Source organism: Salvelinus namaycush, unplaced genomic scaffold (assembly GCF_016432855.1).
Source record: "Salvelinus namaycush isolate Seneca unplaced genomic scaffold, SaNama_1.0 Scaffold409, whole genome shotgun sequence".
In the NCBI taxonomy this organism is placed as follows: Eukaryota; Metazoa; Chordata; class Actinopteri; order Salmoniformes; family Salmonidae; genus Salvelinus; species Salvelinus namaycush.
In genome coordinates this window covers 59,903-129,471 of record NW_024061097.1, presented here as the reverse complement: position 1 = coordinate 129,471, position 69,569 = coordinate 59,903, and the positions used below count along the sequence as shown (strand labels likewise).

At 46.1% G+C, this 69,569-nt stretch overlaps 2 protein-coding genes across 2 annotated transcripts; both read right to left on the bottom strand.

The window, feature by feature from the left end:
• Positions 1 to 23,789: 23,789 nt before the first annotated feature.
• LOC120041134 (caveolin-1) lies at positions 23,790 to 34,114 on the bottom strand. The gene is made up of 3 exons (XM_038986081.1): positions 34,079 to 34,114; positions 33,121 to 33,291; positions 23,790 to 26,026 (listed from the first exon to the last, which is right to left on the bottom strand). The coding sequence occupies exons 1-3, from the start codon at positions 34,112 to 34,114 to the stop codon at positions 25,685 to 25,687; spliced, it is 549 nt and encodes a 182-aa protein (XP_038842009.1). The 3' UTR covers positions 23,790 to 25,684.
• A 1,966-nt stretch (positions 34,115 to 36,080) lies between these two features.
• On the bottom strand, positions 36,081 to 40,815 carry LOC120041136 (caveolin-2-like). The gene is made up of 3 exons (XM_038986084.1): positions 40,214 to 40,815; positions 39,111 to 39,298; positions 36,081 to 37,542 (listed from the first exon to the last, which is right to left on the bottom strand). The coding sequence occupies exons 1-3, from the start codon at positions 40,535 to 40,537 to the stop codon at positions 37,392 to 37,394; spliced, it is 663 nt and encodes a 220-aa protein (XP_038842012.1). The 5' UTR covers positions 40,538 to 40,815; the 3' UTR covers positions 36,081 to 37,391.
• Between the last annotated feature and the right edge of the window lie 28,754 nt (positions 40,816 to 69,569).

Sequence of the window (69,569 nt, the reverse complement as noted above, 5' to 3'; positions counted from 1 at the left end):
TGCATAACACTGTTAGCTCAGCAAACAACAGACAAACTTAAAATACTGTATCCAGTACAGGTTACAATTACAGTAAATAACAACAACAACAAACATAAAAAATAATCAGAAAAAAACTGACAATATTGTACAGAAAATACTACAGTAAACATACTATACATTATCTCTTCGCCTAGCTGGATCTGGCCAGAGAATTTCATCAACATCACAAGCAATATCGTCATTAGCAAGACAACGCGGGAAGAACCGTCTTGAATGTCGAATCCATCCTTGCACAGCTGCGCCGTCGACTTGGTCACAGGCGTCCTCCATGGCCTGAATGAGGGGTACCTGAGCCTGGGGCTGGAGATCGTAAACCTTCCACCGCCATGCAGAGAAAAACTCTTCGATAGGGTTTAGAAACGGAGAGTATGGTGGAAGGTATAGTACTGTCAACTGTGGATGGTGTTGAAACCAGTTCTGGACCAAAGCAGAGCGGTGGAATGACACATTGTCCCAGAAGACCGTGTATTGCATCTGGTGCATTTCATTACCTACTGTGACGATGTGGTGCAATCGGTCCAAAAATGCGAGAATGTGAGGTGTGTTGTAAGGGCCCATTTTGGCATGATGGAGGACAACCCCATGCTGTGAAATGGCAGCGCAAAGGGTGATGTTATCCCCACGTTGCCCTGGGACATTGATTATAGCCCTGTGGCCAATGATATTTCTGCCTCGCCTTCTTGCTTTTGTGAGGTTGAACCCTACCTCATCAGTATACAGTATATGAATTCATGCAGGATTTCCTCAGCATCCATCTGCAAAACTCCCTGAAATACAGTGAAAGACAAGATTGTGTAGTTCAGGATAGGTCTAGTATACAGTCAATGTAAAGAAGTCCTGTGTGCAGTATGCAACATCACAGTGCTAAAGTGAACAATACAAACCTCCACATACTCATGTCGCAGCCGTTTGACCCTCTCTGAATTCCGCTCAAAAGGCACTCGATAAAGTTGTTTCATTTGAACCTGATGTCTTTTCAGGATGCGTGCCAGTGTTGACTGAGAGACCTGATGGACATTATTGAAAATGGCATGGTCACTGATAATGTTGGCTTGTAGTTCTCTGAGCCTGATAGCATTATTGGCCAAAACCTTGTCTATTATCTCTCTCTCTTGTTCTTGCGTGAATATGGGCCCCCTTCCTCGTCGTTCCCGACCCTCAATCCTATGTAGAGAATAATACATGTAACTTACTGTACAATGTCACAGGAAGGGGTATCACAAGTGCGGATATGGTGCATACAATAAGCGGCTGATTACTGTAACTGTAGACAGATCTTCTTTTACCTGTTTTCCTGTCGAAAAGTGACATTATGACAGATGCCACTGTATATCTGCTAAGATTTGGCTGAACTCTCAGTCCAGCCTCCCTCAGCGTCAATCCGTGGTTCACAACATGGTCCACTAGTGTTGCACGAATGTCATTTGATAAGTTTGGTCCTCTTCTTCTTTGTGCACATTCTCCTCCTGCTTCAGGTCTTCCTCGACCTCTGACTCTGACTCGGCCTCTGCCTCGGCCTCTGCCTCTTCCTCTACCTCCTTCTCTGTGTACTCCTCCTCTCACCCTCACTCTTCTTCTGACTCCTTCCATTTTGGTTGAAGGCAGGTGAACCTACCTCCTGCATTTTTATAGTGCTTAAACCTGATTGGTGTGTCTACAATTTAGCAATCATGTGTTTGTGCACCTGATGGTTGTGTTTAACAGATTGGCTCATAGGTGTGGTAATTTGACAGTCAGTGCTTTTGAATTGCAAGGAAGTGACATTATGATATACTTCTGTGTCTGATGTATACAAGTGTGTTTAGTGTTTTGCAAATCACTGTGTGTAATGTTTTGCAAATAGTGTGAAGCTGACAATGTGCTTACAGTTGTGCAAATCTAGCCTTGTGTTTTGCTCCTTGAGTGTAAGGTTTTGCTAATTGTGGGAAAAGTTAAATTGTAGTGTGTCAGCAATCGTAAAAAACTGTATTTTAGAGTGTTCTGTACCTACATCATCATGCTGATGTCTCTGGGAATCAAAGCTCTACTCTTCTTCCTTCAACAACAGTTACGTAGTGTATCCTACTACTCCTCCTCTGTTTGCTTTATAGTGCATGTCTCATGTCTGTTTGCTGTGTTTTATAGTACCACAAGGTATGTCTGATGCAGTAACCAAGGGGTGTGTCTGCTCTGACAGAAGTGTGTGTGCGTGTGTGTGTGTGTGTGTGTGTGTGTGTGTGTGTGTGTGTGTGTGTGTGTGTGTGTGTGTGTGTGTGTGTGTGTGTGTGTGTGTGCGTGTGTGTGTGTGTGTGTGTGTGTGTGTGTGTGTGTGTGTGTGTGTGTGTGTGTCTGAAGGGTGGAGGTGGAGGCCCGTGGCTCCATTCAAACTGGAGCACTTCCCCTGAACAGCAGCTGAGGAGGAAAAGGTCAGCTAGGTGGTGGTCGGGGTGGTCAACCTCACATCTTCACACTGCAATTACTGTGTGGTTGGTATGTGGAACCTGTCAACCCCACCGTATGACACACGGTACAAGAATGACACACACTACCACTACTACACCGTAAAAAAAGATGTTGATTCAAAACACATTTGTAAGGCAACCAGCTGCAATGGGATTGTGAGTTTTCTCAACAACATTTTCACACACATTTTTTGTTTTGTGTCTCCTCATTGAAATTTTAGTTGAGAAAATCAATCCTATTGCAGCAAGTTACCTAACAATTGTGCTTTGAATCAACATCTTAAAAAAAAAAAAAATACGGTGTATACCACAGGTCCGATTAACAAAGATATTTGTGACAACATGTTGTTTCTGTGTACAAGAACTCATAGTCCAGTACGTATCGCCAGGAGCACATTTCCACAGATTTTATGGGTAGCCTATGGCATGAACATTCTATGGTCAATTAATATAATCTCTTCCTAATGTAGCCCGGACTAATGTAGCAATGGCTATTCCATTAAGCAATAAGGCACAAGGGGCGTGGTATATGGCCAATATACCACGGCTAAGGGCTGTTCCATAGATGTTATATAACTGTTGTCGCCATCTACTGGTAGAGAGTATGAACTACGAGGTACTGTCCCCTCCTGTATAATGACCCTGAGCTCTAGGGCAGGGGTACTCACTCAACTCTTACCCTACGAGGTCTGGAGCCTGATGGTCTTCTGTTCTACCTGATAGTTAATTGCAGACACCTGGTGTCCCAGGTCTAAATCACTCCCTGATTAGAGGGGAACAATTACAATTGCATGGGAAGAATAAGGAGAGAGAGAGAGAGACACTTAATTGACTTAACTTAATCCTCTTGGTCCCCTTGGGTGCACAGGGTGTCCTCCATGGCTCTCCACCTCACTGTTTCCTTTTGCAAGAGGTTTAGCCTGCTGCTAAGAGATCCCCACTGTCAAGATGGAGAGAGTGGAACAGAGCAGTAATAATCTTAATATCCTCAATCTTCATTTAGCGGTCACAACATCATCCATCAGCAGTAACTAAATCCAGTCAGGATATTTATCACCTGGTGGGTCACTAGAAACCTGGGTTAACTGCTGACCAGGGAGATCCGTGATCCATCCTTCTACTGTAAACCCTGATTGATGCTTGAGCCATTAATGGCCCAGCCGCGGCCTGGCTGGTTCATTCAGCAGATGGGGTGTGTGTGTGTTTGTGTGTGTGTATATGTGTGTGTGTGTTTGTGTTTGGGTGTGTGTGTGTGTGTGTGTGTGTGTGTGTGTGTGTGTGTGTGTGTGTGTGTGTGTGTGTGTGTGTGTGTGTGTGTGTGTGTGTGTGTGTGTGTGTGTGTGTGTGTGTGTGTGTGAGAGAGAGAGTGTGTGCATGTGCACGTGGAGTGTGTGTGTGAGTCTAAGATAATCCCTTGAGTTGCTCACTAAAACAGACAAACAGTAATTTAGTGGTCCCCTCTCAGTCAATAACTCAATCACATATCCTCAATTACTTGGATGAAGATGGAGGGCAGGAGTGATCTAGAGTCATGTCCAATAGCAAATCATAAGTCATAAAACCACAATGTTTGTCTGTTTAAAAACAAGAGAGACCTTAGCCTATCACAAAATGGAGGTCAGAGGAAGAGTACATTGTTTCAAGATGAGTGAAGGTCAGGTGAATGTACTCGTCTCCGAGACAGTCTGTTTGTAGCGTCACAAGCGTGGTCAGAGTAAAAGAGGAAATCAAAAGATCCCAATCTGGGAGTTGTTAGGAGAGATAACTGCAGCTGTGAAAAAAAATTAAATAACTGTCACTCAATACACAATATTTGTATAAAACATTCTCCTGATGTTGCAAGAACGTTCCCAGAACACATTTTGTCTGTTCTTTAAAGGGTCCCAGAATGAAGGTTCCCTATGAGGGGTGCGTCACTTGAGTGGGTTGAGTCACTGACGTGATCTTCCTGTCCGGGTTGGCGCCCCCCCTTGGGTTGTGCCGTGGCGGAGATCTTTGTGGGATACACTCGGCCTTGTCTCAGGATGGTAAGTTGGTGGTTGAAGTTATCCCTCTAGTGGTGTGGGGGCTGTGGTTTGACAAAGTGGGTGGGGTTATATCCTGCCTGTTTGGCCCTGTCCGGGGGTATCATCGGATGGGGCCACAGTGTCTCTCGACCCCTCCTGTCTCAGCCTCCAGTATTTATGCTGCGGTAGTTTATGTGTCGGGGGGCTAGGGTCTGTCTGTTATATCTGGAGTATTTCTCCTGTCTTATCCAGTGTCCTGTGTGAATTTAAGTATGCTCTCTCTAATTCGCTCTCTCTTTCTCTCTTTCTCTCTCTTTCTCTCTCTCTCTCTCTCTCTCTTTCTTTCTTTCTTTCTTTCTTTCTTTCTCTCTTTATTTCTCTCTTTCTTTCTCTCCCTTGGAGGACCTGAGCCCTAGGACCATGCCTCAGGACTACCTGGCCTGATGACTCCTTGCTGTCCCCAGTTCACCCGGCCGTGCTGCTGCTCCAGTTTCAACTGTTCTGCCTGCGGCTATGGAACCCTGACCTGTTCACCGGACGTGCTACCTGTCCCAGACCTGCTGTTTTCAACTCTCTAGAGACAGCAGGAGCGGTAGAGATACTCTGAATGATCGGCTATGAAAAGCCAACTGACATTTACTCCTGAGGTGCTGACTTGCTGCACCCTCGACAACTATTGTGATTATTATTATTTGACCATGCTGGTCATTTATGAACATTTGAACATCTTGGCCATGTTCTGTTATAATCTACACCCGGCACAGCCAGAAGAGGACTTGCCACCCCTCATAGCCTGGTTCCTCTCTAGGTTTCTTCCTAGGTTCTGGCCTTTCTAGGGAGTTGTTCCTAGCCATGGTGCTTCTACACCTGCATTGCTGGATGTTTGGGGTTTTAAGCTGGGTTTCTGTACAGCACTTTGTGACATCAGCTGATGTAAGAAGGGCTTTATAAATACATTTGATTGATTGATTGATTAAGTTGTGGGAACAGTCTGGTGAGAACATTGCGGGGACATCACAAAAGACATGTTCCCAAAACACAAAAACTGTCCAGTTCTGCGGATTATTCTACAATGTTTATTTTAGGGTGCAAAAAACATTCACACATTTTGTCTGTTCTTTAAAGGTTCGCATAATGTTTCTTTAGGTTGTGGGAACATTGTGGTAATGGGACAAGAGATACATTTCCAAAACAATACAACTGTCCAGTTGTGCTGACATTCAGAGAATGTTTCTGTCAGGGTGAAAAAACCATTGACGTTGCAACATTTTTGGCAGAACAGCCTTTCTAAGTTCTTTAAAGTTTCCAGAATAGGGCTGTTACGGTAACCATATTACCGCCACACCAGCGGTCATGAGTCATGAATGCAGTCAAACTCCACATGACCGTTTTATCACGGTATTTCGATTTCTCCAAATTCTGATGCTGCTGATGGTCATTAGTAGCCTACCAAACTTGCTAACTGCCTGGTACTCAGCACTCTATTCTCCCTCTAATCACTCTGACGTCAATGCAAATGTAATCGAAAATCTATTCAAACACTCCATGAGAGCCTATGAGCTCATGTTGCGCAATATTTCTATAGGCTATGCAAATGCATGAGAAAACAGAGTGATGGCCTCTATTAAAAAGAGGATGATCGCATCAGGCTAGGCTATAGGCTAGGCTTACTATATTTATTTCTCAACTTTCCTAATATTAATTACATTGCTTCTCTTTACAACAGGAGTATTGCCTACCTGGCTGGCATGAAAACCACGGGAAAAGCGTCCTCCATTCGCTATTTAAGTGCATAGATTGTTATGTATTTTTCCCCCTGCCCCTGTTGCTTCGAGACAGGTGCATGATAATGGTCCATTCTAAATCAAAACAAATTTCGCACAGATATTTAGTGCATTTGGAAAGTATTCAGACCCATTGACTTTTTCCACATTTTGTTACATTACAGGCTTATTCTAAAATTGATGAAATTGTTTTTTTTCTCTCATCAATCTACACACAATGTATTGCAAATAATTTACATAAGTATTCAAACCCTTTACTCAGCACTTTGTTGAAGCACCTTCGCCAGTGATTACAGCCTCTAGTCTTCTTGGGTATGACGCTACAAGCTTAGCGTAGTTTCTCCCATTCTTCTCTGCAGATCCTCTCAAGCTCTGTCAGGTTGGATGGGAAGCGTCACTGCACAGCTATTTTCAGGTCTCTCCAGAGATGTTCGATCGAGTTCAAGTCCAGGCTCTGGCTGGGCCACTCAAGGACTTTCAGATACTTGTCCCGAAGCCACTCCTGTGTTGTCTTGGCTGTGTACTTAGGGTCATTGTCCTGTTGGAAGGTGAACATTCGCCCCAGTCTGAGGTCCCGAGCGCTCTGGAGCAGGTTTTCATCAACGATCTCTCTGTACTTTACTCCATTCATCTTTCCCTCTATCCTGACTAGTCTCCCAGTCCCTTCCACTGAAAAACATCCCCCCAGAATGATGCTGTCACCAGCATGCTTCATCGTAGGGGTGGTGCCAGGTTTCCTCCAGACGTGACACTTGGCATTCAGGCTTCAATCTTGGTTTCATCAGACCAGAGAATCTTGTTTCTCATGGTCTGAGAGTCTTTAGGTGCCTTTTGGCAAACTCCAAGAATACTTCCCGAATGCACTGTATAAAGAGGATGGGTGAAGTGATGGTGAATAACCCAGCTACCAGTATTTCCCTGGATTAGTTATGTCTAAGAAGGCGAAAAAGGAAGCATGTAATTACTGATTGGCCATACTGGCATGGCTATATACTGAAAAAAAGAAGATGTACGAGATCTTCCCCGGTGGCGCAGAGGATAAAAGACCAGTAGGTCACAATAACTATGGCTGTGTTTGGATGATGAAATCCTGTTCAAGTGTCCTATGAATGATTTTTAAATGCTATGTGAATTGCCATTTAATATGGAAAGCAACATGATGGGGTTGTATTCCAATCTGGTTTCTTATGCTTTAAAGAACTACAAATTTGCAGGCTGAGAATGTTGTGGTAATATTAGGTAAAACTTAAATGTAACATTTTTTAAATGTTCTTGAAAGGACCTCCAAGACAACATAATATATATATTGTGTGAACATCAATGGAATATTATGTTGAACCTAAAACAAATACGGTATGAACGTCATAAAAACTGACTTATTTGGAAATTGTGTTACATTGTGCAACATTGTGGGAATGTTCTTTGCAACCTATGTGTATATCACAATAATATTCTTGCAAAATACCAGACTCCCATAACCATAACTTAATTCAATCTTCTGGGAACCTTTAAAGAACTTAGACCAAGTGTTCTGTCAACATTCTTACAACATTATAGGAATGTCCTGTGCAACCTAACTTCAACATTGTATGAATGTCATCACAACTGAGCACATTTTGTGTTTTGGGATCTTATCTCTGGTAATGTACCCACACTGTTCCCACAAACAAATGAAATGTTACTGGAACCTTTAAAGAACTCAGAAAACTCTGTAAACATTCTAGCAACATGAAAGGAATGTTTTGTGCACCCTGATACTAACATTATCTGAATGTCGGCACAACTAGAAAGTTTCAGTGATTGGGAGCCTATCTCTTGTCATTTCCCCACAGTGTTCCCACAACCTAAATAAATATTCTGGGAACCTTTAAAGAACAGACTACATGTGTTCTGGGAACGTTCTTGTAACATCAGGTGTATGTATTTTTTGCACCCTAAAATAAACATTGCAGAATCACCCGAACAACTGGACAGTGGTTTTGTTATGTGGCATACAATATATTTAGTCATGTCCCCACAATGTCCCCAATGTCTCCACCTGACGGTTTCCACAGCCTAATAAAACATTCTGGGAACCTTTAAAGAACAGACCAAATGTGTTCTAGGAATGTTCTTGTAACATCAAGTAAATATTTTTTGCACCCTAAAAGAAACATTGTAGAATCATCCGAACAACAGGGCCCGGTTTCCCAAAAGCATCTTATGGCTATGATCCTATGATTCTAAGATGAACCTAACCTTAAGATGTTCTTGGGAAACCAGGCCGTGAACAGTTTTTGTGTTTTGGGAACATATCTTTTGTGATGTCCCCACAATGTTCCCACCAGACTTTTCCCACAACCTAATGAAACATTCTGGGAACAGATTAAATGTGTTCTAGGAATGTTCTTGCAGTATCAGGCGATTGCTTTATACAAGCATTCTATAATCATCAGCACGACTGGACATTTTTGTTGTGTTATGAGAACATTTGTCGCGACTTAACGAATGTCCTGGGACCTTTCAAAGAACCAATGTTGGTTTGCTGGGTTGGCATCCTTTATCTTGCTTTGTCTTGCCGTCATCTGATGAAATCACATTGTCATTGTTCATATCAGCCACTACCATGGCACAGAATCATCTGTAATAAAAGTAATGATTAGTGGAGTATTGCAAAGATGAACTGAATCCAAATTTCGTGAGACCTTAGACCATTTCGTTGTAGTAAGATAGGCCTAAACTCGCTGATAGTTCAATGGGTCCAAGTAATCAAAGCTAATTCAATTAAATCACCTTCTCTACAACTAGTTTCAGGCATGGGAGAAATGGAGCCAAATGTCCATTGTCAAAACAACCCAAAATAAAACATTGTCCATTGTCAAAACAACCCAAAATAAAACATTTACTACAATATGTTGAATTGTACGAATCACATTCTTTACCATTACACTCCAAATCTTTCTCCTCTCCAGGGGAATGATCTCAGGTCTAGTTAAAATGTTTATGGGATGTCTTCAAGAGCTGTTAAAACCCCCAGCCGGCTTGTTTACCAGAGGAAACGATCACAAAACAAACCACGCTCAAGTGGAGCCAAGCACGACTGAGTACCTCAGAGAGAGCATCTCTAAAACTATTCCACAAACTTGCTCACGCATCTGGGAGAAGCCAGGTCATGGTTCAGATTACAGGGAGGCTAGAGGGGGCTGGGCACCACCGTAACAATTCAGGTCCCGCCATGAGAATTTAAATGTAAATGTAGATCACCAGCCATTTGGTAAGAAAGTGACAAAGGTATGGAACGTCTTTCTCCTTCCTGTCTGGCTTCTCGCCTTTCTGTCCACAGTAGGAGGAGGACTATTCTGTTTAATGGACGACAAATCGAGGCACAGCATGTACAATTAAACAGGTGGACATCAGCACAAGTTCTCTGAATTTTTGTCTTTCCTGACTCATTTTCCATCAGGCAGTACAATTGTGTTTTCAAAAAGAAACAAAACAGTCAGAACTGGAATGCTTACAGACAGACAGCCAGGTGAAGGGATGACTGGTGGTGCAGAGAGGAGAAACCAGGTGTGCTACAGGGTAAAGGAACATCTGTCAGGGGTGTAGTTAGTAAACACTGGGGCTGGAGGGGTTGGCCCACTGCCAGTCTTCCTGTGGTGTGATGTCACTGTCATCACCATCATCACTATTCACTACCGCAACAGCTGACGGTGGATCAAGTCAAGATACTGTATCTAGACTTTGCATGGGTCCACGACCTGTTCGCCCTGACCCATTTTAGAGGAAGAGAAGAGAGAGAGAGACAGAGACAGAGACAGAGACAGAGACAGAGAGAGAGAGAGAGAGAGAGAGAGAGAGAGAGAGAGAGAGAGAGAGAAAGGGAGAGAGAGAGAGAGAGAGAGAGAGAGAGAGAGAGAGAGAGAGAGAGAGAGAGAGAGAGAGAGAGATCGTAAGAGATCAAATAAACGGAAACAGGTGGCTTAACAACAGGCACAAGGACATTGTCTCTGTCATTAGAGTGAACGGTCCAATAGAGAGAAAGAGGAGACGGCCACTGCCACTTACAGTATTGTAAAAAGGGTCTGTCTTCAACTGAAGACGTGGATTGTGGAGGAGGAAGAGTGATTTCCTCTTTGTGATGTGTTTCCACACCTATTTCTCTTACAGTATGATGCTATGGATCATCATCATCATCATGTATGTTACACTCCTCCTGATGGAAAACAGCTGTTGTGTAGTAATCCCTCAAGGCAGAAAGGTGAGACAGTGTCTATATCACCTTACCTCTGCTTTCCATTGTGTATGATGACTAATTCATAATTGGATAAATCATCCCTGGGAGAAGAAAGGACACCTCCAAGGCACCAACTTCTTGCCTTGTTCAGTGAAATGAGAATGTAAGAAGTTATTTTTTCTGAAATGGAATGTGTCATTGGTTTGAACAGACGTACTCTTTGTAACCGAGATGCGTGTACTCTATGCATTGCTAATATATCATCTCTAGATGGCGCCATTGTACTGCTACATTAGCAGGCTACATGGGCAAAGACCTGACCAGTCACTCCAACAGAGCTGACAACTAAAGCAGCAAACAGACAATGAATAAAGAAAATGAAAGAAGTAAATAATTACTTTAACGTAACAAATGTTTCTAAACTTCATCCTAACTCTAGTAGATACCATTTTGATTCTCTATGTATACCAGTTGGTTATGGAGTGAGGCTTGAAGTTGATCATTGTTCAACAGTGGCCTGATACTGTAAGTAACACTGATATCTTGGTGTTCTGTCATCTTCCTGTTATGTCTGCTTTGGGCTTGCTATGTGAAGTTGTGTGAAGCTCTGGAAGGTCAATTTGCTCCTGCTGAGTTCTGCAAGGTTTCCTCTCTCACTACTGTAACCTACCTGTGGCTGGGACTGAGGGAAGCTTTCTCCACCCCTCCACCGCTCTTAGCAGTAGTTTTCTGGGTCATGTATTCATTAGGTCACCAGTAATAAATGTAATAAAACATGTTGCATAAAAAGTGTGTTTCTTATTGGACAGTTTCAGTTATTCCCTCTCTGTTTCAGGCTGTTTTCTTCCATTTGGTACCTATTTGTGACTAGGGTGGGTTATCTAGGTTGTTTTATGTCTATGTTGGCCTGGTATGGTTCCCAATCAGAGGCAGCTGTTTATCGTTGTCTCTGATTGGGGATCATATATAGGCAGCCATTTCCCCACTGTTTTTTTGTGGGATCTTGTTTTGAGTTAGTGCATGTGCACCTCTTATGTTACGGTTTGTTGCTTGTTTCCTTTTTGTTTTGTAAGTTTCACAAGAAAATAAAGATGTGGAACTCAGAGCACGCTGCGCCTTGGTCCGTCTCACACACAGCCGTGACACTATTGTTATAGTTAATGGACCATAGTCCAGTCAGCTCTGGCCTGCTGTGTGCGCTGCAATGGTTCCACACCCCCCCTGGAAGGTCCAGGGAGGTCCCAATCATAGAGTTAGTCACTAGAACGGACAGAACATGGCATCCCGGAATGTTGACTTGAATGGGTATGTCTGTTTGTTCTAGTCTTTCTAATTCTATGACCCTGAGTAGCAGCTGTACTGTGTATATGGCTGCTGTCTATACATTGCCATTAAAGTCATGCTCAGCGGCTCAGGCCACTGACTATGTTAATCATGATGGACAGACAATGTGAAAGGGGAAGATAGCATCAGAGGATTGTGCAACTTGAAATACTTTCCCCAGGTCATTATGCTACTGATACTGTGGCAGTCTGGTAGTGAATAAAGATACTTTTTAAATGGAACTATATGGAGTTGTATAGGGAGTTTCTTGCCTCCGGCCGCACTTCAGTTACATGGTTTTTAGTATAAATCAAGACTGAAATAGGTCCTGTTTTCTCAAACATTGCAGTGCATATTACTCAACTATTTGTTTCCCTCTTTCTGGTAACCATGGTGATGTGCCACCTACCGGGGGAAATAAACCCATGAGCAACATTGAAGGAGGATTGGCATAAGGCCTCATTGAGAAAGAAGGCCTGTAATAAAGTATGACTGCTTACTACATCTCAATCAGGGTTGAGACTGAAGCCACTGCGGTTGAGATGTTTATTCTCCTCTCTACTCTTGGTTTCCACTAGTAACTTAAAAGAAAAGTGGAATGGAATTCCCTTACCCTTTCATATTTGATGCTTTATTGTGAACGATTAAAAGGGGGAGATTTATAGGGAAGTATACCGACAGAAGTCAAGTAAGCGGTAAGTGTTGAAACCTTGCAGCTAGGGTGCATATGACCCCGGCAGGGATGGATTAAGAAATCATAGGCCTCTGGGCTTCGTTTTTTTATAGCCCCCTCACACACCATAATTTTCTGTAAACAAATCCGTGCACCAAGATGCAATTTGATGTGTGGTGAGTTTACTGTTGAAGTAAAAGCCACTTTATAATACAGCCATAATAACATTTGTGATGTGGCATAGGCTAGAGTTGAGCAGAGGATTTTAAGGTTTCTACACAAAAAAAGCCTTTTAAAAACAAATTAATGCAATTTTACCTCATTTACATGACATTTACATGACAGAAGACATTAGCTGATCTCTTTTACACGAATTACTGAAATGAGTGGCTACTCTGACTCTGACAGACTCAATCTGGTCTTGAATTCAAACAAACTATAGCCCAGGCCAATGATGCAACACACAGATTGCAAAATATTAGGAAGAAATATATATTATAGACTACAGTAAGCTACTTAAAAAATATCCAGTGGCACACTGACTCACCTAATGATGAAGGTGAAGCCATAGGCTACTCACAGTGACAGCCGATGCATTCATCGTCGTGGCAATAGCCATATCTCAAGATGAACTACTTTGAAAAGCATTGCTGCTGTTCGCTAAAAACTGGGAGTTGTTGAGAAACATATGTTTCTATTGGTTTTATAGACAGATTAGTCTTCTCTTTTCAACAATAGCCATTTGCTTTCCAAACTGTACGTTTTCCTGCGATTGTATTTTGAAATCTGCAAACCTTCAGCCGCAACCAACCGTAGAAATATATATATAATCCATAGATGGCAGTTCCCATTCAAGTCAATACTGGCAGCCATTGCTAGCATACTCATGAGGTTAACAGTCAAATTGTCAGGGTAAGAGGTTTCAGAACTCTTCTATGGATTATATGTTTTTGGCCACAATGTGACAAGCTGTATATTTGGAGGGCATGCTGCCCAAACTGCTGCCCTCCCGACTGTAGGCATATCGGTAACTGCCAAAATAAAGGAAACACTTGAGTAAATGAGGGATACAAAGTATATGTTAGGGTGTGGGGTGCATTTTCCTGCCATGGTTTAAGTCCACTTATAGAATCGATGCCAAGGCACATGGAAGCTGTTCTGGCAGCTTGTGACACTTTTAAGACACTTTATGTTGGTGTTTCCTTCATTTTTGCTGTTACCTCTATGTGCTTGTGATAAAACTTAATCCACAGTTATTTTATAGAAACAAAATTATGTTCTCTGATGTATTTTGAACATTGAGAGGTCCTGTGGTTGAAGTAAAAAAAAACACACATATATATACACCGCTCAAAAAAATAAAGGGAACACTTAAACAACACAATGTAACTCCAAGTCAATCACACTTCTGTGAAATCAAACTGTCCACTTAGGAAGCAACACTGATTGACAATAAATTTCATATGCTGTTGTGCAAATGGAATAGACAAAAGGTGGAAATTATAGGCAATTAGCAAGACACCCCCAATAAAGGAGTGATTCTGCAGGTGGTGACCACAGACCACTTCTCAGTTCCTATGCTTCCTGGCTGATGTTTTGGTCACTTTTGAATGCTGGCGGTGCTCTCACTGTAGTGGTAGCATGAGACGGAGTCTACAACCCACACAAGTGGCTCAGGTAGTGCAGCTCATCCAGGATGGCACATCAATGCGAGCTGTGGCAAGAAGGTTTGCTGTGTCTGTCAGCGTAGTGTCCAGAGCATGGAGGCGCTACCAGGAGACAGGCCAGTACATCAGGAGACGTGGAGGAGGCCGTAGGAGGGCAACAACCCAGCAGCAGGACCGCTACCTCCGCCTTTGTGCAAGGAGGAGCAGGTGGAGCACTGCCAGAGCCCTGCAAAATGACCTCCAGCAGGCCACAAATGTGCATGTGTCTGCTCAAACGGTCAGAAACAGACTCCATGAGGGTGGTATGAGGGCCCGACGTCCACAGGTGGGGGTTGTGCTTACAGCCCAACACCGTGCAGGACGTTTGGCATTTGCCAGAGAACACCAAGATTGGCAAATTCGCCACTGGCGCCCTGTGCTCTTCACAGATGAAAGCAGGTTCACACTGAGCACATGTGACAGACGTGACAGTCTGGAGATGCCGTGGAGAACGTTCTGCTGCCTGCAACATCCTCCAGCATGACCGGTTTGGCGGTGGGTCAGTCATGGTGTGGGGTGGCATTTCTTTGGGGGCCCGCACAGCCCTCCATGGGCTCGCCAGAGGTAGCCTGACTGCCATTAGGTACCGAGATGAGATCCTCAGACCCCTTGTGAGACCATATGCTGGTGCGGTTGGCCCTGGGTTCCTCCTAATGCAAGACAATGCTAGACCTCATGTGGCTGGAGTGTGTCAGCAGTTCCTGCAAGAGGAAGGCATTGCTGCTATGGACTGGCCCGCCCGTTCCCCAGACCTGAATCCAATTGAGCACATCTGGGACATCATGTCTCGCTCCATCCACCAACGCCACGTTGCACCACAGACTGTCCAGGAGTTGGCGGATGCTTTAGTCCAGGTCTGGGAGGAGATCCCTCAGGAGATCATCCGCCACCTCATCAGGAGCATGCCCAGGCGTTGTAGGGAGGTCATACAGGCATGTGGAGGCCACACACACTACTGAGCCTAATTTTGACTTGTTTTAAGGACATTACATCAAAGTTGGATCAGCCTGTAGTGTGGTTTTCCACTTTAATTTTGAGTGTGACTCCAAATCCAGACCTCCATGGGTTGATACATTTGATTTCCATTGATCATTTTTGTGTGATTTTGTTGTCAGCACATTCAGCTATGTAAAGAAAAAAGTATTTAATAAGAATATTTCATTCTTTCAGATCTAGGATGTGTTATTTTAGTGTTCCCTTTATTTTTTTGAGCAGTGTATATATATATATATATATATATATATAAACTCAGTAAAAAAAGAAAAGTCCCTTTTTCAGGACCCTGTCTTTCAAAGATAATTCGTAAAAATCCAAATAACTTCACAGATCTTCATTGTAAAGTGTTTAAACACTGTTTCCCATGCTTGTTCAATGAACCATAAACAATTAATGAACATGAACCTGTGGAACGGTCGTTAAGACACTAACAGCTTACAGACGGTAGGCAAATAAGGTCACAGTTATGAAAACTTAGGACACTAAAGAGGCCTTTCTATTGACTCTGAAAAACACAAAAAGAAAGATGCCCAGGGTCCCTGCTCATCTGCGTGAACATGCCTTAGGCATGCTGCAAGGAGGCATGAGGACTGCAGATGTGGCCAGGGCAATAAATTGCAATGTCTGTACTGTGAGATGCCAAAGACAGCGCTACAGGGAGACAGGACGGACAGCTGATCGTCCTCGCAGTGGCAGACCACGTGTAACAACACCTGCACAGGATCAGTACATCCGAATATCACACCTGCGGGACAGGTACAGGAGGGCAACAACAACTGCCCGAGTTACACCAGGAATGCACAATCCCTCCATCAGTGCTCAGACTGTCCGCAATAGGCTGAGAGAGGCTGGACTGAGGGCTTGTAGGCCTGTTGTAAGGCAGGTCCTCACCAGACATCACCGGCAACAACGTTGCCTATGGGCACAAACCCACCGTCACTGGACCAGACAGGACTGGCAAAAAGTGCTCTTCACTGACGAGTCGTGGTTGTCTCACCAGGGGTGATGGTCGGATTTGAATTTATCGTCGAAGGAATGAGCGTTACACCGAGGCCTGTACTCTGGAGCGGGATCGATTTGGAGGTGGAGGGTCCGTCATGGTCTGGGGCGCTGTGTCACAGCATCATCAGACTGAGCTTGTTGTCATTGCAGGCAATCTCAACGCTGTGCGTTACAGGGAAGACATCCTCCTCCCTCATGTGGTACCCTTCCTGCAGGCTCATCCTGACATAACCCTCCAGCATGACAATGCCACCAGCCACACTGCTCGTTCTGTGCGTGATTTCCTGCAAGACGGGAATGTCAGTGTTCTGCCATGGCCAGCGAAGAGCCCGGATCTCAATTCCATTGAGCACTTCTGGGACCTGTTGGATCGGAGGGTGAGGGCTAGGGCCATTCCCCCCAGAAATGTCCGGGAACTTTCAGGTGCCTTGGTGGAAGTGTGGGGTAACATCTCACAGCAAGAACTGGCAAATCTGGATCAGTCCATGAGGAGGAGATGCACTGCAGTACTTAATGCAGCTGGTGGCAACACCTGATACTGACTGTTACTTTTGATTTTGACCCCCCCCTTTGTTCAGGGACACATTATTACATTTCTGTTAGTCACATGTCTGTGGAACTTGTTCAGTTTATGTCTCAGTTGTTGAATCTTGTTATGTTCATACAAATATTTACACATGTTAAGTTTGCTGAAAATAAAATCACACATGCAGAGATCATCTGTTCACCTACTCCGTGTCTCACAAAGACACGGCGGTTGTAACAAAAAATCTCACATTTGAACTTGTTGTCCATTGCTTGTGTTTCTTGGCAACTCTCTTCTTATTATTGGTGTCCTTTGGTATTTTATTATTTAATATTTTTAATTTAACCTTTATTTAACTAGTAGTGGTTTCTTTGCAGCAATTCGACCACGAAGTCCTGTTTCACGCAGTCTCCACTGAACAGTTGATGTTGAGATGTGTCTGTTAGTTGAACTCTGGGAAGCATTTATTTGGGCTGCAATTTCTGAGGCTGTTAACTCTAATGAACTTTTCCTCTCCAGCAGAGGTGACTCTGGGTCTTCCTTTCCTGTGGAGATCCTCATGAGAGACAGTTTCATCATAGCGCTTGATGGTTTTTGCAACTGCACTTGAAGAAACTTTCAAAGTTCTGGAAATTTCCGGATTGACTGACCTTCATGTCTTAAAGTAAGGATGGACTGTCGTTTCTCTTTGCTTATTTGAGCTGTTCTTGCCATTATATGGACTGGATATTTTACGAAATAGGGCTATCTTCTGTATACCACCCCTACCTTGTCACAACACAACTGATTGGCTCAAACGCATTAAGAAGGAAAGAAATTCCACAAATGAACTTTTAACAAGGCACACCTGTTAATTGAAATGCATTCCAGGTGACTACCTCATGAAACTTGTTTGATAGAATGCCAAGAGTGTGCAAAGCTATCATCAAGGCAAAGGGTGGCTACTTTGAAGAATCTGAAATATAAAATATATTTTGATTTGTTTGACACTTTTTTGGTTACTACATGATTCCATATTATTTCATAGTTTTGATGTCTTCACTATTATTCTACAATGTAGAAAATAGTTAAAATAAAGAAAAACTCTTGAATGAGTAGGTGTGTCCAAACATTTGACTGGTACTATATGTATATACTGTATATATAATACATACTGTATATATTTCCTTATATTTATTTTTATGTTTTTGTTCTTTTTCCTGCCTATTGGGCCCCCCACCGGCCTGGGCACAGGGGCTTGAGCCCCGGTAAGCCCCTGCATTAATCCTGCCCTGAACTCCGCCACATAAATAATATCCTTAAAACTTCTTCAGGATTGGTGGCTCCCCTGCGGACAGTTGAGCTAACGTAGGATAATGCGATTAGCATAAGATTGTAAGTAACAAGAATATTTCCCAGGACATAGACATATCTGATATTGTCAGAAAGCTTAAATTATTGCTAATCTAACTGCACTGTCCAATTTACAGTAGCTATTACAGTGAAGGAATACCATGCTATTGTTTGAGGAGAATGCACAGTTTTGAACATGAAAAGTTATTAATAAACAAATTAGGCACATTTGGGCAGTCTTGATACAAAATCTTGAACCGAAATGCAACGGGTCATTGGATCAGCCTACAACTTTGCACATACACTGCTGCCATCGAGTGGCCAATATCTAAATTTCACCTGGGATGGAATAATACATTGTGGCCTTTCTCTTGCATTTCAAAGATGATGGTACAAAGAAATACAGAAAAACAGTTGTTTTTTTCTTTGTATTATCTTTTACCAGATCTAATGTGTTATATTCTCCTACATTCCTTTCACATTTCCACAAACGTCAAAGTGTTTCCTTTCAAATGGTACCAAGAAAATGCATATCCTTGCTTCAGGGCCTGAGTTACAGGCAGTTAGATTTGGGTATGTCATTTTAGGCAAAAACTTGAAAAAAAGGGGCTGATCCTTAAGAGGTTTTTAATTAAACCTCTCTAGGCCCAGTACTGTCATATCCAACATAGGTGAGTTATGTTACAATAGAAAAAAGAGTGAGCCGGAACATTACCGTATCTCTCTTGTTCATTTACAGGTGTAGGATCTTAATTTGATTCATCTTTTGTTGCTGCAAATTTTTCTGCATCACAGGAACTGCAGATGAGCTTTCTGATTTACATAAATTCTCTGAAATCCCAAACTAACACACGGTTATATTGACAGTATTGCACTTTTCCTGTAGCCTACTTTTGTCCAGTTAATAGCCTAACCTCCGATCAAGCAACATTACATTCAAATCCTGTAGCTGCAGGATAATTTTGCTGTGACAAACTCTGGTAACCAGTCATTTGAAGCGACTCTGGCTGGCAACCTCTGTATATGTGTAGAGCTATTGACAATGCCTGGTTCCTAGAACCATCACACTGGTTCCCAGAACTATCAGTCTGGTTCCTAGAACTGTCAGTCTGGTTCCTAAAACTGTCAGTCTGGTTCCTAGAACTGTCAGTCTAGTTCCTAGAACTGTCAGCCTGGTTCCTTGAACAGTTAGTCTGGTTCCTAGATGTGTCAGTCTGGTTCCTAAAACTGTCAGCCTGGCCCCTAGAACTATCAGTCTGGTTCCTAGAACTGTCAGTCTGGTTCCCAGAACTGTCAGCCTGGTTCCTAGAACTGTCGTCCTGGTTCCCAGAACTGTCAACCTGGTTCCCAGAACCATCAGCCAGATTCCTAGAAATGTCAGCCTGGTTCCTAGAACTGTCAGTCTGGTTCCTAGATTTGTCAGTCTTGTTCCTAGAACTGTCAGCCTGGATCCAAGAACTGTCAGCCTGGTTCCCAGAATTGTCCGTCTGGTTCCTAGAGCTATCAGCCTGGTTCCTAGAAATGTCAGCCTGGTTCCTAGAACTGTCAGCCTGGTTCCTGGAACTGTCAGCCTAGTTCCTGGAACTGTCAGCCTAGTTCCAAGCACTGTCAGTGGTTACATTAAAAAATTGATTGCTTTGCCATGATCATTAGGAATATATACAGTATTAGTACATGTCCCTCTGAAAAGCATGGTACAGTTGAAGTCGGAAGTTTACATACACTTAGGTTGGAGTCATTAAAACTCGTTTTTCAACCACTCCACAAATGTCTTGTTAACAAACTATAGTTCTGGCAAGTTGGATAGGACATCTACTTTGTGCATGACACAAGTCATTTTCCCAACAATTGTTTACAGACAGATTATTTCACTTATAATTCACTGTATCACGATTCCAGTGGGTCAGAAGTTTACATACACTAAGTTGACTGTGCCTTTAAACAGCTTGGAAAATTCCAGAAAATGATGTCATGACTTTAGAAGCTTCTGATAGGCTAATTGACATAATTTGAGTCAATTGGAGGTGTACCTGTGGATGTATCTTTAGGCCTACCTTCAAACTCAGTGCCTCTTTGCTTGACATCATGGGATAATCAAAAGAAATCAGCCAAGACCCCAGAATTTTTTTGGGGACCTAGACAAGTCTGGTTCATCCCTGGGAGCAATTTCCAAACGTCTGAAGGTACCACATTCATCTGTAAAAACAATAGTACGCAAGTATAAATACCATGGGACCACGCAGCCGTCATACCGCTCAGGAAGGAGACGCGTTCTGTCTCCTAGAGATGAATGTACTTTGGTGCGAAAAGTGCAAATCAATCCCAGAACAACAGCAAAGGACCTTGTGAAGATGCTGGAGGAAACAGGTACAAAAGTATATATATCCACAGTAAAACGAGTCCTATATTGACATAACCTGAAAGGCCACTCAGCAAGGAAGAAGCCACTGCTCCAAAACCGCCATATAAAAGCCAGACTGCGGTTTGCAACTGCACACGGGGACAAAGATCGTCCTCTGGTCTGATGAAACAAAAATAGAACTGTTTGGCCATAATGACCATCGTTGTGTTTGGAGGAAAAAGGGGGAGGCTTGCAAGCCGAAGAACACCATCCCAACCGTGAAGCACGGGGGTGGCAGCATCATGTTGTGGGGGTGCTTTGCTGCAGGAGGGACTGGTGCACTTAACAAAATAGATGGCATCATGAGGCAAGACAATTCTGTGGATATATTGAAGCAACATCTCAAGACATCAGTCAGGAAGTTAAAGCTTGGTCGCAAATGGGTCTTCCAAATGGAAAATGACCCCAAGAATACTTCCAAAGTTGTGGCAAAATAGCTTAAGGACAACAAAGTCAAGGTATTGGAGTGGCCATCACAAAGGCCTGACCTGAATCCTATAGAAAATTTGTGGGCAGAACTGAAAAAGCAAGGAGGCCTACAAACCTGATTCAGTTACACCAGCTCTGTCAGGAGGAATGGGCCAAAATTCACCCAATTTATTGTGGGAAGCTTGTGGAATGCTACCCGAAACGTTTGACCCAAGTTAAACAACTTAAAGGCAATGCTACCAAATACTAATTGAGTCTATGTAAACTTCTGACCCACTGGGAATGTGATGAGAGAAATAAAAGCTGAAAGAAATAATTCTCTCTACTATTATTGTGACATTTCACATTCTTAAAATAAAGTGGTGATCCTAACTGACCTAAGACAGGGAATTTTTACTAGGATTAAATATCAGGAATTGTGAAAAACTGAGCTTAAATGTATGTAAACTTCCAACTTCAACCGTATGTCTTAAAATACAAACAAACTGAAGGAGGGCTTATGTCTGGGAAAAATGAATTACAGTTATGATGAAAACTAAATATTAGGATTCTTTGTGAGTTAAATTTATCTGTCAATGCAAAGTTCTATAAATGGCCAAATAGACCTACAGCAGCTTTTTGAATGATATTGTCAACACACGTGGGGTGATTGACTGTTATCCCTGTGTGTGTATCGAAGTTTTAACCGCTGCTCAATCTTACAGTACAGGTGAATAATTATGTTGTAGCCTCAACATGCAGTGTTTTTACCTCAGGCTAGTCTTATGATCCAGATAGAGCTCCTCTTTTGAACAGTCTGCAAGTGTGAGCAGCAAGGATGCCTACAGCAAATGCTTGTGTTTTAAAAGACTTAAACCATTGGGAAGGTGCCCATTTACAGACAAACCACATGAATGTCATTCCGTTACAGAAAAATGCTGCAGACTTTGAGGCACAGCAGAAAGATCCATAGGTTGTGAGTGCAAATCCCAGGTGGGGATTATTAGGGATTATTGAAAAGTCAGTACTAAATCATCTGGTCAAATGGAATCATACTATCATTGATTAAATATGTTTTACACTCTTTTAGCTGAACAGCGTAACACTTACGTTGAAACGCCCATATAATTGAATTCCCTTACAAAACAATCCCAGGTGAAGTTTTCACATGTAAAACAAAAAGAGAGACGTGAAGTCAGTTGTTCACGTGTATTACATTTAGAGTTCACATGTGCTACTTGTAATACTTTCCCCAGGTCATTATGCTACTGATACTGTGGCAGTCTGGTAGTGAATAAAGATACTTTTTAAATGGAACTATATGGAGTTGTATAGGGAGTTTCTTGCCTCTGGCCGCACTTCAGTTACATGGTTTTTAGTATAAATCAAGACTGAAATAGGTCCTGTTTTCTCAAACATTGCAGTGCATATTACTCAACTATTTGTTTCCCTCTTTCTGTTTACCCTGTTTCTGGTTACATGTGATCTTATCTGAAGTTAATGTGATAACATGTGACAACATGTAAAAGCAACATGTGATAACATGAAACTACAGATGTGAAAACATGATCTCATATGAAATAAAAGTTACAACATAGGGTTGCAAAATTTCAACATGGGATACCGTACCATGAAAATAGAAATTTGAGCATGTGAAAATACGATCTCATGTAAAATAAATGTGACAACAAAAATTGCTAAATTTCAAAAAAAATTCACATGCGAAAATCGAACTCTCACATGTGGAATAGCATTCACATGTGAAAAACACGTTATTCTCGTGAAAAGGTGGTGGGTGTTAACAGGTGAACTCTATGGTTTCACATGTGAACAACTGACCTCATATGTCTCTTTTCTTTTACATGTGAAAATTTCAGCTCAACAGCTTTTTCCCGTTTTTTGTTGTTGTAAGGGAATGAAATGATATGGGGCATTCAAAGTAAGTGGTTCCCTGTTCAGCTATAATTGTGTACAATTCTGAAAATATGATTCCATTTGACCTGATCACTTAGTACAGGCTTTTACAATATGACCCCACCTGGGACTTGAACTCAAAACTTGTGGATTTGGGGAATGCTGCTCGCATTTCACTACACATTGATTACCTACAGTATAATACATCTTTGCACTTAGTAAAAGACTGCTGTCTCCACTGCCATTTTACTTATCAGTTAATCTGATTATTCTCTCATCATTGATTTCTATTACATATTTCATCAATTTGAGGGTTTTCTGTATATTTGTCTAATGTTGGCGAGGCATATTATTCTGTTTCCATGTTACTCCTGAATCACTATGATAAATATAATAGTTTTTCTTGAGTGTATTTTAAAAAAAAGGCTGAGATTTACTTAAGTCCAAAGTGTAGGAATACAGGTGAAATCTGTCATTGACACAGACATGGTAGGCGTAAGACAAAGATTGGAATGCCGTGAACCAATAGTTGTGAGTCCAAATCCCAGGTGAGGACATGCTAAATAATATGTACTGTGTAAATAAACATACACAACGTAATTGTGTGTCAAATATTTAAGTTGTGACCACCGTATGTTAAAAGTGCTGTTTGAGTCTGTATCTTAATGAGTCCTGTGAAATTGTGAAAAATATTCACATGTGAAGATTTGAATCCACATGTTAAAGGTTATGTAATCATGTGAAATATCATCACATGTGTAGTGTTCCAAAATCACGTTTTAATATGATTTCACATGTGAAATCATGTGGTTTTTCCCGTGTGCATTTTTATATACGCTAAAGTGTCTCTGTGTTCTGGGTTATATTGCCTGTAGGCTTATTTGCACAATGTAGGCTAACATCAAGTTCTCTCTAAGGTCAAATAAATAAATAAGGTCAAAGTCACATGACAACAAAGAGAGACTGATTCACAAACCAAAACAACACAAACAAAGAAGCAATACAAGCAGGCTAGCAGATTGGATTATACAAATGTTTAATGTGCACAGCGTGATGTGAGATTGTACAGTAAAAGCAAGGGAAGGAAAAATTCAATTTTAATATAAAAATACATATGACCTTTTCATCAAGTCAAAAAACTAATTAAATCAAGCAACGTGCTAATATTTACCATCTTCACAGACAGCAGGTAGACAAAAGCTGAAAGAGTCAAAGGAGACATCCCAAAATTGCACCATATTCCTTAGTGCACTACCTTTGAACAGGTCCCATACTGAGCTTCGGTTAAAAGTAGTGCACTATATAGGAAATAGGGTGCCATTTGGGATGCAGACAAAGTGAGATTCATGTCAGTATAGAACAAAAACATGCTCCCATTCGTTGTCAAACAGCAGTGGTCTCAGGGGAGGGAGACCGGTTAGCTGATTGTCCTTGTTTGGTGGTGTATGTCCACAGCCAACAAGCAGAACGCTACACCAGACCAAACTAGTCAACCAGGGACTTAACTCATCCAAACTCATTTGGGGAAAAAACTAAATAGATTATATATGACAATGCTACTCAACTTGTGCATACATTGGGCAAGGCTAGCATAAAACAACAAAATTGAAACAAAGTTTAAAACAAAAGTTCTTCATCTTTAGAAGGTGTAGGAATTAAAAGCTATGGTTATTTAGCTACAGCTACCACAATGTGTATCAACATACGAGGTCCATCCTGCTGTCCATTTTAGAAGAGAAGAGACCTCAATGGTATAAAAAAAGATCCTAGGGTGTGAATGTATTAAAACAAAGATCAAGTGATATTTCTCCCGAGATTCAAATTCAAACTTAAAAAACATTCTCGGTCACATAGAAACAATATGAAAACTGTATTTAAGACCTGGTTGTTGTCATGGAATTGAGTCTCTCTGGCTTGTAGTAGAACTGGAGCTGAATGTTGATGGAGAGAGTGATTAGGATGTCATGATGTGGCACTGGGCTGAGGGCAGGCTCTGTGAGTGAGGTTGTCCTATAGCTGTGTGTCTGTCTGGGCATATAGACTGACAGCAGTGTGTTAGTTGGCTCGGTGGCTTTGTGGCGGTGCATGCAGAAACAAGGGCAGGTTCAGTGTTTCAGACTGGGAGGCAGGGCAGGCATGGGGGGGGGTGTGAGAGGGGTCAGTGGGGGTAGGGGGGCTGAGAGGGAGGGGCGTTGATAAGGTTTTGGGTATAGGATTTTGTGCTGTGTCAGGTGGGATTTGTCTCTCAAAACAGCGCAGCGGGACAGGCACAGGGATATCCCCCCCTCTCTCCCTCCACCCCACCCAAACCATCCCCCTCCCAAAAAACAGGCCACAAACACACAAACCCAGCAGAGTGGACACCACCATCCATTATATCAGCCTATCAATGAATCAATTAACTTACCAGTCATTCAATCAATACCCCCTATTAAACAAGCTATAATCAGAGAGGGTCACACAACATTTTGGAACAATGGAAGGAATGGATGGGGGGGGGGGGGGGGGGGGCTAGCGTGATGCTCTTGCAGTGATAAACAACGCTAACAAATACAGAATAAAAAACGAAAGAAAAACAAACAGAAAAACAAAGAGCCCAAGGAATGACCCTCGATGTAATCCTGTGCCCCTGTTGGTTAAACCAGCACTGGAGAGAGAAACCATTGTTGTCGAGGAAGAAAGAGAAGCCGGGCCAGATGCTCTCTATTACTTGGTCCCCTTACCTCCAACATCCCTGGCACAGCACTGGAAATGTCTCACTTCTTCTTTTAGCAGAAGTTGTTCCCTCTCTTTTCTTTTTCTTCTGGTGACTTCTCCCCCCTTTTCAATCTGTGTTAGTTATGGTTTCCACACCGCCCCTCCTTATTCCCTTCCTCCCTTCCTCTTCCTCTTCTTCCTCACTTCCTCGTCTTTTCTATACCCCCTTGGTGGTGCTGATGCGGATGCTGCTGAAGCACTTGCCCATGGCTTCGAACAGCGGGTCGCAGAATGTGTGGACGCAGATGGAGTAGACGCGGCTGACACAGTGGATCTCGATCAGATAGCTCTTGACACATGGCACCACCGCCCAGATGTGGATGAAGGACAGGATGGCGAAGAAGATGCCCCAGACCAGCGCCAGCGGGATGCCCACCAGGGCAGTGAGGAGACGGTAGCACCAGTACTTGGTCACTGTGAAGGTGGTGAAGCTAGCCTTCCACACGCCGTCGAAGCTGTACGTGCCCGCAGGCTCTGCGATCACATCCTCAAAGTCCACCTGACAGGAGAGAAGAGTAATTGTTAAAATCAATGAATCAGCAATGATTCAATTAGACAGTCACTCTCAAAGCAAAAAACTGATGAAAAAGATTTAAAAAAAAAATGAAAACAGTTGTTGCCCCCCCATACATTTGTGCCCCTGTTCTGAAGTTACACAAGTACTAGAAATATTACAAGAGATGTATGTCTCCTCATAGTGACTGGTACGAGCAGTCAAACCAGTTCAAACTACCCTCCCACCCACCCTCCTACCCCACCCTTCACAAAACATTTTGTGATTGCTACACATGCTGTATGAGGCCCTCCTACTCTCTCTACCCTCTTAAACCATCTCTTCACATTCCTGACAGACACTGATACACAAGACAGAGACACATACTGTAGAAGTGTCTGAATCAGAGGGCAAATAGCCAGCACCCTCTTCCCAAGATAGTGCAATACTTTTGGTCAGAGCCATCGACCTATTCCCAAGTACTGGTTTTGGTCAGAACCAGCCAGCACCCTATTCCAATTCAATATAGGAAATACGGTGTCATTTCAGACACGGCACAGTTCAGTTTACAAGGCCCGTCTCTACCCTGGAGTTCTCTCTAATGTAGTTCAGTTTACAAGGCCCGTCTCTACCCTGGAGTTCTCTCTAATGTAGTTCAGTTTACAAGGCCCTTCTCTACCCTGGAGTTCTCTCTAATGTAGTTCAGTTTACAAGGCCCTTCTCTACCCTGGAGTTCTCTCTAATGTAGTTCAGTTTACAAGGCCCGTCTCTACCCTGGAGTTCTCTCTAATGTAGTTCAGTTTACAAGGCCCGTCTCTACCCTGGAGTTCTCTCTAATGCAGTTCAGTTTACAAGGCCCTTCTCTACCCTGGAGTTCTCTCTAATGCAGTTCAGTTTACAAGGCCCTTCTCTACCCTGGAGTTCTCTCTAATGTAGTTCAGTTTACAAGGCCCGTCTCTACCCTGGAGTTCTCTCTAATGTAGTTCAGTTTACAAGGCCCTTCTCTACCCTGGAGTTCTCTCTAATGTAGTTCAGTTTACAAGGCCCTTCTCTACCCTGGAGTTCTCTCTAATGTAGTTCAGTTTACAAGGCCCGTCTCTACCCTGGAGTTCTCTCTAATGTAGTTCAGTTTACAAGGCCCGTCTCTACCCTGGAGTTCTCTCTAATGCAGTTCAGTTTACAAGGCCCTTCTCTACCCTGGAGTTCTCTCTAATGCAGTTCAGTTTACAAGGCCCTTCTCTACCCTGGAGTTCTCTCTAATGTAGTTCAGTTTACAAGGCCCTTCTCTACCCTGGAGTTCTCTCTAATGTAGTTCAGTTTACAAGGCCCGTCTCTACCCTGGAGTTCTCTCTAATGTAGTTCAGTTTACAAGGCCCTTCTCTACCCTGGAGTTCTCTCTAATGCAGTTCAGTTTACAAGGCCCTTCTCTACCCTGGAGTTCTCTCTAATGTAGTTCAGTTTACAAGGCCCTTCTCTACCCTGGAGTTATCTCTAATGCAGTTCAGTTTACAAGGCCCTTCTCTACCCTGGAGTTCTCTCTAATGTAGTTCAGTTTACAAGGCCCTTCTCTACCCTGGAGTTCTCTCTAATGCAGTTCAGTTTACAAGGCCCTTCTCTACCCTGGAGTTCTCTCTAATACAGTTCAGTTTATATTCACCACCTAAGAGCCTCCAAGATCCTGTATTAAAGTCCTCCCAGCTACAGTATATGTGGAGGTCTCTACTACCTACATGTAGTAAAGAGAAGCCAGATGGGCCCCAGTGAGGTAAACCATGACATTTATTTATTTTCAGTGTAAACAGACTTCTCAGGCGATCGATGGGTTTGCGACGTGCCTCCCAAGTACCCATGACCTCACACACGTTTTAGTGCAGATTGTAAAGTGGAAAAACACACACGCGTGCTCTCTCTCTTTCTTTCTCTCTTTTTCCCACTCTCTCTCGTACTACCACTCTCACTACCCCTCTCTCGCTCTATCTCTCTTTCTCTTTTACTCTCTTCTTTGCTACCAAGCCCATGATACAGCAAATATTTATTTTACAGTTACTTATTGCGTGTGTGTTTTGTCTGCGAGAGACGTGTCGCTGTCAGAGGGTTTAACATCACCTGTGTCTAGCGCATTTTCAAGTAAAAATTAATTTTCAATATCAAAATAGGTCTTTGTTCATTTTATTCAGTAGCCAATCCTTCCAGCTATTACTGTGTACAGGGAAGGGAACTTGCTAAACTAAACAGGCTAAACTTATAGGATAAAATAACAGTTGGTGGTGAAGCTCTTTAATATAAATCTCATTGTTCTTTACGCCGCAAAAGCCAGCAACATCCATTTCATTTTCCAGAGCCATACATCTTGAGTACTGTATTGTACAGAGCCTTTGGAAAGTGTTCAGACCCCTTGTTTTTTTCCACATTTTGTTATGTTACAGACTTATTCTAAAATGGATGAAATAAAATAAAATCCTCAGCAATCTACACACATTACCCCATAATGACAAAGCAAAAACAGGTTTTCTAGAAATGTTGGCAAATGTATTACAAATAAAAAACAGAAATACCTTATTTACATAAGTATTCAGACCCTCTGCTAGTGCATCCTTTTACCATTGATCATCCTTGAGATGTTTCTACAAATTGATTGGAGTCCACCTGTGGTAAAATAAATTGATGGGACATGATTTGGAAAGGCACACACCTGTCAAATGAGGTCCCACAGTTGACAGGGCATGTCAGAGCAAAAACAAAGCCATGAGGTCGAAGAAATTGTCCGTTGAGCTCCAAGACATAATTGTGTCGAGGCACAGATCTGGGGAAGGGTACCAAAAACATTCTGTGTCCCCAAGAACACGGTGGCTTCCATCAATCTTAAATGGAAGAAGTTTGGAACCACCAAGACTCTTCCTAGAGCTGTCCGCCCGCCCGAACTGAGCAATCGGGGGAGAAGGGTCTTGGTCAGGGAGGTGATCAAGAACCCAATGGTCATTCTGGCAGAGCTCTGGTTCCTCTGTGGAGATGGGAGAACCTTCCAGAAGGACAACCATCTCTGCAACACTTCACCAATCAGGCCTTTATGGTAGAGTGACCAGATGGAAGCCACTCCTCAGTAAAAGACACATGACAGCCCGCTTGGAGTTTGCCAAAAGTCATGTAAAGACTCTCAGACCATGAGAAACAAGATTCTCTGGTCTGACGAAACCAAGATTGAACTCTTTGGCCTTAATGCCAGGCTTCACGTCTGGAGGAAACCTGGCACCATCCCTACGATGAACCATGCTGGTGGCAGCATTATGCTGTGGGGGTGTTTTTCAACGGCAGGGACTGGGAGACTAGTCAGGATTGAGGCAAAGATGAACGGAGCAAAGTACAGAGAGATCCTTGATGACAACCTGCTCCAGAGCACTCAGGACCTCAGACCGGGGCGAAGGTTCACCTTCCAACAGGACAACGACCCTAAGCACACAGCCAAGACAACGCAGGGGTGGCTTCGGAAACAAGTCTCTGAATGTCCTTGAGTGCCAGAGCCCGGACTTGAACCCGGTCTAACATCTCTGGAGAGACCTGAAAATAGCTGTGCATCCATCATGACAGAGAAAAGTACAGACACAGCTTGAGAGGATCTGCAGAGACGAATAGGAGAAACTCCTCAAATACAGGTGTGCCAAGCTAGTAGCGTCATACCCAAGAAGACTCGAGGCTGTAATCGCTTCAAAAGGTACTTCAAGAAAGTACTGAGTAAAGGGTCTGAATAGTTTTGTAAATGTGATATTTCAGTTTTTATATTTAATACATTTGCAAAAGAAAAGAAAATAACTGTTTTTGCTTTGTCATTATGGGTATTGTGTGTAGATTGATGAGTAAAAAAAAAAGATTTTATCAATTTTAGAATAAGGCAGTAACCTAACAAAATGTGGAAAAAGTCAAGGGGTCTGAATACTTTCCGAAGGCACTGTCAGCTCACAGACACAGCTTCCATCACTTCGATGGAGAATAAATGAGAGGTCTGTGTATAATGGTTCTGATGAGGGCTGTCAGCAGCTGAAATGTAACGTTTACATTTTTTCTAAAAACTACAAAACTTTAAATTGTAAACGAGAGTGCCTATGTTTTTCTAAAGCCCAGTTTAGAAAAACATAAATATAAGATAAGATCACATTTTTTTCAGGGAGTTGTTATTACTTTGCTATTGCTATGGATGATTGAACTATAGTGGACAGAGAAGAACATTCTTCATGAGAAACACCCCTAGGTAATATGGAGGGAAAGCCAAGCAGCATATTCTTTCTTTCTTCTTTATTTATTGGTGGGCAAGTCATGGTTGGCTAGATAGATACAATGTCTCAGCCCCTATCACCCCTTTAGGGATTTGGCATACAGTACAACAAACTAGTTCTCAGGGACAACATGTGAGCAGTCTGGTTGGCTGAAATCTGGAGAGAGACCTGTAATATATTTTTTCATTTTGTCCCTAGAGTGCTGAATGCCTCAGTTCAGTGTTTCCTCCACCATTGTGTAAGTAGGGCGGGCCATCCCTACTTAGGTCTGTTTGCCCGAACCTAAAATAAATAATTTGGCTTCAATTGATTTCAACTGAAATTGTTGCTTAATAAATTAGCCCTGAATGTTGATTTGGGGCCTTTGTTTACACCCCGCCTGGACAATCTAAGGGAAACCCTGCCTCAGCTTGTCCATTAAGCCTGAATGTCTTAATTTCCCAATATAATGTGCCTCCCGCCTCCCTCCTCAGGGAGTCCCGTCATTCTTGAGAGTTTGGCAGGGAGATGTTAACTAGCGGCTGGTTAGCGAGCCGATCGCTGCTGTCTGCGTTGCACAGTGTGGCCGTGGGTATGTCTGCTCAGCTCAGACTCAGCCCCATCGGGGTTTAACAGAAGGCTGCCTGGCCATAGGCTATATAAAGAACCAGGCTTTATGAGAGGAAAATATTCTATTCCCAGGGCAAACTCTCCAAACTCTGCATGGATTTCATTGATGGTGATTCTTTGATGTAGCCGGTTGAGGGAGTTCAGCTGCCGAAATTCCAACTTTAAGATCTACTGGTCCACATGGTTCTGCAGAAGGAGAGAGTAGTGTGTGTGTGTGTGTGTGTGTGTGTGTGTGTGTGTGTGTGTGTGTGTGTGTTCCCTGTTCTACATAGCAGCAGCATAGTTAGGGCACCCCAAACACACACCTCCATTGACAACATTTAGAACTCCAAACTTCTATAGCCTGGGAGGAAACATGTGATTTCAGATGATTACACTAGCGGTCTGTAGATTTGATTAAAAGAGCAGAATCATAAGGCTGTATTCTATTCTGAGCATGCTGGAGAGTCTGACTCACTGTCACAATGGGTTGGTAGGAAGCCAGAGAACGAGACAGAGAGAGAGAGTGTAATGTTCACTGTTCATTTTTAATTTATTTATTGTTTATTTCACTCTTGTTTATTATCTATTTGACTTGCATAAACATATGTTTCCCATGCCCAATAAACCCCTTTGAATTGGAGAGAGAGAGAGAGAGAGAGAGAGAGAGAGAGAGAGAGAGAGAGAGAGAGAGAGAGAGAGAGAGAGAGAGAGAGAGAGAGAGAGAGAGAGAGAGAGAGAGAGAGAGAGAGAGAGAGAGAGAGAGAGAGAGAGAGAGAGAGAGAGAGGAAAAACTGCAATACAGATAAAAAAATGTTTTTACAATGATCTCTACTTTTATCTAAATTGTGTGGGTTGTGTTCCCTGTTACCATTAACATACAATATTCTCTTTTTATATGAACGAACCTATTGAAATTAAATGGAGAAACTGCACACAAGGAGGGAGACTAGGAGACAAGGGAGAGAGCTTATTGTTTATTTCACTTTTGTATATTATCTACTTCACTTGCTTTGGCAATGTTAACATATGTTCCCATGCCAATAAAGCCCCCTGAATTGAATTGAGAGAATGTGGTCATTGCTCCCTAGTTGACGCATCCCTGTGAACTGCAGAGAGGGAGGGAGAGAGACAAAGGGGGACATAGGACAGAGCAGTGGGAGGGGGAGGAGAGGGGAGAGAGAGGGAGATCCTTTGGCCTGCCTGCTGCTGCAGCTACTTGGGTGTTTCCCAGTTTTATGAAGGCAAAGTTCACTACTTCAAACGGCTGACCCTCTCCAAGTGGTAACTGACTCTTTACAGATGAAACAAGAACCCAGCTGGACATGAGGATAGACGGACAGCCTATGTCCCAAGTGGCACCGTATTTCCTATGTAGTGCACTACTTTTGAACAGGGTCATAAGGCATAGGATGCCATTTGGGACATAGACTCTGACTGTGTCACCTGAGCCTTTCTGATCCCACCAACGCATGACAGGTCGTTTTCACAAGTACCACAGTAACGTCAGCGAGGGTTTCTCTCAACAAACTCATATTTTACATAAACACAAAATGGGCACAGTGTGGTTGGAGTCTACTTTGGAAATAAGTTTGCTCTGCAATAACTCACTCACTGAATATGAGGCACGTGTAACTATAAAACAAGGACTGTGAGAACATTTTTGTTAAAAGAACAGAAAATTCGTGATGTTTCCTCCATTCCAAAACTGGAGCAAAGATGTTCGGCTAAAGACTGCAGCCAAGAGACGCTGCTGCGTACGCATCACATTTACGCATGTGTTGAGCCCTTCACAAACCTATTCTGATCCATGTAAACCATTGTAAACTGGGGTCATGAATCCGAAAAACTCATAGTATAGTCTACACACGAGAATGCCATGCGATCCACCAACCAGTACTTTGGTACGCGCGCAGATTACTATGCATATTTAGCAGCTCCTAGTCTGCCCAGTAATCGTGCGAGTGACAATTTCCAGGCCTCCTGGGTATATTATAATGGGAACATTCATAATATAATGTGTCCAAGTACAAAACCAACTCACATGCAATATTGGAACTGAACTAGTTTTAGCCTAAACCACGATTAGATAAAAAACTTGTATAATCGTATCAAACCAGTCTAATAAATTAAGTAAATAAAAAGATCCAAAGTGAAATCTTACTAAGCGAAGAAATCCATGAACAATTATTTCCCTTCATGGGTAAATATACCGTCTACGGACTGGTTCGGTGTTGGACTCACCTTTACAACGTCGTCGTTTATGTGCTTGGGGTCCCGGTTCACCAGGTCGATCTCTTTTGTATGGACATCCTGCATCGTCTTCATCCCGCTCATACTGTCATTATCCATGTCTTTGTTATTAGGTTTATAAATGTTCCCTTGTTTTCTGATGAACGGCGAGTGCAGAAATTCCTGTGGGTCCGGAGGTGAAGAAGAGAAGCGTTATACGTTTATAAGTTAGTGGAGAGACGGGCAGAAAGGCAGAGAAGGTCGACTTGACCGGAGCGCACCAGAGTTAGCAGCCTGCCCCAGCCTGAGATGGTTTTAAAAGGGTAGCACCACACCCCTCAATAGCAGAGATCCGTCTCTCACCGCAAGGGGTCATCTCCAAGCGCTCACACAATGCGTGCGTAAAGATCGTTCGGCTGGCCATTCTCTGTAAACGCAGAACCTTTCTCACATAAGGCATCAAAAGCGTATTTTCACTAATGTAAACTGTCATCAACTTTTAATGGAAATTGCATTTTCGATTGACTTAGTCTAATATAATTAACATTCTAACCAAAACTTTGACAGACTTCTAAGTGCGCACAAAATGTGTGTTTCGAGTGGATTCAAAATGAAATAACGCACAGAATCTTAGAAGCGTAGGCTAGTTAATAAATAACTGTAAATGTATCATGCCAGTGCTAATGGAGACGAGAGGGGCTTGCACATTTGCCCAGTAGGAGTGGGAGTAACGTTCACAACTAGGTGCCAAAAAAGATTGGCAACTAGCGCTTTGGAGTTAAAAATGTTCCAGTTTCCCAATCTTCCAAGGGCATGTTCGATAAATGTCACAATGAGAACGAGCCAGAGAAAATGTTTTGCTCACAGATGATTCAATATCCATAACAAAAGTATAAATACAGTAAAAATAAAAACGGTAAAATAAAAAGTTGGATTGTGACAGGATACAGAGTCCAAAAGAAAACCTTACCTCGTCAGTTTCGCAGTCCTTGAGTCCGCCAGTCATGCTGTCCCGCGCCTGAAGTGCTAACACACCCGTTTGTTGTTGAAGCAAGACAGTGTCAGCTTAACAGAGGGAGCAAATCAACAGGAGGAGGCGTGGGGACTGTTTGTTAACGACTTGGGGGCTCCTCCGGGGATATTACCAAATCCTATCGCTTATCTTTACGTTGCGCTCATTGAACGCAAAGTTCAAGTTAAGGCGCCGGAGAGACCTGAGTGAGAAATCTCGACGTGCCTCTGCAGGGACTTAATGAATGCTCGTCTCATTCATTCAGTAGTCACCTGTTTAGACAAGCAGTGCAGCGGGATGAAACTGTAACCCGTCATTAACCTACTGCTCAACACATTACGCAGGAGCTAGTGGTGGAGAAACTGACCTGATCTGTTCAACTACTAAGATTATGTTTTCAATTTGGCCTGTGTGTGTGCTGTGTCGTTTCTGCTGGCTGCTGTCTTTCCTGAATAAACTGAGAGATTGATATCCCCCAGCCCTATGCTCTGTCACGATTATGAACCTGTTCTGGTCATGGTAGTCTGTTTACATTCCTTTATCTGATTCTCTGCCCAGGGAAACAACTCAGCTTGGTTTGGAAATGACATCAGTCCCAGAGACATAACAGTCATGTCAGGGGTATTTTCAGCCTGTGTGCTTGTGTGTGTATGTGTGTGAGAGAGTTTATGGGGGTTGTAATTGGTAACCTAGGCTACACAGTACTGCCCCTCTTCATTGCAGAACTCAGTCACTAGAAGTTGACTGTAGCTATTCTCTAGGGAAGAGAACCAGATCAGTGGGAATCTACTGCAGAGTTAGCTAAGGTCTAGACTATGCAAAAAGTCAGTGTCCAGCTTTCGTTTATAAAAAGGTTCTTTAGGATCATCTTTAATGTCCCTGAGGAGAAAACTGTCTTTAGACACAGTACTGCTGTATACAAAAAACGGAGACAGCTGCTTTTTCTTATCAGTCTTGTATCAGTGCTATTTGTGCAAGATAGAAGGTTCTGGAAAATATGCCTTCTGGCTCCATATCACACAGGGAGTACCCAAATGTAGAAGAAAGAAGACCCATTCCTCTTGTCTTTGGCATCAGGGAGAAGTAGATTAATACACTTCACATTAGACTGAAGGCCTGTAACCAGGAGGATAACTGTAGGCAGAAGGTACATGTGCTGACCCAGATACGTTGAAGGCTCATAAGTCAAACAACTCATAAATCTGGGGAATTTCGCTGGATGAACGTTGTAGAACCATCATCGCAGTATGGAATATTTTTCACATTCTTCCGAATCAGTAGAATGTTGTCTGTGTGTAAACCTGCAGATTATCAGTATAGAATATTCTTCCAAGTCAGTATTGTGCTGTGTGTAAACCTGTAGGTTATAATCTGAGCCCCAGGTCATGCTCCATAGGCACACAGGCAGAGGCTACTCTTCTCCTCTCTCATATAGGAAAGTGTCTTGTGCAATCAGACCAGCTCAGTTAGTAATTTATTACTTTTCTCTGGCACTGAGACTGAGAATCATTTCCCTAGCCCTCCTATCACAGTTCTCATTACCTTCTATGACAGACAGAGAGAGCAATACTCAGAACATTTTTGAAATAAGATTCTTTATTTGGTGAAGAAAAGGAACATTTTTGGTACTTTACACAAATCAAAGAATACGTGTCGTTTGTTGAGCAGAATTAAAATCATATCGTTGTCCATTTTTACTACATTGTTTCATCTCATTAAAAAAAACTCCAGGCCAAACTCAACACCGATACAATCACACCTGCAATTTTCTCTCGGTAGAGAAGAACCAACTCAGCCAAGTACAGACATGGTCTGTGAACTCTCTTGCTTTAAGAGCATAAGAGCACCCTTTTTGGTTCCAAGTATAACCCTTTTGAGTTCCATGTAGAACCCTCTGTGGAAAGGGTTCTACATGGAACACATAAGGGTTCTACCTGGAACCAAAAGGGTTCTACCTGGAACCAAAAAGGGTTCTTCAAATGGTTCTCATATGGGGACAGCTGAAGAACTCTTTTAGGTTCTAGATAGTACCTTTTATTTTTTTCTAAGAGTGTAGGCCATGTACCTGACAAGTGTATCAAGGCTTCACTCAATAGAATTAACTGGAGTGTATTCACCTCATTATCTTAAGGAACACAAGCAGCAAGTTCTGTCCAGTTTTTTCATGACTTCAATCAAAACATGGACAATCAAGAAACATGACAAATGTGCGTGGCATATAAATAGTAAGTTAGAGAGCCAATACTCCTGTTTTATATTATATTGGACATTTAGTCCACTTCTTATTTAAATGCATATAACTGTCTTAGGTTTTTACCGTAGGTTTTTTAGGGATGGTTTCCCGGACACAGAAAAGCAAGCGTAATGGAGACAAAAGGGAAGCTTAATAGAGAATTTCTAGGCTAGACACTAGGCTTAATCTATGTCCGGGAAACTGCCCCTTAGTATAAAAGCTAACGCCCAAAAATATATCCAAAGCACTGCGAGATCAACACAGCAGTAGCAAAATAAGGCTGCACAAGTATGCAATAAGCTGCATCCCAGAATCTTGGATCTATGTACACTCTTTTACAGAAAACATATGAAGGAATTCATTCATTCAATTTCCAGCCGAATTCTCTGCTATATATATATCACATAAAAAGCAGAAACTACGCAAATATTACATGTCTGCTGTCAGGGATGGTATGATGCCTTATCGTCAAAAACCATGTTGCCCTGATCTGATCGAATATGATTAAAACAGTCCTTTAGAATCAGAATCAGAACTATGGAATGACAATAATTTGTTTTGGTCACAAATGCAAAATGGTCCTTTTGGCAGTATACATAAAAACCCTTTATAAAGCTTGACACAAGAATTTCTATCAACATCAAACCTTATTATTAATCTTTTGTGAAATTCCAGATGACATAAATGATCATGTTGGATCATGTTATTACCCAGATGGTGTCATGGTGTTGTCTAAGGGAAGTTTACCCCAATCAACCTTTATGACCACTTATAAACGTATCATCACTTTACAGGTAGCAGTTAGCCTTCTAATAAATGATTCTATCATAATTCTACCAGATATTATGGAGTGTTGATGTTGGCTTTATAAAGAGCTTATATATTTCAACACAAACATGAGTAAAGGATATCTTATTTTTCCACTTAGACATATGTCAAAAAAGTTATAGCCTTAAATAAATCCTTTTTATGTCTCTCTCATCCGACCCCTGCTTTCCCCCCTCTGTGCGTCTTCATGACAGGGAAGAAAAGCCCCTATCAGCTGTCTGTGGTCTTGACGTGAACTGATGACAGACACCGGCCCATACTGTGGAAGACGGGGGTGACGAGCATGTCTGTCAGGCTGCTCCAGACCACCTGGACAGAGGGCAGCGCCATCAGACAGCTCCGCACCGCCGGCATCAGCACCCTGCGGGGAGGAGAAAAGGAAGGACCACAACAACAGGTTCAACTGTGCATCACAAACATGCAGTATTCTTCCAATGCACATAGTGTGTAGTCGTGCATAGCTATTACACATATTTGTATTACATTACGAGAAACCTATAACCTTGAGTTTAATATCAAGTGCATGAGAAAGCCTTAACAAGTTGTGCTTGTTACAGACCGCAGAGCACCTCTTAACATGCATTCAACACACAGCCTTCTTCATCGTCTTACTTTGTCCCTTTGGGATATTCATAATCGTAAACAGTTAATGCAGACTTTCATGAATGCTTGCAGCCTGCAATATGTATTAAGGCTAGGGAGTGTGTTGTTATTAATGTGCCTTTCTCTACTGCCATTGTGTCTTGGAACACTCAGCCAAACCCCAGCCATCTATTGACCAGACACAGGGTCAACTATTTGCTACAGTTGCCATTCCACCCTCTATTGATTTCTGCCTATGTCACCAAAGCCATATTTACATTGCTTATCCGCCATAAAAGCTGTGACAGACAGTGCCGACTTCCTCTTCCTCTACACAATAACTGCGTACCAAATTGCACCCTATTCTCTATATAGTGCACTAATTTTGACCAAAGCACTATGGGCATTATGGGTGCCATTTGGGATGCAGACAATGGCTTTAAGCAGAATAAATTCTGTAGAGAGACAGACATTGAGACATTGAGAAACTAGTCCAGAAACTGTAGTAAAGGTCACATGAAAGTTACTTTGTGACATGCCGACAAAACAATGCCCAAAACAATATGTAGCCTATCTATTCTAGTGGAATGTCCCATTCTCCTCTGAAAATAGGCCTACGGTGCTGCAAGACAGACTAGAATGCCAACTGTCTGGCAGGGGTTATGGGGGCATTTTTCCACTACGACTGGAACACTGCATTCCTCCTAACTTTTTATACAGTGCCTCACTTTTGGTGTTGTTTCAGCAAGTAGCCAGCCTACTAAATGGCTCTCAGGCAGTTTGTGAATGTAAGGAGTTGCACGATATCCCTACAACTTAAAGGAAAATACCATTCAAAAACTATCTTTTGGTATTTGTTTTCATTAGTCCACTGTTGATATAGCAAAACACATCATACTATGACACTTTCTGTATTTTTTTGTGTTCTATATCTTGAAAATTTGATTGTTGACATGCAACACATTTATTGACTGTATCATCGGTGGACTACTGAAACAAATACCAAAAGATAGTTTTGAGTGGTATTTTAGGCACCTGTGTCCACTGACACGCAAATAGTACATAATGGAAAATAGGCCTATATACCTGGATATGGAAAGGTTATGAAATAATTACCAAAATCAAGTTAAAACACTTCAAACTCATTCACAGTTTTACCCTACCTATGATGTGAACTAAATAGCTTATGTTAATGTCAATATACCAGCTTAACTGTGCAAACTGATACGCAGTATACCACCCTCTCTGTCATCAATGGGACAAAACATTTAGGCAGCAAAACAGGCAAAGCAAACATTGGCCCTTGGCCAAGCACCGAAACAACAAGATAGCATGTGATGTTCATACCAAATATGAACACAGCTGAAGACCCCGAAGACAATACCAAGGATAAACGCCATGGGCACAGCAAGGATGGTGGTCAATATTAGGTAGAAGCCATATTTGACCAGTTCGAAGACAGCGTGACTTCCTATCCATACTTTGTCGAAGCTGTGGCTCGAACTGGGCTCTGCTATCACATCGTCAAAACCAACCTGGGGAAGGAGACATCTTGTCAGGAATCATTCATTCATATACCCATCTGTCACCATATGTCCTGTATAATCACAAACAAACAATCAGATGTTTCTGAACTGTCTGATCAGGCAGCCTGGTCTCATAGGCTAGATGTAACATAGTAAATGAAAAATCTGAGACGCGATATGATATGTTACATTTGGTATGGTTAAATAAGACAGATGGTTACTTAAGGCAAAAACGAAAATTGGGTGTTTGGTTGGGGTGGATGGGTAGGTGTATAATGCAAATGTCTAGCAACACAAAGGTTACAAGTTAGAATCTCATCCTGGACAACTTTTAGCTAATTAGCAACTTTTCAACTACTTACTACTTTTTAGCTACTTTGCAACTACTTAGCATATTAGTTAAATCTTCCCCTAACCCTAACCCTAACCTTCACCCTAACCCCTAGTCTATCTAGAAATCGTAACATATCATATCACATTTTTTCAATTTTGCAAATTCGTAACATATAATATGAATTGTAATCCGTAACATATAATAAAAAAATGGGTGACGGACATCCACAAATTAATACATACCATACGAAATGTGACATATCATACTGAAGTGGGATCTTGGATTTACGTATAGAATAATACGAAATGCTCTGAGACCAGGTTGGTTCAGGAAATGGATGGATAAGAAAACTCCAAATGAAAACTCACAGCCAATTTATAAACTATACTCATAGGCAATAGCAATGATTTGTGCAGCTATTACGCATGCACAGCCTACCATGTTGTTATTAGTTTATTACCTATGGCAAAGTAACAATGACATGATGAAAGTATCGAACTATGGCTTGATAGAGGCATATCCACATACTGTAGTTTACTTTGTGAAACCCGAAGCGAACGGTGTGCTGATACACTGATAGGGTAGCTTACCTTTAAGTGCGCGTTTATGTCATTGGGATCTCGGTCTGGAATCGCCGAATATACTTTGTCATTTTTCGACAGAATCGGTTCGATTGATCTGTTGAACTCGTCCTCGTCCACGATAATACTCGTTTCGTAATTCACCTTTTCGAGACCCATTTTCACTTGACAGTCCTGCGACGCGGTGAGCGGCGTAGAGCTGTCGTTGGTCAGAAGCTGTGAGCGCTCTTTGCATTTGGAACTGTGCCCGTGCCGAGCGCATCTGAAACGGACCCACGCCCCGCGCGGAAAGCAGCGCAATGTGGGGTAGTAGACACAACAAGCAAAAGTCATGTCGCCATGAAATTTTAAACTAGAGGACAAACATTTTTGTATTTGACACTGTATTTATTTATACATTTGTCTGATTAGAATCGAATTATCTGAACTAGCCTATATTGAACTAGGCCAATCTTGCAAGATTGTAATGGACATTATTTGTTAATATCTCAATATGTATATCAACTGGACACTGACCACCCTAGAAATAAACTAATTTCCATTCAGATAAGCAAGTCACAAAGAGCCTCAATCATCAGTCTCTATCATCCTGGTCTCATTCCTTCACTTCCTCTTGCTCTATTTGTTCTCTCCATCCACTATCACACACTCTCCAAATAAGAGTGATTTGGAGGGGAGAGGAGGAGAGGAGGATGAAACAAGGGAGACGTGCATGTGAGGCTGGGAAATATATAAAAAATACAAACACACACACACGGACACACATAGAGGCTATGTTTGAATGTTGTAGTGCTCCCAACCCCCACCCTGGTAGAGAAAAACCCTTTATGGCGTGATGTCTGAGGCAGAGGATTGTGTGTGTGTGTGTGTGTGTATGTGTGTGTTTGTGGCAGAGAAAAAAACGTTGGGTTACACAGCAACTGAGTAGGTCTACAGAGGCTGTTTTACCTGTACAGAAAGCATAAAGAAACATTGAGTGCATTTTGTGCAAGTCATCATGATATTCTTGTAAATTCATTGCACTGATTGAGTTCAGTGACCCTTTTCTCTGCCGTTTTTGAACATACCTGGGAACAATTTTAGAATCGCTCTGTCTTCAGATTTTTAAAGCCAGGATATAAATACAGTGGGAAAGACATCTTGCTGTGATTATTCTCACAGTGACCCAAATGCATTTCTAATGACCACATATACCACACGTGTGTGTGCCTGCATGCATGTTTTTAGGGCCGAGCCTAGCCTTTTGCGGGTCCTAAGCAACATTTTGTTGTGGGGCCCTCCCACCTCACGAGCAAAACATTTTAGTGGCCCCTCTCTTGACGGCGGACAGAAAAAATAGAAGTTTTAGAGTTAATTTCCTGCAATTCTACACATTTTGCAATGGGAGGGGTAGAGAAAATGATGCAGTTTTAAAGCAAGTTTGCTCCAATTCTCCACATTTGTAATGGGGCAGAGAGAAGAATTTGCAGTTTTATAACTCCTTCCATGCAATTCTACAAATTTTGCCATGGGGCGGAGAGAAACATTTACAGTTTTACAGCTAATTTCCTGCAATTCTACACATTTTGCCATGACATATGCCATGTTAATATGACCTCTGAGTGAGAGTGAATAACAAATGAATGGGGGCCCCTGGAAATTCAACCATGATTACTACAAGTTTAGATACCTGGCTAGACAAACTTACCAATCTACAAAATGTTAGCTGACATGGGCTAATAGAATGACTGTCAGTGACTGACATAACAAGAGATACACTGCTGATGCACAACCACGTTTCGAAATTGCACCTTGTATACTGTACAATTCTAACTATAAAAAAATACAAATGTTTCGTTTTTTTGGCAGGGGCCACCTAGTGGCCACGGGGCCCTAAGCGATTGCTTATTAGTGATGGGGGGAAAAAAATCGATACAATTACATATCGAGATATTATTATTTTGAATATATCGTATCATTTTGATAAAATCTCAATATTATTTTTGTGCTAGTTGGCTGTATCTGCACCAAAACAGTATTTTTCCTTCATAGCTTGTCCTCCATCATCTTTTTAAACAGGAAGCTAATTTGTTTTCAGCGCTTTTATTTCTATGACTGATTAAAACTTATTTTCACATGACTCTTATCTCTCTGCAGCAGACATGTGGTGAGCAATATGTTTGGAACATCGAATCACAATATAATCACATCACCACCACCACCATGTATAGTATTAAATTGCAATACATATAGAATCTTGAGAATCGCAATACATATCGTATCGCACCTAAGTACCGTGATAATATCGTATCCTGAGATCCTTGGCCATTCCCAGCCCTATTACTTATGTTGCTTATGCCTGGAACCGGCCCAGCATGTATGCATATGTGTGTGTGTGTGTGACCGTCAACTCTTTTGTCCACCACTTTGCATTTTATTTGTTGATGAACAAGGTCAGTTCGGTGTCCTTGTCTGTAGAGTGGACGTAGTATAAACAACAGGGGCCTTTGTATATAGAAAAAGTAGGTCAGGGCTGTGTGTGTGTGTGTGTGTGTGCGTGCGTTTGTGTGTGTTTGTGTGTGTGTGTGTGTGTGTGTGTGTGACAGCGAGGCAGAAACCCAGTCAGCAAGCATGGTGCAACAATACAAACCCACAATCCCTAGGATTAAACACACAGGGCTTTTCTGACAGCCAAGCATTCAACGAGGGAGGCCTGGCTGGCTAGTTGGCTGGGATAGGGTCGGATAGGGTTGGGTAAGGATAGAGTTAGGGAGCAACAGGGGAAGTGGCTGTTAGTGATGGTGATGGTGATAGTGGTGGTGGTGATGCTGGTGTTGGTGGGGGTGATGCTGGTGATGGTGGTGATGGTGGTGGTGTGGGGGGGCAAATGGTGGTGATGGTGGTGGTGGTTATGGTGGTGATGGGGCAAATGGTGGTGGTGGTGGTGGTGGTGGTGATGGCGGTGGTAGTTATGGTGGTGGTGGTGGTGATGGTAGTGGTAGTGGTGGTGGTGATGGTAGTGGTGGTGGTGGTGATGGTAGTGGTGGTGGTGGTGATGGTGGTAGTGGTGGTGGTGGTGGTGATGGTAGTGGTAGTTATGGTGGTGGTGGTGGTAGTGGCAGTTATGGTGGTGGTGGTGATGGCAGTGGTAGTTATGGTGGTGGTGGTGGTGGTAGTGGTTGTTATGGTGATGTAGGCGGTTGTGGTGATGGTAGTGGTAGTGGTGGTGATGGTAGTGGTAGTAATGGTGGTGGTGATGGTAGTGGTGGTGGTGGTACTTATGGTGGTGGTGGTGGTGATGGTAGTGGTGGTGGTGATGATGGTAGTGGTAGTGGTGGTGGTGGTAGTGGTGGTGATGGTAGTGGTAGTTATGGTGGTGGTGGTGGTGATGGTAGTGGTAGTTATGGTGGTGGTGGTGGTGATGGTAGTGGTAGTGGTAGTGGTGATGGTAGTGGTGGTGATGGTCAGGTAGTTATGGTGGTGGTGGTGGTGGTGTGGTAATGGTAGTGGTAGTTATGGTGGTGGTGGTAGTTATGGTGGTGGTGGTGGTGGTAGTGATGGTGGTGGTGGTTGTGATGGTAGTGATGGTGGTGGTGGTGGTGGTGGTTATGGTGATGGTAGTGGTGGTGGCGGTGATGGTAGTTATGGTGGTGGTGGTGATGGTAGTGGTGGTGGTGGTGATGGTAGTGGTGGTGTTGGTGGTGGCAGTGGTGGTGGTGGTGATGGTAGTGGTGGTGGTGGTGATTGTAGTGGTAGTTATGGTGGTGGTGGTGGTGGTGGTGATGGTGGTAGTGGTGGTGGTGGTGGTGATGGTAGTGGTAGTTATGGTGGTGGTGGTGGTGATGGTAGTGGCAGTTATGGTGGTGGTGGTGGTGGTGATGGTGGTAGTGGTGGTGGTGGTGATGGTAGTTATGGTGGTGGTGGTGGTGGTGGTGATGGTAGTGGTGGTGATGGTAGTTATGGTGGTGGTGGTGGTAGTGGTAGTTATGGTGGTGGTAGTTATGGTGGTGGTAGTGGTGATGGTTATGGTGGTGGTGGTGGTGATGGTAGTGGTGGTGGTAGTGGTGGTAGTGGTAATTATGGTGGTGGTGGTAGTTATGGTGGTGGTGGTGGTGGTAGTGATGGTGGTGGTGGTTGTGATGGTAGTGATGGTGGTGGTGGTTGTGATGGTAGTGATGGTGGTGGTGGTGGTGGTGGTGGTTATGGTGATGGTAGTGGTGGTGGCGGTGATGGTAGTTATGGTGGTGATGGTGATGGTAGTGGTGGTGGTGGTGATGGTAGTGGTGGTGTTGGTGGTGGCAGTGGTGGTGGTGGTGGTGGCAGTGGTGGTGGTGGTGATGGTAGTGGTGGTGGTGGTGATTGTAGTGGTAGTTATGGGGGTGGTGGTGATGGTAGTGGTGGTGGTGATGGTAGGGGTGGTGGTGGTGATGGTACTGGTAGTTATGGTGGTGGTGGTGGTGATGGTGATGGTAGTGGTGGTGATGGTAGTGGTGGTAATGGTGGTGGTGGTGATGGTAGTTATGGTGGTGGTGGTGATGGTAGTGGTGGTGTTGGTGATGGTAGTGGTGGTGGTGGTGATTGTAGTGGTAGTTATGGGGGTGGTGGTGATGGTAGTGGTGGTGGTGATGGTAGAGGTGGTGGTGGTGATGGTACTGGTAGTTATGGTGGTGGTGGTGGTGATGGTGATGGTAGTGGTGGTGATGGTAGTGGTGGTGGTGGTAATGGTAGTTATGGTGGTGGTGGTGGTGATAGTAGTGGTGGTGGTGATAGTGGTGATAGTGGTGGTAGTGGTAGTTATTGTGGTGGTGGTGGTGGTGATGGCAGTGGTAGTTATGGTGGTGGTGGTGATGGTGGAGGTAGGTATGGTAGTGGTGGTAGTGGTGGTGGTGGTAGTGGTTGTTATGGTGATGTAGGCGGTTGTGGTGATGGTAGTGGTAGTGGTGGTGATGGTAGTGGTAGTAATGGTGGTGGTGATGGTAGTGGTGGTGGTGGTACTTATGGTGGTGGTGGTGGTGATGGTAGTGGTGGTGGTGATGATGGTAGTGGTAGTGGTGGTGGTGGTGGTGATGGTAGTGGTAGTGGTGGTGATGGTAGTGGTAGTGGTGGTGGTGGTGATGGTAGTGGTGATGGTAGTGGTGGTGATGGTCAGGTAGTTATGGTGGTGGTGGTGGTGGTGTGGTAATGGTAGTGGTAGTTATGGTGGTGGTGGTAGTTATGGTGGTGGTGGTGGTGGTAGTGATGGTGGTGGTGGTTGTGATGGTAGTGATGGTGGTGGTGGTGGTTATGGTGATGGTAGTGGTGGTGGCGGTGATGGTAGTTATGGTGGTGGTGGTGATGGTAGTGGTGGTGGTGGTGATGGTAGTGGTGGTGTTGGTGGTGGCAGTGGTGGTGGTGGTGATGGTAGTGGTGGTGGTGGTGATTGTAGTGGTAGTTATGGTGGTGGTGGTGGTGGTGGTGATGGTGGTAGTGGTGGTGGTGGTGGTGGTGGTGATGGTAGTGGCAGTTATGGTGGTGGTGGTGGTGGTGGTGGTGATGGTGGTAGTGGTGGTGGTGGTGATGGTAGTTATGGTAGTGGTGGTAGTGGTGGTGGTGATGGTAGTGGTAGTTATGGTGGTGATGGTAGTGGTAGTTATGGTGGTGGTGGTGGTGATGGTAGTGGTAGTTATGGTGGTGGTGGTGATGGTGGTGGTGGTGATGGTAGTGGTAGTTATGGTGGTGGTGGTGGTGATGGTAGTGGTGGTGGTGGTGGTGGTGGTGGTGATGGTAGTGATGGTAGTTATGGTAGTGGTGGTAGTGGTAGTTATGGTGGTGGTAGTTATGGTGGTGGTAGTGGTGATGGTTATGGTGGTGTTGGTGGTGGTGGTGGTGATGGTAGTGGTAGTTATGGTGGTGGTGATGGTAGTGGTGGTGGTAGTGGTGATAGTGGTAATTATGGTGGTGGTGGTAGTTATGGTGGTGGTGGTGGTGGTAGTGATGGTGGTGGTGGTTGTGATGGTAGTGATGGTGGTGGTTATGGTGATGGTAGTGGTGGTGGCGGTGATGGTAGTTATGGTGGTGATGGTGATGGTAGTGGTGGTGGTGGTGATGGTAGTGGTGGTGTTGGTGGTGGCAGTGGTGGTGGTGGTGATGGTAGTGGTGGTGGTGGTGATTGTAGTGGTAGTCATGGGGGTGGTGGTGAATGGTAGTGGTGGTGGTGATGGTAGGGGTGGTGGTGGTGATGGTACTGGTAGTTATGGTGGTGGTGGTGGTGAAGGTGATGGTAGTGGTGGTAATGGTGGTGGTGGTGATGGTAGTTATGGTGGTGGTGGTGGTGATAGTAGTGGTGGTGGTGATAGTGGTGATAGTGGTGGTAGTGTTAGTTATTGTGGTGGTGGTGGTGGTGGTGTTGGTGATGGTAGTGGTGGTGGTGGTGATTGTAGTGGTAGTTATGGGGGTGGTGGTGATGGTAGTGGTAGTTATGGTGGTGGTGGTGGTGGTGGTGATGGTGGTAGTGGTGGTGGTGGTGGTGATGGTGGTAGTGGTGGTGGTGGTGATGGTAGTTATGGTAGTGGTGGTAGTGGTAGTTATGGTGGTGGTGGTGGTGATGGTAGTGGTAGTTATGGTGGTGATGGTAGTGGTAGTTATGGTGGTGGTGGTGGTGATGGTAGTGGTAGTTATGGTGGTGGTGGTGGTGATGGTGGTGGTGGTGATGGTAGTGGTAGTTATGGTGGTGGTGGTGGTGATGGTAGTGGTGGTGGTGGTGGTGGTGGTGGTGATGGTAGTGATGGTAGTTATGGTAGTGGTGGTAGTGGTAGTTATGGTGGTGGTAGTTATGGTGGTGGTAGTGGTGATGGTTATGGTGGTGTTGGTGGTGGTGGTGGTGATGGTAGTGGTAGTTATGGTGGTGGTGATGGTAGTGGTGGTGGTAGTGGTGATAGTGGTAATTATGGTGGTGGTGGTAGTTATGGTGGTGGTGGTGGTGGTAGTGATGGTGGTGGTGGTTGTGATGGTAGTGATGGTGGTGGTTATGGTGATGGTAGTGGTGGTGGCGGTGATGGTAGTTATGGTGGTGATGGTGATGGTAGTGGTGGTGGTGGTGATGGTAGTGGTGGTGTTGGTGGTGGCAGTGGTGGTGGTGGTGATGGTAGTGGTGGTGGTGGTGATTGTAGTGGTAGTTATGGGGGTGGTGGTGAATGGTAGTGGTGGTGGTGATGGTAGGGGTGGTGGTGGTGATGGTACTGGTAGTTATGGTGGTGGTGGTGGTGAAGGTGATGGTAGTGGTGGTAATGGTGGTGGTGGTGATGGTAGTTATGGTGGTGGTGGTGGTGATAGTAGTGGTGGTGGTGATAGTGGTGATAGTGGTGGTAGTGTTAGTTATTGTGGTGGTGGTGGTGGTGGTGTTGGTGATGGTAGTGGTGGTGGTGGTGATTGTAGTGGTAGTTATGGGGGTGGTGGTGATGGTAGTGGTGGTGGTGATGGTAGGGGTGGTGGTGGTGATGGTACTGGTAGTTATGGTGGTGGTGGTGGTGATGGTGATGGTAGTGGTGGTGATGGTAGTGGTGGTAATGGTGGTGGTGGTGATGGTAGTTATGGTGGTGGTGGTGGTGATAGTAGTGGTGGTGGTGATAGTTGTGATAGTGGTGGTAGTGGTAGTTATTGTGGTGGTGGTGGTGGTGATGGCAGTGGTAGTTATGGTGGTGGTAGTGGTGGTGGTGGTAGGTATGGTAGTGGTGGTAGTGGTGGTGGTGGTAGTGGTTGTTATGGTGATGTAGGCGGTTGTGGTGATGGTAGTGGTAGTGGTGGTGGTGGTGGTGGTGGTAGTGGTGGTGGTGATGGTAGTTATGGTAGTGGCAGTTATGGTGGTGGTGGTGGTGGTGATGGTGGTAGTGGTGGTGGTGGTGATGGTAGTGGTAGTTATGGTGGTGGTGGTGGTGATGGTAGTGGTGGTGGTGGTGATGGTAGTGGTGGTGGTGGTGATGGTAGTTATGGTGGTGGTGGTGGTGGTGGTGGTGGTGGTGATGGTGGTAGTGGTGGTGGTGTAGATGGTATTGGTAGTTATGGTGGTGGTGATGGTGGTAGTGGTGGTGGTGGTGATGGTAGTGGTAGTTATGGTGGTGGTAGTAGTGGTAGTTATGGTGGTGGTGGGGGTGGTAGTTATGGTGGTGGTAGTAGTGGTAGTTATGGTGGTAGTGGTGGTGGTGGTGGTGATGGTAGTGGTAGTTATGGTGGTGGTGGTGGTGATGGTAGTGGTAGTTATGGTGGTGGTGGTGATGGTGGTGGTGGTGATGGTAGTGGTAGTTATGGTGGTGGTGGTGGTGGTGATGGTAGTGGTAGTTATGGTGGTGGTAGTTATGGTGGTGGTAGTGGTGATGGTTATGGTGGTGGTAGTGGTGATGGTTGTGATGGTAGTGGTAGTTATGGTGGTGGTGATGGTAGTGGTGGTGGTAGTGGTGGTAGTTGTAATTATGGTGGTGGTGGTAGTTATGGTGGTGGTGGTGGTGGTAGTGATGGTGGTGGTGGTGGTTATGGTGATGGTAGTGGTGGTGGCGGTGATGGTAGTTATGGTGGTGATGGTGATGGTAGTGGTGGTGGTGGTGATGGTAGTGGTGGTGGTGGCAGTGGTGGTGGTGGTGATGGTAGTGGTGGTGGTGGTGATTGTAGTGGTAGTTATGGGGGTGGTGGTGATGGTAGTGGTGGTGGTGATGGTAGGGGTGGTGGTGGTGATGGTACTGGTAGTTATGGTGGTGGTGGTGGTGATGGTGATGGTAGTGGTGGTGATGGTAGTGGTGGTAATGGTGGTGGTGGTGATGGTAGTTATGGTGGTGGTGGTGGTGATAGTAGTGGTGGTGGTGATAGTGGTGGTAGTGGTAGTTATTGTGGTGGTGGTGGTGGTGATGGCAGTGGTAGTTATGGTGGTGGTGGTGATGGTGGTGGTAGGTATGGTAGTGGTGGTAGTGGTGGTGGTGGTAGTGGTTGTTATGGTGATGTAGGCGGTTGTGGTGATGGTAGTGGTAGTGGTGGTGATGGTAGTGGTAGTAATGGTGGTGGTGATGGTAGTGGTGGTAGTGGTGGTGATGGTAGTGGTGGTGGTGATGATGGTAGTGGTAGTGGTGGTGATGGTAGTGGTGGTGGTGGTGATGGTAGTGGTAGTTATGGTGGTGGTGGTGGTGATGGTAGTGGTAGTGGTGGTGGTGGTGATGGTAGTGGTGGTGGTGGTGATGGTAGTGGTGGTGATGGTCAGGTAGTTATGGTGGTGGTGGTGGTGGTGTGGTAATGGTAGTGGTGGTGGTGGTGGTGATGGTAGTGGTAGTTATGGTGGTGGTGGTTGTGATGGTAGTGATGGTGGTGGTTATGGTGATGGTAGTGGTGGTGGCGGTGATGGTAGTTATGGTGGTGGTGGTGATGGTAGTGGTGGTGGTGGTGATGGTAGTGGTGGTGTTGGTGGTGGCAGTGGTGGTGGTGGTGATGGTAGTGGTGGTTATGGTGGTGGTGGTGGTGGTGATGGTGGTAGTGGTGGTGGTGGTGGTGATGGTAGTGGTAGTTATGGTGGTGGTGGTGGTGATGGTAGTGGCAGTTATGGTGGTGGTGGTGGTGGTGATGGTAGTTATGGTGGTGGTGGTGATGGTAGTGGTGGTGGTGGTGATGGTAGTGGTGGTGTTGGTGGTGGCGGTAGTGGTGGTGGTGGTGATTGTAGTGGTAGTTATGGTGGTGGTGGTGGTGGTGATGGTAGTGGTAGTTATGGTGGTGGTGGTGGTGGTGATGGTAGTGGTAGTTATGGTGGTGGTGGTGGTGATGGTAGTGGTAGTTATGGTGGTGGTGGTGGTGATGGTAGTGGCAGTTATGGTGGTGGTGGTGGTGATGGTAGTGGCAGTTATGGTGGTGGTGGTGGTGGTAGTAGTTATGGTGGTGGTGGTGGTGATGGTAGTGGTGGTGGTGGTGATGGTAGTGGTGGTGGTGGTGGTGGTGGTGGTGGTGATGGTGGTAGTGGTGGTGGTGGTGATGGTATTGGTAGTTATGGTGGTGGTAGTAGTGGTAGTTATGGTGGTGGTGGGGGTGGTGGTGGTGATGGTAGTGGTAGTTATGGTGGTGATGGTAGTGGTAGTTATGGTGGTGGTGGTGGTGATGGTAGTGGTAGTTATGGTGGTGGTGGTGGTGGTGATGGTGGTGGTAGTTATGGTGGTGGTGGTGGTGATGGTAGTGGTAGTTATGGTGGTGGTGGTGATGGTAGTGGTAGTGATGGTGGTGGTGGTGATGGTAGTGGTAGTTATGGTGGTGGTGGTGATGGTAGTGGTAGTTATGGTGGTGGTGGTGATGGTAGTGGTGGTGGTGGTGATGGTAGTGGTGGTGGTGGTGATGGTAGTTATGGTAGTGGTGGTAGTGGTAGTTATGGTGGTGGTAGTTATGGTGGTGGTAGTGGTGATGGTTATGGTGGTGTTGGTGGTGGTGGTGGTGATGGTAGTGGTAGTTATGGTGGTGGTGGTAGTGGTGGTAGTGGTAATTATGGTGGTGGTGGTAGTGGTAGTGATGGTGGTGGTGGTGGTGGTAGTGATGGTGGTGGTGGTTGTGATGGTAGTGATGGTGGTGGTTATGGTGATGGTAGTGGTGGTGGCGGTGATGGTAGTTATGGTGGTGATGGTGATGGTAGTGGTGGTAGTGGTGGTGTTGGTGGTGGCAGTGGTGGTGGTGGTGATGGTAGTGGTGGTGGTGGTGATTGTAGTGGTAGTTATGGGGGTGGTGGTGAATGGTAGTGGTGGTGGTGATGGTGATGGTACTGGTAGTTATGGTGGTGGTGGTGGTGATGGTGATGGTAGTGGTGGTGATGGTAGTGGTGGTAATGGTGGTGGTGGTGATGGTAGTTATGGTGGTGGTGGTGGTGATAGTAGTGGTGGTGGTGATAGTGGTGATAGTGGTGGTAGTGGTAGTTATTGTGGTGGTGGTGGTGGTGATGGCAGTGGTAGTTATGGTGGTGGTGGTGATGGTGGTGGTAGGTATGGTAGTGGTGGTAGTGGTTGTTATGGTGATGTAGGCGGTTGTGGTGATGGTAGTGGTAGTGGTGGTGATGGTAGTGGTAGTAATGGTGGTGGTGATGGTAGTGGTGGTGGTGGTGATGGTAGTGGTGGTGATGGTGATGGTAGTGGTACTTATGGTGGTGGTGGTGGTGGTGATGGTAGTGGTGGTGGTGATGATGGTAGTGGTAGTGGTGGTGGTGGTGATGGTAGTGGTGGTGGTGGTGATGGTAGTGGTAGTGGTGGTGATGGTCAGGTAGTTATGGTGGTGGTGGTGGTGGTGGTGTGGTAATGGTAGTGGTGGTGGTGGTGGTGATGGTAGTGGTAGTTATGGTGGTGGTGGTAGTTATGGTGGTGGTGGTGGTGGTAGTGATGGTGGTGGTGGTTGTGATGGTAGTGATGGTGGTGGTGGTGGTTATGGTGATGGTAGTGGTGGTGGCGGTGATGGTAGTTATGGTGGTGGTGGTGATGGTAGTGGTGGTGGTGGTGATGGTAGTGGTGGTGTTGGTGGTGGCAGTGATGGTAGTGGTGGTGGTGGTGATTGTAGTGGTAGTTATGGTGGTGGTGGTGATGGTGGTAGTGGTGGTGGTGGTAGTGGTAGTGGTAGTTATGGTGGTGGTGATGGTAGTGGCAGTTATGGTGGTGGTGGTGGTAGTGGCAGTTATGGTGGTGGTGGTGGTGGTGATGGTGGTGATGGTAGTGGTGGTGGTAGTTATGGTGGTGGTGGTGGTGGTGATGATGATGGTGGTAGTGGTGGTGGTGGTGATGGTATTGGTAGTTATGGTGGTGGTGATGGTGGTAGTGGTGGTGGTGGTGATGGTGGTAGTGGTGGTGGTGGTAGTTATGGTGGTGGTGGGGGTGGTGGTGGTGATGGTAGTGGTAGTTATGGTGGTGATGGTAGTGGTAGTTATGGTGGTGGTGGTGGTGATGGTAGTGGTAGTTATGGTGGTGGTGGTGATGGTAGTGGTAGTTATGGTGGTGGTGGTGATGGTAGTGGTAGTTATGGTGGTGGTGGTGATGGTAGTGGTGGTGGTGGTGATGGTAGTTATGGTAGTGGTGGTAGTGGTAGTTATGGTGGTGGTAGTTATGGTGGTGGTAGTGGTGATGGTTATGGTGGTGTTGGTGGTGGTGGTGGTGATGGTAGTGGTAGTTATGGTGGTGGTGGTAGTGGTGGTAGTGGTAATTATGGTGGTGGTGGTAGTTATGGTGGTGGTGGTGGTGGTAGTGATGGTGGTGGTGGTTGTGATGGTAGTGATGGTGGTGGTGGTTATGGTGATGGTAGTGGTGGTGGCGGTGATGGTAGTTATGGTGGTGATGGTGATGGTAGTGGTGGTAGTGGTGGTGTTGGTGGTGGTGGTGGTGGTGATGGTAGTGGTGGTGATGGTAGTGGTGGTAATGGTGGTGGTGGTGATGGTAGTTATGGTGGTGGTGGTGGTGATAGTAGTGGTGGTGGTGATAGTGGTGATAGTGGTGGTAGTGGTAGTTATTGTGGTGGTGGTGGTGGTGTTGGTGGTGGCAGTGGTGGTGGTGGTGATGGTAGTGGTGGTGGTGGTGATTGTAGTGGTAGTTATGGGGGTGGTGGTGATGGTAGTGGTGGTGGTGATGGTAGGGGTGGTGGTGGTGATGGTACTGGTAGTTATGGTGGTGGTGGTGGTGATGGTGATGGTAGTGGTGGTGATGGTAGTTATGGTGGTGGTGGTGGTGATAGTAGTGGTGGTGGTGATAGTTGTGATAGTGGTGGTAGTGGTAGTTATTGTGGTGGTGGTGGTGGTGATGGCAGTGGTAGTTATGGTGGTGGTAGGTATGGTAGTGGTGGTAGTGGTGGTGGTGGTAGTGGTTGTTATGGTGATGTAGGCGGTTGTGGTGATGGTAGTGGTAGTGGTGGTGATGGTAGTGGTAGTAATGGTGGTGGTGATGGTAGTGGTGGTGGTGGTGATGGTAGTGGTGGTGATGGTGATGGTAGTGGTACTTATGGTGGTGGTGGTGGTGATGGTAGTGGTGGTGGTGATGATGGTAGTGGTAGTGGTGGTGGTGGTGATGGTAGTGGTGGTGGTGGTGATGGTAGTGGTAGTTATGGTGGTGGTGGTGGTGATGGTAGTGGTGGTGATGGTAGTGGTGATGGTAGTGGTGGTGATGGTCAGGTAGTTATGGTGGTGGTGGTGGTGTGGTAATGGTAGTGGTGGTGGTGGTGGTGATGGTAGTGGTAGTTATGGTGGTGGTGGTAGTTATGGTGGTGGTGGTGGTGGTAGTGATGGTGGTGGTGGTTGTGATGGTAGTGATGGTGGTGGTAGTGGTTGTTATGGTGATGTAGGCGGTTGTGGTGATGGTAGTGGTAGTGGTGGTGATGGTAGTGGTAGTAATGGTGGTGGTGATGGTAGTGGTGGTGGTGGTGATGGTAGTGGTGGTGATGGTGATGGTAGTGGTACTTATGGTGGTGGTGGTGGTGATGGTAGTGGTGGTGGTGATGATGGTAGTGGTAGTGGTGGTGGTGGTGATGGTAGTGGTAGTTATGGTGGTGGTGGTGGTGATGGTAGTGGTGGTGGTGGTGATGGTAGTGGTGGTGATGGTCAGGTAGTTATGGTGGTGGTGGTGGTGGTGTGGTAATGGTAGTGGTGGTGGTGGTGGTGATGGTAGTGGTAGTTATGGTGGTGGTGGTAGTGGTGGTGATGGTAGTGGTGGGGGTGGTGATGGTAGTGGAAGTTATGGTGGTGGTGATGGTAGTGGTGGTGGTGGTGATGGTAGTGGTGGTGATGGTAGTGGTAGTTATGGTGGTGGTGGTAGTGGTGGTGATGGTAGTGGTGGGGGTGGTGATGGTAGTGGAAGTTATGGTGGTGGTGATGGTAGTGGTGGTGGTGGTGATGGTAGTGGTGGTGGTGGTGATGGTAGTGGTAGTTATGGTGGCGGTGGTGGTGATGGTAGTGGTGGTCCCGTGTGGTCCCGTGTGGCTCAGTTGGTAGAGCATGGCGCTTGCAACGCCAGGGTTGTGGGTTCAATTCCCACGGGGGGACCAGGGTTCAATTCCCACGGGGGGACCAGGATGAATATGTATGAACTTTCCAATTTGTAAGTCGCTCTGGATAAGAGCGTCTGCTAAATGACTTAAATGTAAAATGTAAATGTGGTGGTGATGATGGTAGTGGTAGTGGTGGTGATGGTGATGGTAGTGGTAGTTATGGTGGTGGTGGTGGTGGTGGTGATGGTAGTGGTGGTGGTGATGGTAGTGGTGGTGATGGTAGTGGTGGTGGTGGTGATGGTAGTGGTGGTGATGGTCAGGTAGTTATGGTGGTGGTGGCGGTGGTAGTGGTGGTGGTGATGGTAGTGGTAGTTATGGTGGTGGTGGTGGTAGTGGTGGTGATGGTAGTGGTGGGGGTGGTGATGGTAGTGGAAGTTATGGTGGTGGTGGTGGTGATGGTAGTGGAAGTTATGGTGGTGGCGGTGGTGATGGTAGTTATGGTCGTAGTGGTGGTGGTGGTGATGGTAGTGGTGGTGGTGGTGATGGTAGTGGTAGTTATGGTGGCGGTGGTGGTGATGGTAGTGGTGGTGGTGATGATGGTAGTGGTAGTGGTGGTGATGGTGATGGTAGTGGTGGTGGTGGTGATGGTAGTGGTGGTGATGGTCAGGTAGTTATGGTGGTGGTGGCGGTGGTGCTGGTGGTGATGGTAGTGGTGGTGGTGGTGATGGTAGTGGTAGTTATGGTGGTGGTGGTGGTAGTGGTGGTGATGGTAGTGGTGATGGTAGTGGAAGTTATGGTGGTGGTGGTGATGGTAGTGGTAGTTATGGTGGTGGTGGCGGTGATGGTAGTTATGGTCGTGGTGGTGGTGATGGTAGTGGTGGTGGTGGTGGTGGTGGTAGTGGTAGTTATGGTGGTGGTGATTGTAGTGGTAGTTATGGTGGTGGTGGTGTTGGTGGTGATGGTAGTGGTGGTGATGGTAGTGGTGGGGGTGGTGATGGTAGTGGAAGTTATGGTGGTGGTGATGGTAGGGGTGGTGTTGGTAGTGGTAGTGGTAGTGGTGGTGATGGTCAGGTAGTTATGGTGGTGGTGGCGGTGGTGGTGGTGGTGGTGATGGTAGTGGTGGTGGTGGTGATGGTAGTGGTAGTTATGGTGGTGGTGGTGGTAGTAGTTATGGTGGTGGTGGTGGTGATGGTAGTGGTAGTTATGGTGGTGGTGGTGATGGTGGTGGTGGTGATGGTAGTGGTAGTTATGGTGGTGGTGGTGATGGTAGTGGTAGTTATGGTGGTGGTGGTGGTGGTAGTGGTGGTGGTGGTGATGGTAGTTATGGTGGTGGTGGTGGTAGTTATGGTGGTGGTAGTTATGGTGGTGGTGATGGTAGGGGTGGTGTTGGTAGTGGTAGTTATGGTGGTGGTGGTGGCGATGGTAGTGGTGGTGATGGTCAGGTAGTTATGGTGGTGGTGGCGGTGGTGGTGGTGGTGATGGTAGTGGTGGTGGTGGTGGTGGTAGTGGTGGTGATGGTAGTGGTGGGGGTGGTGATGGTAGTGGTAGTTATGGTGGTGGTGGTGATGGTGGTGGTGGTGATGGTAGTGGTAGTTATGGTGGTGGTGGTGATGGTAGTGGTAGTTATGGTGGTGGCGGTGGTGGTGGTGGTGGTAGTGGTGGTGGTGGTGGTAGGGGTAGTTATGGTGGTGGTAGTTATGGTGGTGGTAGTGGTGATGGTTATGGTGGTGTTGGTGGTGGTGGTGGTGATGGTAGTGGTAGTTATGGTGGTGGTGATGGTAGTGGTGGTGGTAGTGGTGGTAGTGGTAATTATGGTGGTGGTGGTAGTTATGGTGGTGGTGGTGGTGGTAGTGATGGTGGTGGTGGTTGTGATGGTAGTGATGGTGGTGGTGGTGGTGGTTATGGTGATGGTAGTGGTGGTGGCGGTGATGGTAGTTATGGTGGTGGTGGTGATGGTAGTGGTGGTGGTGGTGATGGTAGTGGTGGTGTTGGTGGTGGCAGTGGTGGTGGTGGTGATTGTAGTGGTAGTTATGGTGGTGGTGGTGATGGTAGTGGTGGTGGTGATGGTAGGGGTGGTGGTGGTGATGGTACTGGTAGTTATGGTGGTGGTGGTGGTACTGGTAGTTATGGTGGTGGTGGTGGTGATGGTGATGTAGTGGTGGTGATGGTAGTGGTGGTAATGGTGGTGATGGTAGTTATGGTGGTGGTGGTGGTGATAGTAGTGGTGGTGGTGATAGTGGTGATAGTGGTAGTTATTGTGGTGGTTTTGGTGGTGGTGATGGCAGTGGTAGTTATGGTGGTGGTGGTGATGGTGGTGGTAGGTATGGTAGTGGTGGTAGTGGTGGTGGTGGTAGTGGTTGTTATGGTGATGTAGGTGGTTGTGGTGATGGTAGTGGTAGTGGTGGTGATGGTAGTGGTAGTAATGGTGGTGGTGATGGTAGTGGTGGTGGTGGTGATGGTAGTGGTGGTGATGGTGATGGTAGTGGTGGTGATGGTGGTGGTGGTGGTGATGGTAGTGGTGGTGGTGATGATGGTAGTGGTAGTGGTGGTGGTGGTGGTGGTGATGGTAGTTATGGTCGTAGTGGTTGTGGTGGTGATGGTAGTGGTGGTGGTGGTGATGGTAGTGGTGGCGGTGGTGGTGATGGTAGTGGTGGTGGTGATGATGGTAGTGGTAGTGGTGGTGATGGTGATGGTAGTGGTGGTGGTGGTGATGGTAGTGGTGGTGATGGTAGTGGTAGTTATGGTGGTGATGGTAGTGGTGGTGATGGTAGTGGTGGTGGTGGTGATGGTAGTGGTGGTGGTGGTGGCGGTGGTGCTGGTGGTGATGGTAGTGGTGGTGGTGGTGATGGTAGTGGTAGTTATGGTGGTGGTGGTGGTAGTGGTGGTGATGGTAGTGGTGGGGGTGGTGATGGTAGTGGAAGTTATGGTGGTGGTGGTGATGGTAGTGGTAGTTATGGTGGTGGTGGCGGTGATGGTAGTTATGGTCGTGGTGGTGGTGATGGTAGTGGTGGTGGTAGTGGTAGTTATGGTGGTGGTGATTGTAGTGGTAGTTATGGTGGTGGTGGTGTTGGTGGTGATGGTAGTGGTGGTGATGGTAGTGGTGGGGGTGGTGATGGTAGTGGAAGTTATGGTGGTGGTGATGGTAGTGGTAGTTATGGTGGTGGTGGTGGTGATGGTAGTGGTGGTGATGGTCAGGTAGTTATGGTGGTGGTGGCGGTGGTGGTGGTGGTGATGGTAGTGGTGATGGTAGTTATGGTGGTGGTGGTGGTAGTGGTGGTGATGGTAGTGGTAGTTATGGTGGTGGTGGTGGTGATGGTAGTGGTAGTTATGGTGGTGGTGGTGATGGTAGTGGTAGTTATGGTGGTGGCGGTGGTGGTGGTGGTGGTAGTGGTGGTGGTGGTGATGGTAGTTATGGTGGTGGTAGTGGTGGTAGGGGTAGTTATGGTGGTGGTAGTTATGGTGGTGGTAGTGATGGTAGTGGTAGTTATGGTGGTGGTGGTGGTAGTGGTGGTGATGGTAGTGGTGGGGGTGGTGATGGTAGTGGAAGTTATGGTGGTGGTGGTGATGGTAGTGGTAGTTATGGTGGTGGTGGCGGTGATGGTAGTTATGGTCGTGGTGGTGGTGATGGTAGTGGTGGTGGTAGTGGTAGTTATGGTGGTGGTGATTGTAGTGGTAGTTATGGTGGTGGTGGTGTTGGTGGTGATGGTAGTGGTGGTGATGGTAGTGGTGGGGGTGGTGATGGTAGTGGAAGTTATGGTGGTGGTGATGGTAGTGGTAGTTATGGTGGTGGTGGTGGTGATGGTAGTGGTGGTGATGGTCAGGTAGTTATGGTGGTGGTGGCGGTGGTGGTGGTGGTGATGGTGGTGGTGGTGGTGATGGTAGTTATGGTGGTGGTGGTGGTAGTGGTGGTGATGGTAGTGGTAGTTATGGTGGTGGTGATGGTAGTGGTAGTTATGGTGGTGGTGGTGATGGTAGTGGTAGTGGTGGTAGTGGTGGTGGTAGTGGTGGTGATGGTAGTTATGGTGGTGGTAGTGGTGGTAGGGGTAGTTATGGTGGTGGTAGTTATGGTGGTGGTAGTGGTGATGGTAGTTATGGTGGTGGTAGTGGTGATGGTTATGGTGGTGTTGGTGGTGGTGATGGTAGTGGTAGTTATGGTGGTGGTGATGGTAGTGGTGGTGGTAGTGGTGGTAGTGGTAATTATGGTGGTGGTGGTAGTTATGGTGGTGGTGGTGGTGGTAGTGATGGTGGTGGTGGTTGTGATGGTAGTGATGGTGGTGGTGGTGGTGGTGGTGGTTATGATGATGGTAGTGGTGGTGGCGGTGATGGTAGTTATGGTGGTGGTGGTGATGGTAGTGGTGGTGGTGGTGATGGTAGTGGTGGTGGTGGTGGTGGCAGTGGTGGTGATTGTAGTGGTAGTTATGGTGGTGGTGGTGATGGTAGTGGTGGTGGTGATGGTAGGGGTGGTGGTGGTGATGGTACTGGTAGTTATGGTGGTGGTGGTGGTGATGGTGATGGTAGTGGTGGTAATGGTGGTGGTGGTGATGGTAGTTATGGTGGTGGTGGTGGTGATAGTAGTGGTGGTGGTGATAGTGGTGATAGTGGTGGTAGTGGTAGTTATTGTGGTGGTTTTGGTGGTGGTGATGGCAGTGGTAGTTATGGTGGTGGTGGTGATGGTGGTGGTAGGTATGGTAGTGGTGGTAGTGGTGGTGGTGGTAGTGGTTGTTATGGTGATGTAGGCGGTTGTGGTGATGGTAGTGGTAGTGGTGGTGATGGTAGTGGTAGTAATGGTGGTGGTGATGGTAGTGGTGGTGGTGGTGATGGTAGTGGTGGTGATGGTAGTTATGGTGGTGGTGGTGGTGATGATGGTAGTGGTGGTGGTGGTGATGGTAGTGGTGGTGGTGGTGATGGTAGTTATGGTGGTGGTGGTGGTGGTGGTGATGGTAGTGGTAGTGGTGGTGGTGGTGATGGTAGTGGTGGTGGTGATGGTCAGGTAGTTATGGTGGTGGTGGTGGTGGTGTGGTAATGGTAGTGGTGGTGGTGGTGATGGTAGTGGTGGTGGTGGTGGTGGTAGTGGTGATGGTAGTGGTGGGGGTGGTGATGGTAGTGGAAGTTATGGTGGTGGTGATGGTAGTGATAGTAGTGGTGGTGGTGATAGTGGTGATAGTGGTGGTAGTGGTAGTTATTGTGGTGGTTTTGGTGGTGGTGATGGCAGTGGTAGTTATGGTGGTGGTGGTGATGGTGGTGGTAGGTATGGTAGTGGTGGTAGTGGTGGTGGTGGTAGTGGTTGTTATGGTGATGTAGGCGGTTGTGGTGATGGTAGTGGTAGTGGTGGTGATGGTAGTGGTAGTAATGGTGGTGGTGATGGTAGTGGTGGTGGTGGTGATGGTAGTGGTGGTGATGGTAGTTATGGTGGTGGTGGTGGTGATGATGGTAGTGGTGGTGGTGGTGATGGTAGTGGTGGTGGTGGTGATGGTAGTTATGGTGGTGGTGGTGGTGGTGGTGATGGTAGTGGTGGTGGTGGTGATGGTAGTGGTGGTGGTGGTGGTGATGGTCAGGTAGTTATGGTGGTGGTGGTGGTGGTGTGGTAATGGTAGTGGTGGTGGTGGTGATGGTAGTGGTGGTGGTGGTGGTGGTAGTGGTGGGGGTGGTGATGGTAGTGGAAGTTATGGTGGTGGTGATGGTAGTGGTAGTTATGGTCGTGGTGGTGATGGTAGTTATGGTGGTGGTGGTGGTAGTGGTGGTGATGGTAGTGGTAGTTATGGTGGTGGTGATGGTAGTGGTAGTTATGGTGGTGGTGGTGATGGTAGTGGTAGTGGTGGTAGTGGTGGTGGTAGTGGTGGTGATGGTAGTTATGGTGGTGGTAGTGGTGGTAGGGGTAGTTATGGTGGTGGTAGTTATGGTGGTGGTAGTGGTGATGGTAGTTATGGTGGTGGTAGTGGTGATGGTTATGGTGGTGTTGGTGGTGGTGATGGTAGTGGTAGTTATGGTGGTGGTGATGGTAGTGGTGGTGGTAGTGGTGGTAGTGGTAATTATGGTGGTGGTGGTAGTTATGGTGGTGGTGGTGGTGGTAGTGATGGTGGTGGTGGTTGTGATGGTAGTGATGGTGGTGGTGGTGGTGGTGGTGGTTATGATGATGGTAGTGGTGGTGGCGGTGATGGTAGTTATGGTGGTGGTGGTGATGGTAGTGGTGGTGGTGGTGATGGTAGTGGTGGTGGTGGTGGTGGCAGTGGTGGTGATTGTAGTGGTAGTTATGGTGGTGGTGGTGATGGTAGTGGTGGTGGTGATGGTAGGGGTGGTGGTGGTGATGGTACTGGTAGTTATGGTGGTGGTGGTGGTGATGGTGATGGTAGTGGTGGTAATGGTGGTGGTGGTGATGGTAGTTATGGTGGTGGTGGTGGTGATAGTAGTGGTGGTGGTGATAGTGGTGATAGTGGTGGTAGTGGTAGTTATTGTGGTGGTTTTGGTGGTGGTGATGGCAGTGGTAGTTATGGTGGTGGTGGTGATGGTGGTGGTAGGTATGGTAGTGGTGGTAGTGGTGGTGGTGGTAGTGGTTGTTATGGTGATGTAGGCGGTTGTGGTGATGGTAGTGGTAGTGGTGGTGATGGTAGTGGTAGTAATGGTGGTGGTGATGGTAGTGGTGGTGGTGGTGATGGTAGTGGTGGTGATGGTAGTTATGGTGGTGGTGGTGGTGATGATGGTAGTGGTGGTGGTGGTGATGGTAGTGGTGGTGGTGGTGATGGTAGTTATGGTGGTGGTGGTGGTGGTGGTGATGGTAGTGGTAGTGGTGGTGGTGGTGATGGTAGTGGTGGTGGTGGTGGTGATGGTCAGGTAGTTATGGTGGTGGTGGTGGTGGTGTGGTAATGGTAGTGGTGGTGGTGGTGATGGTAGTGGTGGTGGTGGTGGTGGTAGTGGTGATGGTAGTGGTGGGGGTGGTGATGGTAGTGGAAGTTATGGTGGTGGTGATGGTAGTGATAGTAGTGGTGGTGGTGATAGTGGTGATAGTGGTGGTAGTGGTAGTTATTGTGGTGGTTTTGGTGGTGGTGATGGCAGTGGTAGTTATGGTGGTGGTGGTGATGGTGGTGGTAGGTATGGTAGTGGTGGTAGTGGTGGTGGTGGTAGTGGTTGTTATGGTGATGTAGGCGGTTGTGGTGATGGTAGTGGTAGTGGTGGTGATGGTAGTGGTAGTAATGGTGGTGGTGATGGTAGTGGTGGTGGTGGTGATGGTAGTGGTGGTGATGGTAGTTATGGTGGTGGTGGTGGTGATGATGGTAGTGGTGGTGGTGGTGATGGTAGTGGTGGTGGTGGTGATGGTAGTTATGGTGGTGGTGGTGGTGGTGGTGATGGTAGTGGTGGTGGTGGTGATGGTAGTGGTGGTGGTGGTGGTGATGGTCAGGTAGTTATGGTGGTGGTGGTGGTGGTGTGGTAATGGTAGTGGTGGTGGTGGTGATGGTAGTGGTGGTGGTGGTGGTGGTAGTGGTGATGGTAGTGGTGGGGGTGGTGATGGTAGTGGAAGTTATGGTGGTGGTGATGGTAGTGGTAGTTATGGTCGTGGTGGTGATGGTAGTGGTGGTGATGGTCAGGTAGTTATGGTGGTGGTGGCGGTGGTGGTGGTGATGGTAGTGGTGGTGATGGTAGTGGTGGTGATGGTAGTGGTGGGGGTGGTGATGGTAGTGGAAGTTATGGTGGTGGTGGTGATGGTAGTGGAAGTTATGGTGGTGGTGGTGGTGATGGTAGTTATGGTCGTGGTGGTGGTGATGGTAGTGGTGGTGGTGGGGATGGTGGTGGTAGTGGTAGTTATGGTGGTGGTGGTGGTGGTGGTGGTGGTGGTGATTGTAGTGGTAGTTATGGTGGTGGTGGTGGTAGTGGTAGTTATGGTCGTGGTGGTGATGGTAGTGGTGGTGATGGTCAGGTAGTTATGGTGGTGGTGGCGGTGGTGGTGGTGGTGATGGTAGTGGTGGTGGTGGTGATGGTAGTGGTAGTTATGGTGGTGGTGGTGGTAGTGGTGGTGATGGTAGTGGTGGGGGTGGTGATGGTAGTGGAAGTTATGGTGGTGGTGGTGATGGTAGTGGAAGTTATGGTGGTGGTGGTGGTGGTGATGGTAGTTATGGTCGTGGTGATGGTAGTGGTGGTGGTGGTGATGGTAGTGGTGGTGGTGGTGATGGTAGTGGTAGTTATGGTGGCGGTGGTGGTGATGGTAGTGGTGGTGGTGATGATGGTAGTGGTGGTGGTGGTGATGGTGATGGTAGTGGTGGTGGTGGTGATGGTAGTGGTAGTTATGGTGGTGATGGTAGTGGTAGTGGTGGTGGTGGTGATGGTGATGGTAGTGGTGGTGATGGTCAGGTAGTTATGGTGGTGGTGGCGGTGGTGGTGGTGGTGATGGTAGTGGTGGTGGTGGTGATGGTAGTGGTAGTTATGGTGGTGGTGGTGGTGGTGGTGATGATGGTAGTTATGGGGTGGTGATGATGGTAGTTATGGGGTGGTGATGATGTTGATGATGGTAGTTATGGGGTGGTGATGATGGTAGTTATGGGGTGGTGATGATGGTAGTTATGGGGTGGTGATGATGGTAGTTATGGGGTGGTGGTGGTGGTGGTGGTGGTGGTGATTGTAGTGGTAGTTATGGTGGTGGTGGTGTTGGTGGTGATGGTAGTGGTGGTGATGGTAGTGGTGGGGGTGGTGATGGTAGTGGAAGTTATGGTGGTGGTGATGGTAGGGGTGGTGGTGGTGGTGATGGTAGTTATGGTCGTGGTGGTGGTGGTGGTGATGGTAGTGGTGGTGATAAAGGTTGTAGTGGTAGTTATGGTGGTGGTGGTGGTGGTGATGGTAGTGGTAGTTATGTTGGTGTTGGTGGTTGTGGTGGTGGTAGTTATGGTGGTGTTGGTGGTTGTGGTGGTGGTAGTTATGGTGGTGATGGTGGTGGTGGTGGTGGTGGTAGTGGTAGTTATGGTGATGTAGGTGGTGGTGGTGATGGTAGTGGTAGTTCTGGTGGTGGTGGTGGTGGTGGTGGTGATGGTGTTGGTGGTGGTGATGGTGTTGGTAGTTATGGTGGTGAGGGTGGTGATGGTAGTGATGGTGGTGGGGATGGTAGTGGTGATGGTAGTGGTGATGGTAGTGGTAGTTATGGTGGTGGTGGTGATGGTGGTGGTAGGTATGGTAGTGGTGGTAGTGGTGGTGGTGGTAGTGGTTGTTATGGTGATGTAGGCGGTTGTGGTGATGGTAGTGGTAGTGGTGGTGATGGTAGTGGTAGTAATGGTGGTGGTGATGGTAGTGGTGGTGGTGGTGATGGTAGTGGTGGTGATGGTGATGGTAGTGGTAGTTATGGTGGTGGTGGTGGTGATGGTAGTGGTGGTGGTAGTGGTAGTGGTAGTGGTGGTGGTGGTGATGGTGGTGGTGATGGTAGTTATGGTGGTGGTGGTGGTGGTGATGGTAGTGGTAGTGGTGGTGGTGGTGATGGTAGTGGTGGTGGTGGTGATGGTAGTGGTGGTGATGGTCAGGTAGTTATGGTGGTGGTGGTGGTGGTGTGGTAATGGTAGTGGTGGTGGTGGTGATGGTAGTGGTAGTTATGGTGGTGGTGGTGGTGGTGGTGGTAGTGGTGATGGTGATGGTAGTGGAAGTTATGGTGGTGGTGATGGTAGTGGTAGTTATGGTCGTGGTGATGGTAGTGGTGGTGATGGTAGTGGTGGTGATGGTCAGGTAGTTATGGTGGTGGTGGTGGTGGTGGTGATGGTAGTGGTGGTGGTGGTGATGGTAGTGGTAGTTATGGTGGTGGTGGTGGTGATGGTAGTGGTGGGGGTGGTGATGGTAGTGGAAGTTATGGTGGTGGTGGTGATGGTAGTGGAAGTTATGGTGGTGGTGGTGGTGATGGTAGTTATGGTCGTGGTGATGGTAGTGGTGGTGGTGGTGATGGTAGTGGTGGTGGTGGTGATGGTAGTGGTAGTTATGGTGGCGGTGGTGGTGATGGTAGTGGTGGTGGTGATGATGGTAGTGGTAGTGGTGGTGGTGGTGATGGTGATGGTAGTGGTAGTTATGGTGGTGGTGGTGGTGGTGATGGTAGTGGTAGTGGTGGTGGTGGTGATGGTAGTGGTGGTGGTGGTGATGGTAGTGGTGGTGATGGTCAGGTAGTTATGGTGGTGGTGGCGGTGGTGGTGGTGGTGATGGTAGTGGTGGTGGTGGTGATGGTAGTGGTAGTTATGGTGGTGGTGGTGGTAGTGGTGGTGATGGTAGTGGTGGGGGTGGTGATGGTAGTGGAAGTTATGGTGGTGGTGGTGATGGTAGTGGTAGTTATGGTGGTGGTGGTGGTGATGGTAGTTATGGTCGTGGTGGTGGTGATGGTAGTGGTGGTTGTGGTGGGGATGGTGGTGGTAGTGGTAGTTATGGTGGTGGTGGTGGTGGTGATTGTAGTGGTAGTTATGGTGGTGGTGGTGTTGGTGGTGATGGTAGTGGTGGTGATGGTAGTGGTGGGGGTGGTGATGGTAGTGGAAGTTATGGTGGTGGTGATGGTAGGGGTGGTGTTGGTAGTGGTAGTTATGGTGGTGGTGGTGGTGATGGTAGTTATGGTCGTGGTGGTGGTGGTGGTGATGGTAGTGGTGGTGGTGGTGGGGATAAAGGTTGTAGTGGTAGTTATGGTGGTGGTGGTGGTGGTGGTGATGGTAGTGGTAGTTATGGTGGTGGTGATGGTGGTGGTAGTTATGTTGGTGATGGTGGTTGTGGTGGTGGTAGTTATGGTGGTGATGGTGGTGGTGGTGGTGGTAGTGGTAGTTATGGTGATGTAGGTGGTGGTGGTGATGGTAGTGGTAGTTCTGGTGGTGGTGGTGGTGGTGGTGGTGATGGTGTTGGTGGTGGTGATGGTGGTGGTAGTTATGGTGGTGAGGGTGGTGATGGTAGTGATGGTGGTGGGGATGGTAGTGGTGATGGTAGTGGTGATGGTAGTGGTAGTTATGGTGCTGGTGGTAGTGGTAGTGGTGGTGGTAGTGGTGGTGGTAGTGGTGGTGGTGGTGGTAATGGTAGTGGTGGTGATGGTGGTGGTGGTGATGGTGATCTTTTTTTTTTCTCCGTACAGTATCAGTATCTGTCAGTACGTTAGTAGTCCATTAAACAAAGTGGTCCCCAGGCATAATTAAGCAGGAATAGGGTATAACTATTACATACTCCATCAATGGCATGTTCATGTTCCCTTTGGTGACATAAGACACACTGTAGTATCCAGAGAACATCTAAAACACAGTACAACTGCATGTTCAAAACTGCACCCTGCAGTTTTACTTAGTATAATGACGAATGTGTTTCAACAAGGAAGTAACTTCTAGATAGCTTCTAGTTGTCTATATGTAACAAAAGCATTTTGTTTTTAAATATTCTTAAAGTAACTGCCCAGTGAAAATGTCACTCATATTGTAAATAATTCTAGGTCATATATCATAGAAATCTGAAAACACTGGGCAGTTACTTTAACCACCAAATAGACAAACAGGGTCTAGACACAACCCAGATACACCCTGTCCTACTGGCATGGCCCCAAGCTATAAGCCTAAGTGACCTATGTACATGTATGTGGTCATTGTTTTTCTTAGACATAAGCTGACATATTGTTCCCTTGCATACACCTGTTAATGACATGCAGCCCCTACTGTTTTCTCACGCATATTATTCCATAGACGTGTTAGTATTCGCTGCTAATGTGAACAGCAGATGAGGTTCCACCAGCAGCATCATCGATGACCTTCCTGTGGCTTGGATGCTGCTTTTGAAGCTCATTCCCTGGAATGTTTAATGAATTCATCAAGCCACCACATTCCAGGACCTGAAATCAAATACTTTTTAAAAATCTTTGAAATACTTTTAGAGTTAGCTTTAGTCCCAGATGAACAGGGTTTGCACATTTGTGACTTTTCCATTGGTTTGATTGCAACAGGCAAGCTCAGTCGAGCATTAGTATTTGAACCCAGATCTGCCGCAGTCCAGGACGTCCAGTGGTCCCTAAAGGGCCAGTGCCCTAATGTGGAACCGTTGGAACGGTGATGAGGGCTTCCTCTGGCTTAATGAGGAACAAATGTGTGCATGCTTGTTAGGGGACAGGGGGAACAATCAGTGCACTCACTGTGGACGACACTCAATGCTCCAACTAGTTACCTTACCCGTCACCCAATCAAACGAGGGATTGTGTTCCTTCAGCCAGGGGTAACCAAGAACCAGAGGAACATGGGGCGAGGACAGAATGAGGAAGGAGATAAACTCTGAATGATTCCCCGACAACAACATCTTAACCGGTTCAGTCCTCATCGTAATCCGTGCCAGACTACTGCCGTTCAGAGTGGTTGCTTCAATGGCTTCCGGCAATTGCTCCTTGGAAAGCCCCAGCTGTTCCACCAAGTCGGCATCAATAAAGCTGCCATCGGCACCTGAATCGATAAAAGCGTTCATCTCTAAGCTCTGATCCTTATTCATAAGGGTCGCAGGAAAACGGGGTCTGACAGGGTTCTTGAGAGGTTGAAACTGGCTCGCAAAAATTCCTCCCATAACTAGCGAGCCGGGCAGTTTAACGGGCGCTGTGGACAAGCGGAGATGTAATGTCCCGAGCTACCACAGTAGAGGCAGCTGTTGGTCTCACGTCTACGTTGGCGCTCCTCCTTAGTTAGCCTGTGTCGCCCCACTTGCATTGGTTCAGGATCTGGTGGCAAGACCCCTCCACTAATCCCGTGTGGGGAAGCATGATCAACACGTTCTGGTCCATTTCCTGAACCAAATGGTAACCGAGTTGCTGATTGATTGGACAGCCCCCACTGCTTCTCCCTCCTTCTCTCTCGGACTCTATTATCTACCCGAATAGCTAAAGTGACCAAGCTGTCTAGGTCACTAGGCTCTGGATAGGATATCAGCTCGTCCTTGAGTTGCTCCGACAACCCCTGGTAAAAAGCCGCTTGTAGTGACTCCTCATTCCAACCACTCTCCACAGCCAATGTCCTGAATTCGATCATAAAGTCTGCCACACTGCGAGCTCCTTGGCGAAGAGTGAACAAACGTTTAGCTGCGTCCTTACCTCGGACAGGATGGTCAAAAAGCTTTCTCATCTCCGCCGTGAACTCCTGGTATGAAGCCATGCAGGTGTCCGGTCGTTCCCAAACGGCTGAAACCCATTCCAGAGCTCTACCACGCAGCAGTTCAATCACGAAAGCTATCCTAGCTTTATCTGTGGCGTAAGAGTAGGGCTGTAGATCAAAAACTAAGCCACACTGCATAAGAAATGAACGGCATCTTCCGAAATCCCCCTCGTACTTATCAGGCGTCGGAACCTTGGGCTCACGGAAGGAAACCTCTCCAGAATCGGCAGGTGAGATGGGTGAAACAGGTGGTGGATGTCCCGCCGGCAAACTGAGCTGATCCTGGATATTCGTCAAGCTAGCAGATAAGTTCCGGACTGAACCCGCTATCTCCTGTAGCGCCGTGTTGTGTTGTTCCAATATCTTCCCCTGCTGGGTAACGGCATGGCAAACGGGGTCCAGGTCCGCTGGGTTCATCCTTGGCCGGATCGTTCTGTCACGTTCTTTCAAAATCGAACCCAGAAGCAGACCAGGACAAGGAGAGTAGGAAGAAGGTGAGTATTTATTTACAAGTGAATATGAAGGTGTAGAAATATCCAGGTAGCGTAACGGGCAGCGGTGGTGAGTTGATGGGAGTGAATAGGTGGGTCCAAAGGAGTAGCGGAAGCCTCCGACGACCAGGCAGGAATGGGGTAAGTGATCCGGGTGAATAACTGAAGACAGAACAAACGGGGTTAAGTTTAAGGCAAGCAAGACGTACAAAACAACAAAACAAATACTATCAAGCTGGAGACTGATACGCTGGCACAACATACTGTTTATGGCTAACGATCCGGCAGGGAATGGATGTCAGGTCCGGGCTTATGAAGAGGAGAGATGATGATCAGGACCAGGTGCACAGATAGCTGATGGGATACAGGTGCGGGTAATCTGAGATCTCCCAACTAGCTAAAACGCCCGGCAACCAGACAGGGTGCGTTCCAGGACACCGGAAAAACACTCCAGAACAGAACACAGGCAAAAACCAGACTCAGGAAACGGGATTCGTGACAGTGTGACAGTTTTTATCTGCCTGAGGTGTGTGTGTGTGTGTGTGTTTTCTTGAGTGTATGTTCAAGTACTATCATGTCTGTTTGTGTGCGTGTTTGTATGTGTTTGTGTGTGTATTTCAGGGAATGTGTATTTGTGTGTTAGTTTGATAATGTTCATGTACACTATATATACAAAAGTATGTGGACACTCCTTCAAATTAGTGGATTGGGTTATTTCAGCCATACCTGTTGGTGATAGGTGTATAAAATCTAGCACACAGCCATGCAATCTCCATAGACAAACAGTGGCAGTAGAATGGCCTTATTGAAGAGACTTTCAATGTGGCACTGTCATAGGATGCCACCTTTCCAACTAGTCAGTTTGTCAAATTTCTGCCCTGCTAGAGCTGCCCCGGTCAACTGTAAATGCTGTTATTGTGAAATGTAAACGTCTAAGAGCAACAACATCTCAGATGCGAAGTGTTAGGCCACACAAGCTCACAGAACGAGATCGCCAAGTGCTGAAGAGTGTAGCATGTAAAAGTTGTCTGTCCTCGGTTGCAACACTCACTACAGAGGTCCAAACTGCCTCTGGAAGCAACGTCAGCACAAAAACTGTTAGTTGGGAGCTTCATGAAATGGGTTTCCATGGCCGAGCAGCTGGACACAAGCCTAAGTTCACCATCCACAATGCCAAGCGTCGGCTGGAGTGGTGTAAAGCACGCAGCTCCATTGGACTCTGGAGCAGTGGAAACGTGTTCTCTGGGGTGGACTCGCAAGGCTCAGACGGCATCCCTAGCCGAGGCCTCAGAGCATGCGCAGACCAGCTAGCTCAGGTGAGTTTACGGACATATTCAATCTCTCCCTATCCCAGTCTGCTGTCCCCACATGCTTCAAGATGGCCACCATTGTTCCTGTACCCAAGAAAGCAAAGGTAACTGAACTAAATGACTATCGCCCCCTTAGCACTCACTTCTGTCATGAAGTTCTTTGAGAGACTAGTCGAGGATCATATCACCTCTACCTTACCTGTCACCCTAAACCCACTTCAATTTGCTTACCGCCCCAATAGATCCACAGACGATGCAATCGCCATCACACTGCACACTGCCCTATCCCATCTGAACAAGAGGAATGCCTATGTAAGAATGCTGTTCATTGACTATAGCTCAGCATTAAACACCATAGTACCCTCCAAGCTCATCATCAAGCTCGAGGCCCTGGGTCTGAACCCCGCTCTGTGCAACTGGGTCCTGGACTTCCTGACGGGCCGCCACCAGGTGGTGAAGGTAGGAAACAACATCTCCACTCCGCTGATCCTCAACACTGGAGCCCCACAAGGGTGCGTGCTCAGCCCACTCCTGTACTCCCTGTTCACCC

What these genes read in the sequence shown, in the direction of transcription:
- LOC120041136 (XM_038986084.1), bottom strand. Translation starts at nt 40,537, where the DNA reads ATGACTTTTGCTTGTTGTGTCTACTACCCCACATTGCGCTGCTTTCCG. An exon ending in ACATAAACGCGCACTTAAAG is followed by an intron (nt 39,299 to 40,213) that starts GTAAGCTACCCT and finishes CTCCTTCCCCAG; the next exon opens with GTTGGTTTTGACGATGTGAT. An exon ending in TTCAGCTGTGTTCATATTTG is followed by an intron (nt 37,543 to 39,110) that starts GTATGAACATCA and finishes TCCTCCCCGCAG; the next exon opens with GGTGCTGATGCCGGCGGTGC.
- LOC120041134 (XM_038986081.1), bottom strand. Translation starts at nt 34,114, where the DNA reads ATGACTGGCGGACTCAAGGACTGCGAAACTGACGAG. An exon ending in AGGACTGCGAAACTGACGAG is followed by an intron (nt 33,292 to 34,078) that starts GTAAGGTTTTCT and finishes CCGGACCCACAG; the next exon opens with GAATTTCTGCACTCGCCGTT. An exon ending in TAAACGACGACGTTGTAAAG is followed by an intron (nt 26,027 to 33,120) that starts GTGAGTCCAACA and finishes CTCTCCTGTCAG; the next exon opens with GTGGACTTTGAGGATGTGAT.